Genomic DNA, 72089 nt, shown 5'->3' with positions numbered 1-72089 from the left:
GTTCTTCTGCCGGTCTTGTCCTGATGGTGGGAAAGCGGACTTCACGCTCGGATTCTGGGAGCATGGAGGAAAGAAAGAAAGGGTAAGACCTTCTGAGGGTCGGGGAGTTATTATTGTGCTCAAAAATGGGGAAAAAGGGAGCAAGCAGGGGGGGTCGGTGGGGTGTGTCACAGTGAAAGGGTTGGGGTTCTTTTGGTGACTGTACACTTCCTTAATCTCTTCCCTCCTTTCCTTTTGTGACTCAGTGCCCCTCTTTCCCGTTTCTCCCACCTCCCTGGTTCCCCTCCCCAGTGCTCTCCATTCCCCGTGACCCTCTCGTCCCTAGGAGGGACCGTACCTTCCAAAGCCACGACCCTCCGGGGCCGTGGCGGGAATCTCGCGTCTTCGGTGTCTTTCCGGCCTCCAGCATCCGGTCACCCGTTCCGTTGAAGGGGTCCTGTGTCTTCAGGGGTTCCGTCTCCTGCGCGTCTTCTCCTGCGGTCGGCTTCCTCTCTGTGGCGTTCCGAACGTCCGAATCGTTGTCCGTCGTCTGTTTAACTCCCTGAACTAGGAAGTTGACGCTGCTGCCGCGGCGTAGCATCCCCTCGTTGCCAGGGAAGCGCAGCGTGGTATCAATGCAGCCGGCAGAATGATGGCGGATCCGAGTTATCAGAGAAGCGGTCTCCGAGACCCGTCTACAGTCCCTTAATAAAATTAATATGTGCGCATAATTAGACGTAATAATGCAATGGAATCATTGAAAACTGAAGCTCTATAAACGTGCCTACTAATGTTCAGTTAAAATGCTGACATCAATTCAATATTCACGGTTTATATTTACACTGTAAGTTGTATTCATTGAAGTAAAATGTACTCCTCTTCAGGTTTCTAGTTTATTCTTGAAGTTAACAAGTGCCTGTATTGCCACGTATTTGAAGTGCTCATTAATGGGCGTCTGTAAGAGCCCCTAGCGCATCTTTGTGCCACATAAGCATTATTTTTTTTTACGGTAATGTGGCCCAACAAGGCCAAAATCCCAGCGCCATATTTACAAAGTGATGCAATGCATGCATTGCACCACTTTGTAACCCTTTGCACCACATTATGCCTGCATCAGGCATAATGTATGCAAAGGGGGCGTTCCTCCATTAGGGGGGGCACCAAAAATATTCTGCATAGAAATCTAAGAGATTTCTTTGCGTAATTTTTTCCGGCATTTTTAATGCCTGCTCAGAGCAGGCGTTAAAAGGAGGCACACCATTGATTACAATGAGCCTCAATGAGCTTTGCAGGATTAGCGTCAAACCTTTTGATGCTAATCCTGCAAAGCTCTGGGCTAGCTTAAAAAATTCTGACGTTAGTTCCCTAACTACTGCCATGGTGCACCGTAATTTAAATACAGCACACTCATGGTGGCGTTAGGGGGGGCGCTAAGGGGCGCAAGAAAAATGGCTTTAATTTTCTTAAATATGCCCCTACATTTTTTGTCAAAGTCACGCTAACTTAAACGTACTAAAGGCCTTGATTCTGAAAATAAGTTTTGCTTGGATAGAGAGTTCTTTTTCTTTGCAGGTGCATGTCAAAGCTTCCTTAGATGTAGGAAATGAGTTTGGTTTTATGTATCAGTTTCACTGATAGGACGGCCTGAGAGGAGAAATCCTGGTACAAGACGTGAAGATTTAATGAGCAGCTGAAGTCTCCTATTCATCCCGTATGAGGAACATGGGATGTTCAAGGTTACAGTAACTGTCCGAGTTCTGTGAGATGGGAAATTTAGGAGATGATGTAATGAAAGCGATGGTTCCTGGAGGAGAGGAAAAGATAACATTGATGTTGAAGGTTCTTTTTGTTCTAATGAATGTTTACGCTGTTAGATGTACAGCAGATTCCCTTAGACTTCGAGGGGTACAGACCTCCCTGCTCCCCTTATTCTTGCAAGTGTGAAGCTTCATGCTAAAGACTATCGGGCATATGTAAGGTATGTAAGCGCCACTTGTGCCATTTTAATACCATTTTAATACCACATTAGCGTCATTTGTTTATGCTAATGTGGCATTAGAATGCTGTGCCAGGCATAATGCCCTAGGGGGGCATACATAAGAGCCCCTAGCGCCACCTTAGTGCTGGTATAGCATCATTATTTTGACACTAAGGTGGCGCTAAAGTGGCATTTTCCCCGCTCCATATTCACAAAGTGTCAAAATGCATGCATTGCGCCACTTTGTAAACCCTTGCCCCACAGTATGCCCGTGCCAGGCATAATGTATGCAAGGGGAGCGTTCCCCAGTTAGGGAGGCTGAAAAAAGGGTGCAAGGTACTCTCTGAGATATCCTTACGCCTTTGTTTCCGGCACTTTTAACACCGCCTTCAGCCGGCACTGAAAGGGGGCATACAATTTTTTATAATTGGCCCCTATGTACTCTGCAGGAGTAGCGCCAAATTGTGGCGCTACTCCTGCAAAGTACACCAATAGCGTAAACAAATGGTGCTATTGCCCCCTCCCCTGCACCATGGTGCATACAAGGTGGCATTAGGGGGGTGCTAAGGGGCGCGAGGAAAGTGGCGCTGCACTGGGTGCGACAACACTTTTTTAAAATCAGCCCTTATTCTTTTTTTCTAGAGGAGTTCTACCGAAGCTTTGCTGACGCCCTCTCGCATTTCCCAAGTTTCCTTAAGATTTCATCCCAAACAGTCTCATTCCTGACTCTGAACTCTGACTAGATTATTTTAGAATTATTTTGTCTTTAGAAGAGGGGGCGCGGGTTTCTTTATGGAACACCTTTTTCTGATTCTCAGTTTCTCTTGCTGTGTTTGGTATTACTTTGTATCTTAATGGAATGAGACTAAACCACTTGTGATATTTCAGCTACAGCTGTAAATCTGTAACGTTTTCAATATTTTCCTAACATGCATATATCTTGGAATGATTAATGACTGGAAATAAATTACTTAACTTCAGTTATTTATTCTTGATACTCTTTGGGAGTCCAAATGGGTTTCACGGAAATCTAAATTGATTAATATTATTGATTCCTTAGTGTCTCTGTCAACTTAAAAAAGACCCGTCAGGTGAGAGATTGTAAACCACGCTTGTGCGCTCTCATGTCACAGCAGCATATAATGCTATTTTATGACATCTGCCGACTGTCAGCTGTGCTCTTGGTCTATGACCCCTGTTTGAGGTTGCAGCACTGTGGCCAGCGGCGGCTCCTCCGCTATGGCAGAGGAGCGTCACACCGCCGGCAGCAGCAGCTGCAAACTGAAAAATAAAACAATAATAAAAAAGGTTTCTTATTGTTTTTTTCCAAGGGGCGGGGTCAAGGGTGATGACAGGCAGGCAGGGGGTGTGGTGTGCACTCCCCTCAGTGCGCATGTGTGTTTGGCCGGCCATCTCAAGACGGCCAAACACACATGCACTTAGCCCTCTCTAACCCCAGCTGTGTTGTGGGGTTGGAGAGAGCAGGCACAGGCTCCCAGTCTGCTTGGGAGTGCAAAGCCAGGGTGCCCAGGCCAATCCTGACGCTGCTCTCATGCTGCCAGCAGCATGAGAGCAGCATTACAACTGGCTGCAGTGAGTGAAGCCAAAAGAGCGGTGCAGCGGCAGCGATGCGGTGATGTGGCAGGCGAGGTATGTTTTTTTACATTTTAATATCTAATTTTGTTGTCTTTGTTTTGTGCCCCCGGCCCCGCCACTTTGCCCCGACAGGAGCCACCCCTGCCTGTGACATATGTAAATGTACCCCACTGAACTACCAAACCATGTAACATATTAATTGCAACTTACATACTCCATGCTAGTAGCCTCCTACAACCCCTTCACAAAGCAGACAACCCGAGCCACGTTTATGGTATTTTGGAGTAAAGTGCCTTTTAATCGCAACACATATTTAGTTGCTATAAATCTTCCAACCTAAAGCTTAATTAGCGAAAATGTTGGACAATGGTTTTTAAAATTACACTTATGGACAGAATGCTTAGCAATGTTAGGTGACTTCTACTTACAAATTGTAGCACAAATGAATGATTGTTAGCACCATCCAATTAGCAAACATTTATTACATTTAGATGATAATATGGCCTTCTGAGTTAAACAGTCATCACTGACATTTGTGTGATCTACAGGTCACACATCTGAATACGGACAAGGCCAACTCAGCCTTTCATCCTTCTGACATAAGTTACAGCATAACATTAAGAGTCATAATTATACTTTTTGGTGCAAAACTGCACTAATACAGTTTTGCACCAAAAAGTTTAGCACCGACTTGCACCATTCCTGAGAACCAGCCGGGCACTATATTTATGGAATGGTGCAAGCCGGTGCAAAGGGTGGGCTAGCGTAAAAAAAAAATGACCTTAGCAGAGTGGGGCTGGCGGTATGGGGGAGGGGGTTTTGCACCAAAAATCAACGTCAGGCTGGTTAGTGTAAAAAAAGATGACCCTAACCAGCCTAGCATCATTTTTCTGACGCCAAACCATCCATACCACATGACTCCTGTCTTAGAAAAGACAGGAGTCATGTCCACCACCCCAATGGCTAGCACAGGTGTCCAGTGTTCCCTGGGCATGGCCACTGCACTCTGTGCCATGCAGGGGGCCCCAAGTTGGGCCCCCAATGGCACTTTAATAAAAAAAAAAAAATGACTTACCTAAACTTACCCTTCTTACCTGGGATGCGGTGCCCCATCCTCCGATGTCCCTCTGGTGTGGGTGGGGGTGTTCCTGGGGCTTGAGGACGACACCTGTGGACCCATTTCATGGTGTCTAGCCATGGAAATTGGTCCACAGGTCCCTTAACGCCTGGTCTGACCCAGGCGTTAAATAATGGTGCAAAGTAAGCTTTGACCCATTATTTACCCCTCCTCCCACATGTGGTCATTTTAGCACGGAGGATAAATATGGAGCAATGGGTTTAGCACCATTCTTTAGATGGTAACGCCTACCTTGCATCTCATTGATGCAAGGTAGGTTCATGCATCTAAAAAAATTGTGCAAACTCCAATGTTTTAATGTTAGACTGGTCTAACGTCAAAATTTAAATATGGAGTTAGTTTTGCACTGATTTTGCGTACATAAATGACTCTAATTTGGCACAAATGGGGTATAAATATGCCCCTAAATTTGGTGAGAGTAAAAAATATTATTCAAAATGCCTAGAAATGACAAATGTATACATTAGGAGCTGTATAAAAATAAGTTATTATACATTTCTTAGGGTGAAACGTAAGCTGTGGGAGGTGGTTAGGATTCCATGTTGGAAAGAAGTGGGCCCAGTTCACCTCTTGTTTCCAGCAGAGGGGATCGGACAGTGTCTATAACCCCTCCCTGGTTCTTGCAGGAACCAGCTTTGGTTCAGGGGCAATGGTGCAAGCCTGTGACATGGGTAAGCCTTCTGTGGCCGGGAAAACAATGCTTCACAAGCTTGGTATCTGTTTGAAACAATACCCTGGGGGACACAATGTTGATCCTCGGGCATGCGTCATGTCAGTAGCTAAGCCTCATTCAAGCAATCCATCCAGCACCTTTTTTTGTGTTTCACACTATGTTGACGGTGATTATAGCCCTGCACAGCAAGGATCTGGGGCGTTTTTTAAATGATACACAGTGCTCCCTTGTGGTGTTCCTTTTCTTTAAACCGTATATATGTTTGTTATGATACCTGCTGGGGGTGAATATTTTACTTCAACAGCTGTTATGCTATTACACAAACATCCACAAGGTTGTTGTGCAAGGGTGCACCTAGGCAAACAGGTTTTATAATTATATATCAGTCTTTAAAGCTGCATCTGCTGCACTGTAGAGATGTGATGAGCAATAGATAATTGCATATTGAGGGCATGATTTGGGCATTATCCTGAGCAGAGGTATAAATAAGTCCATGTTTTATCGAGGAGATGAGTGTAGGTGAATGAACCGAGTGGTAATTACCAGAGCTGTGTGAGTTTTGGGGATTTTCAGGATAGAATTTAGTGGGTGCATCAGTTATCAAGATCCTACCGTTGAAAGGGCCTGGGTGCTGTCAGACAAGGGCCTGGTTTAGATCTTGTTGGACAAGTTACTCCATCACAAATGTCGCGTATATCCCATCCTCCATATTGTGATCTCTATAAGATATAACAGAATTGTAATACGGCAGACGGAATACCCGTCACTATTGTGAGAGAGAATTCCCCTCCGCCAAGACCTAAATCGGGTCCAAAGAGTGCCTACTCATGCTGCAACTTGAACTGCACGGCTTTGAGTGAGGAGGTCTCCTTAGGTGGCAGACATATATAGATTATTCGTAATTTGGAATCAAACTGTGTAAACTATAGTTATTAACATGGAGTCACAAGTGAAACATGCGTCATTAAAGGACAATGGGCCTGATTTATAACATGGCGGATGGATTGCTCCATCACAACGGTGACAGATATTGTGTCCGCCTAAATATAATCCCATTCTATTCTATGGGATTTAGATTTCGCAGACGGGATATCCGTCACCATTGTGATGGAGTAACCCGTCCGCCACATTCGAAGCCAAGCCTAATAAATTAAGACATAAAACAAAAGCACTGCAAAGAGTTTTCAGCTTTGAAGATAAAAACTCTTCTCTGATTTTTGATTCCAACATTTCACCATAGCTGAGCTGCTATCATGGTTCATTCTTTGATGACAAAGTGAGAAGCCTTTTTGTTTTCCTGAAACACAACCATCACTTCAAACAATTTAAAAATAAGTGCCAAAGAGTGACAACAAAACACTTACCTACCATGGAACACATGCTTCACAACTGGCTGAACTATTTTGCAGTTATGTTTTTAAAACACAACTAGGGTACGAGTAAATTGGCTGCGTGTATGAAGCAGTGGGATCCGCAATGCTCATAGCCAATCAGCCTCCTCTCTGTAAGAATCACTACTGCTGTCACCCAATGGGACTCTGGAGCACCTTCTGAGAGTTTCCTTTGGTGGCTGTCAGCCTGTACTCATGGAGCCTCTTCTTGAAGCTCGCTGAGGCGGAGCCTCACAGCATCCTGTCTGAGTGACCTCCCTGAGCGTCCAGCCACCCAGAGGGGCCACACTTTCATCAGATGTCCGTGGGGCATGGTGAGAACGCCCACAGTGGTGGCTGTGATACTCATGAATCTCCTTTTTACAATTCTGTTTCATTGTTCATTATCCTAATCATTGCAGCCCATGCAACTCACAGAAGTCTGCAGTCTTGTTAATAAAACCTATTAAAAACTTTGCTGCATCTCCTTCACTGCCTGTGTTTGCTTGAATCATGTTATTCATGTGAGAAAGGGGTAACCTCCGTTGAACCACAACCTCCCTGAGATGTCGCACTCTTGAGTCCATGCTTAAAGGCCACCAAAAATCACCTTTTACTGTTTGGGTCTTTGGTGAGGTACTGCTTGTGAGCAGGGAGAGTTGGGCTGACAGTTGCGACTTGTTGTAGGATTGGCCTAGTCGCTTACAAACAAAAGTGCTGTCATCCCTAAACAAGCAGTCTTGCCTAGAACAAGAGTCCAACTATGGCACAAGGTCATTGGCTGTTGCGCGCTCATCCTCAGCTACCAATGACAATGCAAGACTCCCGAGTCTGACCAATCTGGGACTGACTCCAACTCAGTGTTAGCTGCCGCCAAGAGGATTCACCCCCACCCACCCTAACCGGTCTGCCACAGTTATGCTGCGCTGTGAGCCTGCACACCAGGCTGTACTTAAATCCAGGGGGCAACCACTGTAGGAAAGTACCATTGTGCCTGGCATGTTACCCCCATTTTTACTTGTGTGTCAGTTTGTTTTTCCTGTCTCACTGGGATCCTGCTAGCCAGGACCCCAGTGCTCATAGTTGTGGCCTGAATGTGTGCTCCCTGTGTGGTGCCTAACAGTGTCACTGAGGCTCTGCATGCTTATGCTCTCTCTGCTTTAAAATTGTCACTGCAGGCTAGTGACCATTTTCACCAATTCTAATTGGCACACTGGAACACCCCTATAATTCCCTAGTATATGGTACCTAGGTACCCAGGGTATTGGGGTTCCAGGAGATCCCTATGGGCTGCAGCATTTTTTTGCCACCCAGAGGGAGCTCAGACAAATCTTTACACAGGCTGCCCCTGCAGCCTGAGTGAAATAACGCACACGTTATTTCACAGCCTTTTTACACTGCACTTAAGTAACTTATAAGTCACTGATATGTCTAGCCTTCACTTAGTGAAGGTTAGGTGCATTGTTACTAAGTGTGTGGGCACCCTGGCACTAGCCAAGGTGCCCCCACATAGTTCAGGGCAATTTCCCCGAACTTTCTGAATGCGGGGACACGATTACACGTGTGCACTACATATAGGTCAATACCTATATGTAGCTTCACAATGGTAACTCCGAATATGGCCATGTAACATGTCTAAGATCATGGAATTGTCCCACCATTCCAAATCTGGTCTTGGGGTACCTATCCCATGCATCCCCGGGGCTCCAGCATGGATCCCGGGTACTGCCAAACCAGCTCTCTGGGGTTTTCACTGCAGCTACTGCTGCTGCCAACCCACAGACAGGCTTCTGCCCTCCTCGGGTCTGGGCGGCCCAGTCCCAGGAAGGCAGAACAAAGAATTTCCTCTGAGAGAGGGTGTTACACCCTCTCCCTTTGGAAATAGTTGTGAAGGGTGGCGGAGGAGTAGGCTCCCCCAGCCTCTGGAAATGCTTTGAATCTGTGCCCTCCTTGCATAAGCCAGTCTACACTGGTTCAGGGATCCCCCAGCCCCTGCTCTGGCATGAAACTGAACAAAGGAAAGGGGGGTGACCACTCCCCTGTCCATCACCACCCCAGGGGTGGTGCCCAGAGCTCCTCCAGTGTGTCCCAGACCTCTGCCATCTTGAATGCAGAGGTGTGAGGGCACAATGGAGACCTCTGAGTGGCCAGTGCCAGCAGGTGACGTCAGAGGCCCCTCCTGATAGGTGCTTACCTCTCTTGGTAGCCAATCCTCCACTGAGGGCTATTTAGGGTCTTTCCTGTGGGCTTCTCGTCAGATAACGACCTGCAAGAATTCACCAGAGTTCCTCTGCATCTCCCTCTTCGACTTCTGCCAAGGATCGACCGCTGACTGCTCCAGGACGCCTGCAAAACCGCAACAAAGTAGCAAGAAGACTACCAGTGACATTGTAGCTCCTAATCCTGCTGGCTTTCTCAACTGTTTCCTGGTGGCGCATGCTCTGAGGGCTGTCACCCTGCACTGGAAGCCAAGAAGAAATCTCCTGTGGGTTGAAGGAGTCTTCCCCCTGCTACTGCAGGCACCAAATGTCTGCTTCACTGGTCATCTGGGTCCCCTCTCATCGTGACGTGCGTGGTCCCTGGAACACAGGAGCTGGATCCATGTGACCACGACAGTCTAGTGGTCCTTCTGTCCAAGTTTGGTGGAGCTAAGTCCTTGCCTCCCCATGTCAAACAGTAATCCTGTGTACTGCATGAACTGCAGCTGCTAGGGCTTCTGTGCACTCTTGCAAGGATTCCTTCTTGCACAACACAGCCCAGGTCCCCAGCACACCGTGCTGCATTGCTCAACTTGCTGAGTTGATCTCCGGCTTCGTGGGACCCTCCTTTGTAGTGCTGAGACGACCGCCATGCTCAGATTACTTGAATGCCTGTTTAAGTGCTTCTGCTGGTGCTGCCTGCTTCTGCGTGGGCTCTCAGTGTTGCTGAGTTCCCCCTCTGTCTCCTCATCCAAGTGGCGACCTCCTGGTCCTTCCTCGGCCTGGGCAGCACCCATTATCTTCAACCACGACTCTTGCAGCTAGCAAGGTTTGTTTGCTGTCTTTCTGCATGGAAACAACTCTGCATCCTCCAGCACTCCGTGGGACAGCTTCAGACCAAAGGAGAAGTTCCTGGCAACTTCCGTTGCTGCAGAATCTTTGGCTTCTTCCACCCGGAAGCAGCCCTTTATCACCTTCATCCGGGCTTTAGTGGGCTCCTGCCCCCCCGGACACTTTTGTGACTCTTGGACTTGGTCCCCTTCCTTTACAGATCCTCAGGTCCAGGAATCCGTCTTCAGTGCTTAGCAGTCAGTTGTTACCTTTGCAGAATCCCCTATCTAGACCTTACTGTCTTTCTGGGGTAGTAGGGTAACTTTACTCCTACTTTTTAGGTTCTTGGGGTGGGGTATCTTGGACACTCTTAGTGTTTTCTTACACTCCTAGCGACCCTCTAGACACTACACTAGGCCTGGGGTCAATTCGTGGTTCGCATTCCACTTTCAGGGTATATGGTTTGTGTTGCCCCTATGCCTATTGTGTCCTAATGCATTCTATTGTGTTCTACAGTGTTTGCTCTAATTTTCTAAGTGTTTTACTTACCTGATTTTGGTCTGTGTGTGTATTTTGTGTATTTTACTTACCACCTACGGGAGTATATCCTCTGAGATACTTTTGGCATATTGTCACTAAAATAAAGTACCTTTATTTTGAGTAACTCTGAGCATTGTGTGTCTTATGATATAAGTGCTATATGATATAAGTGGTATAGTAGGAACTTTGTATGTCTCCTAGTTCAGCCAAAGCTGCTCTGCTCTGCTATAGCTACCTCTATCAGCCTAAGCTGCTAGAACACTACTAATCTACTAATAAGGGATAACTGGACCTGGCACAAGGTGGAAGTACCATCAGGTACCCACTATCAGCCAGGCCAGCCTCCTACAACCACCTCTTTTTCCCGCTGCAGGCGCCCATGCATATGAGGTGCCTTCCTTACATAGGGCACCCGTCTGTAACTGTAACTCCACAACTAGACAATCCTCTCCTTGTGAACCAGACAGATGAACTTTACAGAACTTGTACAATCAGAGAAAGGACTGACTAACTTCCACATGGACGTCATTTAGGGGGTCGCCAGGGATCACAGCTGCAACTCCTGGTGCTGCCTTTGCGACCCCTGCCTCAGAGCTGGCTAAACGTGCCAGGAGCACGGGGCAGCTTGTCCTAGTGGACGTCGGTTGGGGCTCAACTCTCTTCTTTCTGTCCATTTTTATTACACTAATAGTGAACAATAATAATATATTACTCACTATTAGTGTAATAAATATCAAGTCAAATTAGCTGGAATATCCCCTTCCGTGGAAGTTGAGGTAAATAAAAATGTTTTTAAATGTATGTTGTGTGTGTGCTTGCGGGTGAGAGTGTGTGTATGTGACAGAGATGATGTGTAAGTGTGATTTTGTGTGTGTGTGTGTGTGTATGTGTGTGAGTCTGGCTGTGTGAGTGAAAGTGGAGGGCAAAAGACGTTTGATGTGACTTCTGCTACACTTGACATTTTTGTGAATTGATGTCGAGGGCTCCATATCCTCAACAGTTTCTCATCTCCTCTGAGGCCCCATTCTGCATCTCTCTGGGCAGGTGTTTAGATCACAAGGAGTTGGGACCACATCATTCCTACCTTGTCACAAGACTGACTCTTGCTCTCTTCTGGATAACAGGACCCCCTGTCTTCCTGCTCCGCCTTTCCTCTTGCACCTTTACAGGGCCTGCCATGACTGAATTAGTCCCTCATTGTAAGACTTCCCACCTGTTCGGTCACACGCTGTCCACACACAAGCACACCTTTGACCCAACCTGTTCCATACATGCCAAGTCAGATGTTTTGAGGAAAAAATCTGAGTGTATTTTCCCCATTGACTTCTATAGAAACAGAAGCAATTTTAAGCGGAGACAGCTGTAATGTAAGCATTTTTGAAGTAAAAAATAGGAAGTCTCTCACCCAAATGTGGTGCATTGGCACAAATGCTGTACCAACAACAATCTCCCCTCACACTTTGCTGGACACATGTAAAACAGAACTTAACATGGCTGAGTCGAACGGAATGCCCCCTAGAAAAATACTAAACATTGAGCTGTTATAAGGGCCACTGAAAATATGCAGCAGCAAAGGGCAAAATTATGTGGTAGGGTTGAGTAAATTATGCGGCGAGAAAAGCCAATTTATGCAGGGCTATGCAACACATTTTCTGATAGTATCACTTGAGTATTTTGTCATTTAAAACTTGTTAACACTGTGTGGGCATTAGTTGCACCTCATTAATACTGGTTTAACACCCAAATATAGCAATAAGCTACAGAAATGTGACCAGTCAACCTCTACAAAGGGCCTTCCACTGTGTGGCAAAATGTGTCGCTCCGTTGTTAGTAACTTTTGAACCGTTTGATCTAGAAACACAATTATTTTTGTTAAAATCTACAGATTATGCAGCAGATGGTGGATTATGCAGTAAATGCAGCAAATCAATGATTGTGCAAAAATTGCTGTGGCCGCACAATCGCAGTATTCCAGTGGCCCTGGCTATCACATAGGTGCACATTTTTTAATGTGCCTAAGTGTGACACTTCCATGTCTTCAGTGTGCTCATGTGTGACATTTCAGAGAACCATTTGTGACTCGTTGAGTGACACTACATTATGAGTTGATAAAAGCTGTTATGCTTATGTGATGAGATAAATATGGGATCCCTCATTTGTGAAATGTAACAGTCTAGTTGCATTAGTCAAGCTGCAGCGATATTAAAGTGCCTGAGGAGGTTCCATCATGTGCCCATTGGTACCTTCTCTGGACCAGGCAGCTAGAGTGCTACAGTGCCAGGGAGCTAGAAGGGTGCCCGTGAGGCAGTCTCCATCCTCTCCTTGCTGCAGCCTAGGAATCTCTCAGCATCCTCTGCATCCTTGGTGTCACAAACCGCTACTTCCTGACTCACCACCCAGACTTCTCCGTCAATCAATAAAATCAATCAGGAACTTGTAAAGCGTGGCTACTCATCCGTGAAGGTCTAAAGATGGGGTAGTTAGGAGTTCCATGCTGAGGATCAGTCAAAGAGCCAGGTCTTGAGGTCCTTTCTGAACTGGGATAGGGTGGGGGACTGCCTGAGGTGGATGGGGAGGGTAATTCAGGTCTTGGCAGCGATATGGGAGAAGGATCTTTCTCCGGCTTTTTCTGGATGCGGGGGACTTTGGAGAGGGCCTGGTCGGCAGAGCGGAGTTGTCTGGCGGTAGTGTAGAAGGAGAGTCTGTGGTTGTGGTAGGCTGGTCCGGAGTCATGTAGGGCCTTGCAGGCGTGGGTCAGGAGCTTGAAGGTGATTCTCTTGTCAATAGATAGACAGTGTAGGTCTCTCAGCAGGGCAGAGGTGTGGCTTTGTCGCGGGGCATTCTTGATGAGACAGGCCAAGACGATTTTTGGATGCGTTGTAGACTTTTCTGGGTCTTGACGGTGGTTTTGACGTAGAGTGCTTTGTCATAGTTGAGGCGGCTGCCAACTTGGGCCTGGGTGACTGTCCTTCTGGCTTCGGTAGGGACCCACTTGTAGCTTTTTTTAAGCATGTGCAGGGTGTGAAAGCAGCCCGATGAGACGGCGCTCACCTGTCGGTCCATTGAGAGCGATGAGTCTAAGATGACGCTGAGGTTGTGGACGTCGTCGGTGGGTGTGGGGGCGTTTCCTAGGGCAGTGGGCCACCAGGAATCGTTCCAGGTGGATGGTGTGGAGCCGAGGATGAGGACTTCTGTTTTGTCTGCGTTCAGTTTGAGGCAACTGTCTTTCACCCAGGCGGCGACTGCTTTCATTCCTTCGTGGAAATTTTTCTTCTCCACCTATGTTGACTCTCAGCTCTCTCGTTCTCTCTCGAGACCTCCTCCACCGCTGATCTTCCCTCCCTCTCTGTCCTCGATCCACCATATTCTCTGTTCCTCTCATATCTCCCCCTTTTGCCTTTCACTCATCGTTTTCTGTTCTCCCTTTCTCCCTTCTCTGCTCCTTCCTTTGTACTCTCACTACAGCTCTCTCCCTGGCCTCACATCTGTCTTTCTCCCTTTTCTCTTCTCCCCATCTTGCACTCCCTCACGAGCACCACTCCTCTTGTTCTTTATCTCCCTGTCTTTTCTCCAGCTCCTGCTGTTTCTAATCCCCTCTCACCACCGCTCCCCCTTCTCTAACCTCATTTCGTCACCCTCATTCTGTCTCTTCCTCTCACGGTCGTCTTTTCTCACTTTCTGTTGTGTAACATCTTTGGACCTGTGTTCTTGCCGGTTGTCGCAGCTTGTTCCTTCATTTCAACTCCTTTTCCAATCCCCCCTACATCTGTCTCTCTCCCTCACCCCTTCGCCCTTCTTTAACTCCAACATAACATTGATGCATCACTGGGTTAGATGAAGAGTGCTCAGTGTTTTTGCTTGGATTGTATTTAACAAACTCTAAAAAGTATAATTTCAGGTCGTTTAGGTCAAGAATATTGTTTGGCCCAAGAATGAAACTCGTGCAACATTGTTAACTTTTTCAACAAAGAGTATTTTGTTTTTTGAAGCTCTTCAAAATGTTAATTTTCATGAATTAAAGTGCATTGAACAGCTGCCATGCGAAGGGCACTGGAAGTATGCTATTGTGTGATTGCAGCGTTTTTCCATTATTATTGATTTGCCCCATTTGCCACATAATCCACCATCTTGTGCATAAACTGCAGATTTTAACAAAAACAAATGTTGTTTCTAGCTGAAAGAGTTCAAAAGTTACTAAAAATGCAGAAACAAGTGTTGGTGCAGTAGAAGGCCATTTGAGAAGATTGACTGGTCACCTATCTGTTGCTTACTGGAACAATCGCCTGGATGATGTGACAGGTGTAAAAATGACACTGTATATGAGGGTATAATATCATAAAATGTGCCAAATTATGTTTTTTCTTGCCACCTAATTTACTCAACCCTGCAGCATAATTCCATCAACCCTGACTATACCTGACTTCAAGGGGCCCAGAGCTGGGCAGGACCTCAAAGTGTGTCACCTGGGTGCTGGAGTTTAGAATCACACTTTAAACTGCCCAGGTGTCCTCTAGCATCTGGCTCCAGTGTTTCACCAATTAGCATCAGAGGGAGCAGTTGATGCAGCTCTTTTGCCCAATCAGCACTAAGAGGAGGAGGAGCTTGGAGTATTTCTCCATATCACTGGCCACGACCAGGTTACTCTAAAATTATTGGCTGCCCATAGGAATGGGCAGGACAAATAAATGGAATCTCACCCAAATCAAAACTAAATAGATGTTGAACAACTCTTATCCTTTCACGGCTGATTAATTGTGTGAATAATCTCTGACAATGAGATGATGCGGAGAAGTAGACCAATGCAGAGAAGTAGTGTCACCTGCTTGGCAGGGCTGTGCAACACTCCAGGGAATCTGGCCATCTCCATTTTTGTCACAATGTGAAAGCTGTTTCAAAACTGTCTTAGAATCATGTAAAGCAGCCTCCATCAAGATGAAATTCCACAAGTCTACCTCTTAGGCCTCACCACTCCAAAATATAACTCATTCCTCCTCTTTTCACGTGCCTTACTACACCTAAAAAGGGGTGTAGAATTTAATAAAATATCTGCTTGTCCATGGGACAGATTGCTTCATAAATCTACTTGTCCTGTAAGAGAATCCACTTGTCAGTTTGGTGCCAGGTAATGTGGCAATACATTATGGCAAAAAAATCATTATGTAAGGGCTCTGATAATAGCCTCTCTGATTATGTCACACCCCATTCTATAGTAGGGTTTGAATACTAACAAATCCCTTATTTTGTCACGTTTCCACAAATGTACATACCGAGGTTGTAGGTAGCAGTAAGCAATAGTTCCAGGGTTGGAATGCCCTTTTGAGTCTGTGCAAATCTACAAACCTGCTTGTTTTTGGGGGGTTTACCTGTTCTTTTCTAATCTTTTCGCATACTGAGAAAGTTTGGTAATTTATTCCTGACAGTTGGGGAAAAAAGTAATTGGAGGGAAAGTGAACTTGCAAATGCTCAACAGATTTTCGCATGAGTAAATCTACACATACATATTTGCTCAAGCTAAAATGTAGTTCACAACTATTTTCTAGGGGCACCATTTCCTGGCATACGTCTGTAAATTCTTGGTTATTCACGAGTCATAAATCTGCTCTAATGCAAGGACACATACCATAAGTGCACTGTTATGACTTCCTTTAGGAATTGGTTCCTTAATTATGTCTGGTGTTAACCAAGACCTCTTGTTTTTATGAAAATGATGTCTCTCTTTATCTATGTCTATTGGTTGGCTTCACTATGAGTGACAGCATCGTGCTGTTTCACAAGAAGCATATCAGCATACAAAGTAGTTTTGGTCATTGCCAGAAACTACTGTGGCACTGTGTACTTTTGAGACCAAAAAATATTTTGCTTTTGACAGTGTTTGTTATAATAGTGAGGGCCTGTCAGCTCTCACAACAATACGGTTTTACAAAAACGATGTCAAAATAAGATACACATTGACAAAATCAGAAGGCTGACAACAAATGTCGAACCCACTGGCGTTAACAATGCTTGTTTATTTTCATGTTTCCCATAATCTTGTTGAAACTGGTTACACTGATTTTTCCATTACGCATATATTTTTTGGGGATATACTAGCATGCATCATTTTACTAAATGATGCTGGAAAGAAATGATACCTAAACTTTCACAGCAGTTTAGCAAAAAATGTTAAACTTTGCAAACAAGTGAACACCTTTTTATACTGCAACTACTATCTGTAGTGCTGTCCGAGTTTATAACATTTCTTTAGTGCACGCGCTCACCCTAAAAATAAAGGCTTTGCATTAATGTACCATGAATGAAAGTTCGAACAGCATTAACATATAGACACAAATGTTACCTTATCTGTAGATAATGCCCTTCCCTGATCCATTATGTGGTACTGTAAACTAGCAGCCAAAGGGTTTGTGCTGCAAGGGGTCTGGCATACCTGTCCCAAGGATAAAATAAATATGAAAACTTCTTGTCCTTCACTCCAGTATGTCCTTGGTGTCATTACACACCCCTGCTTGCCTCTCCAACATGCAATCTCCACTACTCCACTCAATGTCCTATTCAGATCCCATTGCTCCGTCTCGGCTGTTGTCACATTCAACCACACAATTAGGTCTTTCCCCCTGCTGCCACTATCACCAACCTCCATCACACCTACCCAAGCCTTTAACCTTCCCCGTAATGCATGATGAACCCCACATCCCCTCCTTCTAATGCATGATGAACCCCACATCCCCTCCCTCTAATGCATGATGAACCCCACTTTCCCACCTTCTAATGCATGATGAGCCCAACATCCCCTCCCTCAATTGCATGATGAACCCCCACATCCCTGACATTAAACTTTAAAAAACCCACAGCTGAGGAATCCAGATCTACCTCTCATATCAGGCCCACCCCCATTGAGAATGACGCTGACCACAGATCACCCACCAATTTTACCCTCCTGTCTGTACCCCAGATTTAGGAAAACCTCTGAGCCTTCTCCCCCATGAACTGAAATGCTGTTCTCATTCACTTCCACTTGTGTCCAATAGCTTTGCTACTCTTGAATGCAGAATTATGTCACACATCAGAATGTCAGTGGCCACTACTGGGCATGGTTGCTACAATATCTACACCACTCATCACCCTAACAATAAGGGCACATGACCCTGGATCGCAAGCTCTCAGCAATAACTCTATTGAACATCAGTTACTTTCCTACAACACTGACATATTCTCCTACTCCTCTAAGGGCTACATGTACTAACATTAGCAATACCGATGTCTAATCACAATTGTCTCTGACTCGCAATTAGGAAATCGGAATTCCTAATGTATGAACCCCTTTGAATTTCTTGAGAAGTTCCTAGTGGGTTGCAAATAGAACTACCTCATGGATCTTAATGAGGTAGGGCGAAATTTGTGACCCATTAGGAATCGCAGTCATCACAGGGATGGTGGCCTGCTGGGCTCAGCAGACCACCATGTATGTGATTGATTTTAATAAAGGAATATGTATTTTTTTAAATGCAGCCCATTTTCCTTGAAGTGAAAAAATTTAACTTTGCAGTTACATTTTTTAAGAGGAGGCAGTGGTCCATGTATGTATTGTTATTTATATTCTCAAAGGGGAAGGGGTCTCTTAGGGACTCCATCCCCTTTGTGAATGGGTTCCCACCAGTTTGGAACTGGTGGTAAAGTATTACTGATTTGTGAACGGAATTCAGTTGCAAAACAGTAATACATACCATGTTGATTCGGTATTTGGAAGGGACACCCTAACATGCCCCTTCCAAATAAAGAATCGCAAAAGCACAATGCGATATGGTAACAAGCTACCGTATCACATTCTGCTTTTTGTACATTGGAAACAGCTTTTTTTTCAGTCACAAATGGCCCAATGGGATGTTTGCAACTAGGAAAATGCTTTGTACATCTAGCCCTTTGCTCCCTATTATCTCAAGGAAAATATACCACATCTCACAAAATATAAAACTCTGTGAATCCCAAGAAGCGTATTTCAGTCCAAATTCAAACTATTATATTGTCCAAGTAAGATACCTCCCATCTCAGATGTTTATTCCACAATTGTAGATCAGCATCAAACCACAAGCTCAAAAGTGCAGGTGTGATCAAAAGACGCAGATCAAACATGGCTAACCACCTCATCACAACACGAGCTAGACCTCCTCGTATCTCCAGGTGACTCACCTGCACTAAAATAGTCCAACCTAAGACCTTCCATGGCTTATCTGTGGAAATAACAACTTCAGTCAGAAGTCTCCATTACTTCACAGCATCTGTTATCCACATGGAGTACATACTCTCTTTGTGGAATGAATGAAGGTAGAATTCATCACAGAGAACCGGGGTTCAATGCAGCCGGCACACTTCTGGAAACAACAGTCTCCACTGGGCAGACAATCCAAATCCCAGAATCTCACACATAGAAACTGTCTTACTCAACAATGGCCATGACCGCTTGTGCTCTGTCCCCACTCACTCCAAAGACAATCTCCTCAACCTGATTATCTCTAAAAGAGGAATAGTCAAGGCCTACTCTCTCATCTCTGTTTACTTGTCTGACCACCTTCCAATACCCTTCAAACTTTGCTGTGCCAAACAATGCCATGGGGCCAACTCAAACATCCAAAGTCGTGGGTCAAAGAATGTCAACTGCATCAACCCATTTACTCATGGAAATAAGACCTCTGTGAAGCTCACACAATACAAGATGATCCCGCCCCAAATTCTGCATTGCCCTCCTTGCTTACACACATTTTAGAGCAGGCCAATGAAATGGCCCCTTTAAAATGATAAAAGACAACTCATATTGTACAGAAACACTTCAAAACATCATCTATGCGATCTATGCATTCGGTACAAAGACTATAAAAGCACATCATGGAAGCCGAAGCTTACTATATCCAATCAGATATTGAAGCTATATAAGAGATTCTGTGCAGCCACCCGTGTGGTGGTCGCACTGAAGGCAGAGAATTTTACAGAGCAATTGTCATGTTTGTTTTGCTGCTTCTCAAAATTTGGAATTTTCAAAAAACAACTCCCAAAGTGGTAGTTGATTTTTGAAAATAAAAAGAAAAACCTGATGGGTAAGGTATTTTCTCACTGTGTGTGGGTCCTTTAAGCATATTTCCTGATTGAAACTGCCCTAACTGACTTTGTGGACCTGGGCAGTGAAATCTAGTGATGGTCACCTAGCCCTAATGAGGTGTAAGGTCAGAGGTTTCCAACAGGTAAGGTAGGAGAGGCTCTGCCACCAGAAACCCAGTGGTTCTCCTACCTCTAAATATGGTTGGGCACCACTCTTTTTAGTGGATTCCACACAGTTGTCAAACTCTAGTTGACTCGAAATAGCCTGCTGGGCCTTGATCTCATCATTGCGCATTCATGGAGTGCCATGTACGATGCTCTTGTCAGTAGGCTCCTTTCTATGAGTACATTCTGCGACTGACAGCTGATGTGATTATCAGGATTCACGGCTCCCCTTTGTGATTGCTAGGAGTAAGAGCAATTCCGGAATAAAATCTCTAATCCTGGGCAAAAAGGTCGGAAAATCACCCATAATGTCCGCACATTAATTACAAAGTGCTGATAAAAAACATATTTTGTACAGGCTGTCCTGTTTTCTGTGTTCATTTTTGTGGATTTGAGAGGGCTTCTCTCAGTGTTTTCTAAACCTTTTGAAGTTAGTGCTTATCAGTGTTTATTCAGGTACCAACCCAAAAGTAGAGAAAAGCAGTGTTTTACCGGTTGTTGTTGTTGTTTTTTGCAGTGTTTGCCATAAAGCATACATTTATTAATTTAAAGGAGAATTAGGCAGGTTAAGTAAAATCTTCCCAGTGACAGTGTCTCCATTGGGCTTATGTTGGACTGTTTTAAGCATAGAAAGCCTCACTCACACTCACACCATTCCCTCTCTCACATCTCATTGCCTCTCACACTCCCTCTATCAGGACTCTTGGCCTGAATTACATCCTGGCAGAGGGGGTTACTCTAACCAAATGTTTTAATAAACAAATTCCTGTACACAGTTGTGGTCATTCACCTACCTCTTACTGCATATTCTGACATTGTAGGTGTGGTGAAACCGGCCAGCAGTGTTGCACCGTGTGAAGCATTTCAAGTGTTGAATTGCACCATACTAATTTGTAGCCCGCATTCTAAGGCACTTGAAACTTGAGGCTTTAAGAATACTCACCAGTGCTTTTCTGAACTATTTGCCTGACTACATTAAGGTGCTGCTGCTGTTGTCTCGACAGTCGTAGCTGTCAAGTGTCTCCATGGCAAATGCCTTACTCTAAGTCAGTCCTGAAATGTTACTGTTAACATTGCAACTATGAGCTCAAATCCCTCAGCAGTAGTGTGCAAACTGGTAACAATTAAGGATTCGCTGAATGTGTCACGCATGACAATGCGACACCTCGAAGCTATGAATTTTGTCAGTATTTGGAAAGCCTTGCGTCATGCTTTCACCTTTATCGCATGTGAATGGTGACAACAGTCTTTTACAGGTACCTGTCACTACACCTTGCACTGAATGTTTGACGCCTGGGGTTTTTGGCAGGTGACCTGCTATCAATAATGGCTTTTTCAAAAAGGGGGCTGAAGTACCCAAGAATCTTACCATTCTGCGCCTGTGAGTCAATGTGATAGTACATATGGCCAAGATTTTAATGGGCTAGCCATTTCACTGATCAGTGAAACAACTAAACACTGTCAAAATATAAAATCTGATTTTAATATTCCCAAATTCTTTACACTGTATAAAATAATTTGGTCAGGCATGCAGCATGCTTTTAAAAGCCCGCACCTTTAATCCAAGTGCATAGAACTGGAGTAAACAAAAGAAAAATAAACAATATTTTAGTGACATCCTTAAAGAACAAAGCTCAGTCAATATAATCTTCGATCAGTCTTTCTTGCTGCTATACTGTGTAGCAAAGATACATTTTGTTGGTCCTTTCAGGAAGAAATTAACATGACTAATTCTCTTTCACATTCCTTTCCCTGAATGACATTTTAGTTTGTGATTGTGCAGCTTTGTATCAGTGTTTATCAGTTTAGACTGATGAGGACTGAGTTTCATAAGGTAGTAGAAGTTTAAACCTGAAACAGGACAGTCTAGTTATGTAGTTCTCTTCTTTGGATACCTCTTGACTAATATCTGTACCTGCCTATTGATGAATGACAATTTAAAATCACACATTTTATATAATTGATTGAGTGTGGCAGTGAGCGGTCCATACCTTTTGACAATATGTGCTGCATTGCAAATCCAAATCCTCTTTTAGGGGACTAATGCAATGGTGCAAATGCCAGTGGTTTTAATAATACATTTCCATCCTCATAGGGACACACATACATAGAATACATCACAATAGGAAGTGGGGTAAGTCAGACATGATGTTCATAAAATACTTGCCATTTGTGTGGTGGCTGCCAGAATATTATTGATAAGCGAAATCTGTGGTGTTACTTTTTAAACAACAAACAATGTACAACTTTTACACTGGAACAGAAGACAGCACTAGTGCCCTCATTATGAACATGGCGGTCTGGGTGTAATGTATGAGAAAGTTTAACAGTTCATGGCATCACACAATTCCACTTAACAGTCAGATCTTTTGTTTTTTTCTCTACAGTACCTATATAAAGGTGGACATTATTTGAATGTTGATTCTTATGTTTAGTTGTATAACCTACAAACATCATGGCTGAGGTACAGTATATTATTGACTCCTCGTCAAACATGAATAAGGTATTGTGCCACTAAGTGATGAAGGGGATATTTAATCAGTAAGGTATCAAAAACTTCAGCATAAAATAGAGCCTCTCTTTAGTTTGTAGTTTTCTATTACTTCTTGCTAACAGACTTAGATTTTCCTACAAGATAGTCCCGAGTGTTTCTTTCAGGCCTCACCAGAATGATAAAACACTTTGGAAAGAATATGCACCCCAGCAGTCCTGCACTGGAGCAGAGGATGGCAAACACCTCCACGGCCACCATGTACTTCCCCCGTGTGCTCAAGTATGCCGGGATGAAGGAGATCCACACACTGACAAACACCAGCATACTGAAGGTGATCAGCTTGGCCTCGTTGAAGCTTCCAGGCAGATTCCTTGAGAGAAAGGCCACAACAAAGCTGACTGTGGCCAGGAGGCCCATGTATCCCAGCATGCAGTAGAAGAACATATTATCCCCTTCATTGCATTGAAAAATGATCTTTTCATTGTACGACTTCAAGTTTTGTTCGGGAAACGGAGAAGATCTCACTAACCAAACCACACAGATAAGAACTTGTAGTAAAGAACAGGAGAAAACTATAGAGTTTGGTGTCTTTGATCCCAGCCACTTCCTGGCTGGGCTGTTGGGATTAGTTGCTTTAAAGGCAATGACAACAATAATAGTTTTGGCTAGAACAGAGGAGACACTTATAGAGAACACAATCCCAAAAACAATCTGTCGAAGCATACAGGTGATCTTCCTGGGACGGCCGATGAAGATGAAGGAGCAGAGAAAGCAAAACATAAGGGCGAGGAGAAGAACATAGCTGAGCTCACGGTTATTGGCTTTGACAATGGGAGTGTCCCGATACTTGATGAAAACACAAAGAACTGAAACAGTGAACAATGTACCTAATGTTGCAGAGGTGCTGAGTGTTAAACCCAGTGGCTCTTCATAAGATAGGAACTCAGTCACTTTTGGGATGCATCCATCACGCCTTTCATTGGACCACTGATCATCAGGACATTTTGTGCAGTCAGTTGTGTCTGTTAAAAAAACATTTGTGACTTAGTAAATATATATTTCCAACAGCAAACTATGCAATTGTTAACTAGGTCTAGTTTGTTAAAAAACTTCTGTCCTTTACGAGCACACATGACCAACTTGAGTTAAAAATATCTGTATATGTCAGTCTTCCCTTCAACAAACACAACCAGCAGTAATTTTCTGATTCAGAGTGAAAATCACTTGCTCAACAAACTCATCTCGTCATTGCAGGATGCCACCATATTTAAGGAATGGCACAAGCCGGTGCTAAGGCCCGGTTAACGTCAAAATAAATTACGCTAACCGGGTAGGTGAGGCGTAGGGCAAACTGGAGTTTGTGCGGAAAGAATGGCACTAGTCATGATTTGAGTAACTAACTTGACTAGTATCATTTCTTTGAAGCAAAACCCCCATGGACATGACTCCTGTCTTAGTAACGACAGGAGTCATGCCCCCCAGCCCAATGGCCATTGGCCACAGAGCCATGTAGGGGGGACCAAGCTAGGCCCCCCTATGGCACTTTTTAAAAAAATCATAAAACTTACATGGACTTACCTGGGATGGGTCCTCCCATCCTTAGGTGTCCTCCAGGTGTGGGTGGGGGTTGGTGGAGGTGTCCCTGGGTGCAGGGAAGAGCACCTGTGGGCTGTTTACATGGTCTCTGGCCATGGAAAATAGCCCACAGGTCCCCTAATGCATGCCCATACCTAGGCGTTAATTAAATAATGGAGCTAGGCAGGCTTAGCGCCAGGCCCTCCTCCTCCTGTGAGTGATTGTTTCATAGGAGGGAACACCTACCTTGTATCTCATTGATGCAAGGTAGTTTTCTGCATGCAACAAATGACGTTAACTCCAATATTTTAACACTAGACATGTCTAGCATCAAAATATAAATATGGAGCTAAGTTCACACCGGATTTGTGTAAAACAAAAATGCCGCAGATCAGATGCAAACAGAGTATCAATATGGGCCCAGGTATTTAATAGGGGTGGGTGAAAAATCCCACTCCGCTGGCAGAGTTTGCAGACATTTGCCCACTCCACATCTGCTAGCAGTGCAGAGTTCAGGCAAAATATCAGTTTTTTTTTCTCATGTGTGGCTTGCCAACATTAAGATGGCAAGTGCAAGCAAGAATTTGCTTACCCTAGTGCGATTTTCCGACACTAGAGATTTCTCAAATCGTGCGGTCATGGCAGATCATGACTGTTCACATTGAAAAAGCTACCGCTCGAGTAAAAAATCTACTCGAGTGGCAGAAAGAAGCAGCGCCCTCTGGTGCACCGTGTTGTGCTGTTCATACTTGTTTTACAGCATGTAAGGAGCTCCTGGCGCATTAAAAATCAGCACATGCCGTGCATCATGCCTGATTCTCTCTGCTCACTGAACTCTGTAGAATCTCATAGAGTTTTTCTGTAACTCTGTGGAATCCTGCAGAGTAAAACTCCATGAGTTCCACCCTGGCCTAATGTTTAATATCAACCTATAAAATAATTGACTCAAAAATGTTGACTACCACAGTATTGTTGAGCAAAATATATATGCATACTTCCTGCCATGTACAGGTCCCTTCAGGACATTTGGCTACCTTCACACCACCACAAAAAAAAGTGCAGCAGTAGCAGGCGGTGAAATGCCTAAGCAACGTGGCTTCATTTACATATAGGGCCACCCGACCCACCCAATACGGAAGGGAAGATTGGGTATGGTGGATGGGACTTCGGCAAATAGAAAGCAAAATAAAGAGCATAACAGGAGGGAGGTGGCCACTAAATACATGAGGGTCACAGCATGCCCCCACCAAAATGCTGAACAATCTGCTCTAGCCATAAACAGAGAGAGAAGAAGCAGTGCGGCCTTTAACCAAAAATAGCAAAAAAGTAAACAAAAAAAATTAGGCGCAAAACTCATTATTTATCAAACACTAGAGCAAAACAGGCAATAGTGAATATTGCACAGTGAAATATCATAGCACCAGAAATATAAGCAAGTGTATAGTTTTAATTATAAATTCATATCTATGTACCTTGTAGGGAAGTAGCCTGTTTCTAGCTTGGTTACGCACTTTTTGGCCTGTTTTGACAGTGTGTTCGACTGTTTTTACTGGGATCCTGCTATCATGCAAGCACCCTTTCACTGACACTTTTCATTACACCAGGTCACTTATAAATCACCCCTATGGCAGGCCTTCATGCCCAGAGGACAGGGTTCAAATTACCTGTGTGTGAGGGCACCCCTGCACTAGCAGAGGTGCCCCCACAAACTCCAGGCCCATTTTCCCGGACTTTAAGAGTGTGGGGACGCCATTTTACACGTCTACTGGACAAAGATCACTAACTATATCCAGCTATATAATGGGAACTCCGAACATAGGCATGTTGGGTATCAAACATGTTAGAATCATACCCCAAGGCTTTTGCAAGCATTGGTTCTATGATTCAATGCACTCTGGGGGCTCCTTAGAGGACCCCCAGAATTGCCATCACAGCCTTCTGAGGGTTTCCAGGCAGCCAAAGCTGTTGCCACCTCCCAGACAGGTTTCTGCCATCCCGTTGATTGAAAAGCTCAAGCCAGGAAGGCAGAACAAAAGATTCCCTTTGGGAGAGGGGTATTACACCTTCTCCCTTTGGAAATAGGTGTTACAGGCTTGGGAGGGGTAGCCTCCCAAAGCCACTGGAAAAGCCTTAAAGGGCACATGTGGTGCTCTCCTTGCATAAAGCAGTCTACACCGGTTCAGGGACCCCCAGTCCCTGCTCTGGCATGAAACTGGACAAAGGAAAGGGGAGTGACCATCCCCTGTCCATCACCATCCCAAGGGCGGTGCTCAGAGCTCCTTCAGAGGGTCCCTGGGTTGTGCCATCATGGATTCAAGGTTGGCAGGGAACTCTGGGAGCATCTGAGTGGCCAATGTCAGCAGTTGAGGTCAGAGCCCCCTCCTGATAGGTGGTCACCCAGCTAGGTGACCAATCCCGCTGTTAGGGCTATTTAGGGTCTCTCCTTTAGGTGGTTCCTCAGATTCGGATTGCAGGACTCCAGCAGGAATCATCTGCACCCTGCACATCAACTTCTGACTGAAGAAACTGTATCTGGACTCTTCAGGACCCTAGAAGCTGTAACAAAGAAGCAAGATGCCTTCTGCAACACTGTATCCATGGCTCCTTCCAGCAATTCCAACATTTCCCCTGTCGCGCATCCTCTGTGGACACCCCCTCTTCAGCCTGCATCAGAAGGAAGAAGGAATCTCCCTTGGGGTGAAGGAGTCACTCCCCTGCTTCTGCAGGCACCAACTGCGACGACGACCGGCTGCATGGATCCCCTCTCCCGCATCACAGGTGGTGGACTGAAGTGGTCCTGATGGTCCTCTCTTCCAACTTTCCAACTTTGGTGGAGGTAAGCCCTTAGTGCACTTCATCCTTTACAGCTGCCAAGGCTTGTTGGCATCCTTTCCTTGAGATCTTGGGGCATCCCGGAGCACAAGCACCCCATCCTGTGTTGCACAGGTCCATGCTCTCCCTGGGTGGTTCTCCGGCAGTGTGGGTCCCTTTTTCTTAGTTCTGCGTGGGCATGTTCTGCGTCTTTCATGTCCCTGTCCTGTGGGACTCCTGTGAGCACTGCCTGGTCTTCTGTGGGCTGTCTGTGTTGCTGAGGGCCCCCTCTGACTCCCTCTCCTTGGTAGAGTCCACCTGGTCCCGTCAGTGCCATTTTCCGCTAACTGTGAGCTTTGCATGTTCCAAGGCTTGTTGGCGGAATCCAAAGACGCAAACCGGACTGCAATCCTCCTTCCAGCATGGGACATCACCTGCATCCTCCAGGAACCCGACTTCGTCTTCTTGGGTGCAGTGCTGACTCTTCTTCACTGGTGGTTCACTTCTTGCACCTTCCTCCTGATGGGGAGGGGCTCCTACCCTTCTTGGACTCTGCAGTGCTTCTTGGACTTGGTCCCCTTCTTTCACAGGTCTTCTTGTCCAGGAATCCACTGTTGGTGTCTTGCATTCTCTTCTGGGTTTTGCAATATTCTCCTTTACTTCTCTCTGTGTGTTCTGGGAAACTTACTGTGATTTACTACTGTTTCCCTGGTCACTGGGGTGGGTTGTAGTACTTAGCTTTGATCTTCCCCAGTACTCCCAGTTCCCGTCTATACACTACACTTACCTAGGTTGGGGACCAACTTTCGCATTCCACTTTCTTAGAATATGGTTTGTGCCCCCCAGGCCCATTTCTTACTATTGCGATGTTCACTAATTGCACTGTTTTCTAACTGTTTTTATATCTATTTCTGCAAACTAGTGTACATATTTTGTGTGTTACTTACCCCCTAAGGGGTTATAGTCTCTATGGTATTTTTGGCAATAGTAGCACCAAAATAAAGTACTTTTATTTTTGTAACACTTTATTTAATGTGTGTAAGTACCAATGTTTGACTACAGTGATATTGCATGAGCTTTGCATGTCTCCTTGCTAAGCCTTGGCTGCTCAGCCACAGCTACCTCTAGAGAGCCCTGGCTTCTAGACACTGTCTACACTTACTAATAGGAGATACCTGGACATGGTATAAGGTGTAAGTACCATAGGTACCCACCACACACCAGTCCAGCCTCCTACATTGGTAGCAGCAATGAGATAATTACTTGCAATTGCCTTACCACTCTGTCCACAGGAAAGACCACTCCTTACCTAGAGGTATACATTGTACCTAGTGCAGGAAACTAGTCTCTAAAGTCTAGGTACGGTAGAGTATCGGCATAGCCCTTGCTCTAAAATTATTTCTGAAAGACTAGGAGTTAGGTAGGTTAGGTACACCCTACACTATCCTAACAAACACCATGTCTGCAGCTGGACATAGCTCTGAGGACATGGAGTCTCCCTATGAGAACCTGACCTTCAACGAATTGAAGGGACTATGTGCAGAGAGGAAGTTAGACATGGGGATAACCCCTAATAAGAGCCTTGTCTTAGCCCTCCTCCTCCAGGATGGCCAGGATCAATCTGGTGGCGAGGAGGAGGAGGAGAGAGAAGATCCTAACCCCACTGAGGTAGAGGAAGACCTTATATGCCTGGGGGAGAGTTCCTCAAAAGATCACAACATTCCTAGTAGACCAACTAGCATAGCTGGTAGTGGTAAGGGAAGTCACACTGGTTGGGCTCCTTTCACACCCAGAGTGCAAGTAGGAAGGGTCACTAAACCTAGGAATAGATCCACCTCTGCTCATTCACACATCACTTCTGTATCTGAAGGATCCAACTGCACAACTCCAGGGGCTGACTCTATAGAATGAGAGTTTAGGAAGCTGAGACTGGAGGAGGCTAGGCCGAGGCTGCAGCAGCAACAGCTGGCCCCAGACAGGGAGGCCTTTGCAGTGGAGAGAGAAAGACAGGGATTGGGGTTAGCACCCCATGGTGGCAGCAGCAGCTCAAGTTTCAGGGATTACAGAGTCAGGGAGGACTCCATAGATGCCAGAAACCTGCATAAAATTGTTCCCCCATACAAGGTAGGGGATGATATTTACAAGTGGTTTGCTGCACTTGAAAGGGCCTGTAAAGTTAAGAGGGTCCCTCAAAGGCAGTGGGCTGCTATTTTCTGGTTGTCCTTCTCTGACAAGGGGAGGGATAGACTTCTCACTGTCAGAGAGGAGGATGCAGACAATTACAATATTCTGAAAACTGCACTCTTAGATGGTTTTTTGTCTCACAACTAAGCAATATAGAATCAAGTTCAGAGAGACCAGAAAAGAGGGCTCACAAGATTGGGTTGGCTTTGTAGACTGTTCTGTTAAAGCTTTAGAAGGCTCGGTACATGGCATCAAAGTGTTTGACTATAAGGGGTTGTATGATTTGTTACTGAGAGAGCATATTTTGAATATTTGTGTGTCTGACGTGTTGTACCAGTACTTGGTAGACTCAGTTCTGCCCTCTTCCCAAGAACTGGGAAAGAAGGCAGACAAATGGGTGAGCAGAAAAGCTCATACAGGGGGTGACAAGGACAAGAAGAAGGATGGTAAGCCTTGGGACAAGGGTGGGGAAAAAGATAAAAAAATAAAGACTCCTCATCAGGTCCATAAAACTCCTCTGGGGGTGGGAATAAAACTTCTTCTTCATCTTCTACACAAATTAATAAACCTGGTGCTATGTGTGCAGAAATAAAGGCCACAGGACAGGGGACAAATCCTGTCCTGGTAAAGCCCCTGACCCTTCCACTACTACTAACTCCAAATCCACTCCCAGTGCCCCTAGTAGTAGTAACAGTGGTGGGACTTCTGACAATAGTCAAAACAAAGGTGTAGTTGGGTTCACATTTGGGTCCATAATAGAAACTGGGGTAGGTGTAGAAACCCCCAAGACAGTTTCTGTCTCACAAGGTGGCACTGGTCTTGTCACCGTAGCTGCTTGTTCCCTTAACATGGATAAGTACAACCAGTATATACAAATAAATGATGTTGAGGCCCAGGCCTACAGGGACACAGGTGCCAGTATCACCATAGTCACTGATGACTAGTCCCGACGGTCCTCTCTTCCAACGGTCCAACTTTGGTGGAGGTAAGCCCTTGACTCCCCACGGAAAACAATCCCCCGTGTACTGTGTCCTTTGCAGCTGCCAAGGCTTGTTGGCATCCTTTCCTCGAGATCTTGGGGCATCCTGAGACTCCAGCCCCCAGCAATCCATCCTGTGATGCACAGCTCCCTGAGTGGTTCTTCAACAGCGTGGGAGCCTTTTTCGTAAAGCTGTGTGGGCCCCTTCTGCATCTTTCGTGTCCCCGTCCTATGGGATTCCTGTGAGCGCTGCCTGGTCTTCTGTGGGCTCCCTGTGTTGCTGAGGGCTTCCTCTAGCTCCCCCTCCTGGGTAGAGTCCACCTGGTCCTTCTGGTCCCCGACAGCACCATTTTTTTTATAACTGCGAGCTTTGCATGAGCAAAGGCTTTTTGGCAGAATCCAAAGACGCAACCCTGACAGAAATCTTCCTTCCAGAGTGTGACATCACCTGCATCCTCCAGGAACCCGACTTTGTCTCTTTGGGTGCAGTGCTGACTCTTTTTCTTCACTGGTGGTTCACTTCTTGCACCTTCATCCTGATAGGTAGGGGCTCCTGCCCTTCCTGGACTCTGCTGTGCTTCTTGGAGTTGGTCCCCTTCTTTCACAGGTCTTCTTTTCCAGGAATCCACTGTTGGTTTCTTGCATTCTCTTCTGGGTTTTGCAATATTCTTCTTCACTTCTCTGTATGTGTTCTGGGAAACTTACTGTGAATTACTCCTTTTTTCCTGGTCGCTGGGATGGGTTGTGGTACTTACCTTTGAGCTTTCCTAGTACTCCCAGCTCCCTTCTACACACTATACTTACCTAGGTGGGGAACCAACTTTCGCATTCCACTTTCTTAGAATATGGTTTGTGCTCTCCCTAGGCCGATTTCTCACTATTGTGATTTTCACTAATTGTATTTTTTTCTAACAGTTTTTATGCCTATTTCTGCAAACTAGTGTATATACTTTTTGAATTACTTACCTCCTAAGGGAGTACAGTCTCTTTGCTATTTTTGGCATTTGTGTCACCAAAATAAAGTACCTTTATTTTTGTAACACTGGGGGGCATATTTATACTCTGTTTGCGCTGAACTAGCATTATCTTTTTTACGTTAATTCAGCGCAAACTCAACTCCATATTTATATCTTGGCGCTAGACATGTCTAACGCCATAATATTGGAGTTAAAGTCATTTTTTGTCTGCAGAAAACTACCTTGTGTCAATGAGATGCAAGGTAGGTGTTCCTGGTCAAAACATTATGATATGGCCTCAGCGCCATATTTTTCCTCCCATGCTAAAATCAAGTACGGGGATGGGGGCCTTAAATAATGGTGCTAAGCTTGCTTATCGCCATTATTTAACTCCTGGGTCAGGGCTGGCGTTGGGTAACATGTGAGCCTTTTTCCATGGTCAGAGACCATCAAAAGAGCTTAGAGGTGCCCTTCCCTAGCCCAAGGGACACTCCCACTCACACCAGAGGGACAGCGGAGGATGGGGGACCCCATCCCAGGTAAGTATATGGGAGTAGAGGTACGTATTTTATTTTATGTTTTATAGTGCCATGAGGGGCCAGCTTGGGCCCCCCTACATGGCACTTGGCCAGACCGCCATGCCCAGGGGACATATGTCTCCTGGGCATGACCATTCGGGTGGTAGACATGACTCCTGTCTTAACTAAGACAGGAGCCATGTCCATGGGGTTTTAACATCAGAAAATGACGCTAGTCTGGTTAGAGGCATTATTTATGCCTCTGCCCATACTGGAGTCATCCTGTGACGCTAAACCCCCTGTTCCCCCTACGCATTCCACACCCAGCTTGCGTCCTTTTTTATGACGCTAGCATGGCCGGCTACTGTCATCCCATTAATATGACACCCAGCCGGCATCTTGGGATGGTGCTAGCAGGCGGTATACTTTTTGACGCTAAACTGCATTAATGCAGTTTAGCATCAAAAAGTATAAATCAGGGCCTGAGTGTTTCCTTTCATGTGTGTAAGTGCTGTGTGACTACAGTGGTACTGCATGAGCTTTGCATGTCTCCTAGGTAATCCTTGGCTGCTCATCCACACTACCCCTAGAGAGCCTGGCTTCTAGACACTGACTATACTGCACTAATAAGGGATACCTGCACCTGGTATAAGGTGTAGGTACCATAGGTACCCACCACACACCAGGCCAACCTCCCACAATCAATAGCATGCAGTTAATATTTTTATAGGTTGATATTTTTGAACTTAATATTCTGACCTTCAACCACTGATTAGTTGTCTAGGTCAGTAAAACCAGGGACTGGTGACATTGTTTTTTTCCGGAATGAAAATACCCACAGTACAGGGGCTTTGTTCAGCCACCAGTCCCACTTTTCCTCATCCTCAACAATAACCTGTTACATTACACATTGGTCTGACTTCGAAATGAGGGGGTCCAATTCTCAAAGGTAAAGTTAGTCCAAAAATGTAACTTTACTCCTGAAGTCTAAGGTGCATATTTACAACAGATTGGCATAGAGCAGCACCATAAATCTTTTTGCAGTACTACCCTACGCCAATGTGAAAGGGCAGGAATGCACTGTATTTATGAAATACAATGCATTCCTGTCCTTTCACCCAGCACCGGTGCACAATTAGGTGCCTAGCACCAATGCAGGCACCCTTGCACCGAGGTGCAAGGGTCTCTGCATTGCAAGCAGGATTGTTTTTGTGCAGGAAGGGGCACCTTCTTGAACATAAACAATCCATGGATGTGTTTTCCTCTTTCTATGTATGCAGCTCAATAAAGATATTTCTCCTTGTTAAGCCTTCCCTATGGAGTCATATGGTTTTGACACATTCCTAGGTTTACATAGACTTGTAAATCTAAGAATGCATCGAAACCCACGCGTATTGTTGGGGAAAACCACTGCACCGCCCATGGAACACCCCCCTGGTGCAGTGTAAGCAATGCAGCAACTTGCACTGTTTTGTCTTACTCCATATCTAAAAAAAAAGTGATGCTCTGGCAGCGCATGGGGCTTGTAAATATGCCTTAAGTTTAGACTTGAAGTCTATGTTTAGACCAAAAGTCTACATTTACTTTTCTTCTGTGTTCACAAAGGTAAGTTACTACTAGTAACTTTACTAGTGAGTTACTTCAGTAGCTAGTTAACTTAGACTTCAGGTTTGAAGTTAGACTTTTGTTCTAACTTTACCTTTGTGAATCTTGCCCAGAGTGTCTTCATCTCCAAGACAGAGAAGAAGACCAGGGATCATGTTGGTAGATCTAGCTCCTCGTCTAGAAATACGTGAGGTAGGGCAACCGGAGGAGCCTTGGGGAAGGCAAGACCAAAGCCATGCAGAACAGTGATCCAGCACTCTGTCTTGTGCCCTTCTGCCCTCCAATCCCATAGCAGGGCAGCGCAATCCGCATGCCGGCTTCGCTCTATCACTTTCACTGAGCAGGCACCACACATGCAAATAAAGCAGAAGAGGATCACATTATGGAACATGGTTTGGGTAGGCCAACGCATCCTGTTGCTTGAGATTCCCTAACACATTTCTGTCTGAACAAAGCCAAGCACACTTGGTGGACATCTGTGCAACTCAGGCCTTTCCACTCTTTCTAACCTGTTGTTCATCATTTAGTGAACTTGACAATCTATACAAATCATCTGAATGTGCACCATGATTTCTTTACATCCACACATAGGAGCATGAGGCTTCGCTGGCCAAGAAGTGTCCAAACTGTACCCTCATTCACTGTGAACAGTGGCAGCTGCTACCTCAAAGTATGTTAGGTGGAGACCTGTAGCAGGTGGCAGCTTAATGAACAGGTCAGGGTCATGGGCATTTTTCCTTTCTTTTTAAGGAGTTTGTGAAGCTTTACTGTTTTCCTTTGACTGAGCAAAGAGTTTGACCCACATAACACATTCATTTTGTTTTAACACAGCCAAGCTAAAAATATTCAAAGCTAACTGTACCCTGCTTTACCTCATCAACCATTATTTTGTGACATAAAAGGAAAACAATAATAAAAGATATAGGCTCTCATTATGACAGTGGCAGTAAAAACCGTCTACCGCCACGGCGACGGCTGCCAAAACACCGTCGCCGTGGCTACCAGCTGACCGCAATATTATGGCCGTAGCCAGAATTCCGCCAAAAGGATGGCAGAATTCCGGTGACGGTCGTGGTGGGGGACAGCGGTAAGGTGGCGTTGCTGCCAGCAGCAGCACCACGCCAGTAGACCACCATAGACTGTATCATGACCCATGATACAGCCTGGGGGTGTTCTGTTGGCAGGCGCAGCTGCTGGCAGCAGAGCCCTGTCCCGTCTCTTGCTGGAGGACCCCCTGCAATCAGGTAAGTTGGGTGCTCCAACAAGGGAGTGGGGTGGGGGGTGTTGTGTGTGTGTGTTGGGGGTGTGAATGTGTGTGTGCGTGAATGTCGGTGTGCGTTGTGTGTGGTATGTGCGTGCATGTGTAGATGTGAGTGTGCGTGTGCGTGTATGTTGTGTTGTGTTGTGTGAATGCATGGGTGCTTGTATGAAAGTAAGTGTGTGTGAATGGATGTATGCATGCATGGGTGAATGTGGGTATGAGTGTGTGTATTCGTGTGTATGATGGTGCATGAATGTGTGTTTCTGTTGAGGGGGTCAGGATGGGAAGGGGGGTGGAAGGACTCTGGGGAGGGCGTGGGGGGAAGGACTTTGGGGAGAGGGAGGGGGGCAGGGGAGACCCCTATCAGTGACAGGGAAGGAATTCGCTGTCACTGATAGTGCTTACCACCATGGTTTTCGTGGCGGTAAGGAAGCCATGAAAACCGTGGCGGTAAGAGGGGTTATAATTCCATGGGTGGGACAGTGAGGGCTGCCTGGCTGGAGACTGCGGCTGTTACCCCCCTGGTGGACGGAGTGGTACATTGACGGTTTGGCTTGAGCCAAACCGCCAATGTCATATTTTGGGGAACAGTACCACAGCCTGTTGGCAGTACTTTTCTCCAAAATTCCACCGTCTGCCAGGGTCATAATGAGGGCCATAGTTTTTTTTCATTAAATTGCATTTACTGTAGTTTAACTTGAAAGTAAAAACAGAATTGTTTATACTGCAATTATTACCGTTTAATGTGAATAGTCGTAGGAATACTTTTAGCACAAATATTTTTGTACACATCAAATTGCCATTAATTAAATTTAATAAAGAACATGATTGGTGGGACTAGCAGCACAGATAGCAAAAGGATCATGGTAAGGGTTCTTACATGTAAGAAACACATATAATAGTAACATATAATTTAATATGTCACAAGGTTTAGCGTTAGGGCAGTTGTGCCATTAGAGTTATGGTAATGGTTCCATGGAGAATAAATTACAAATTTGCAGGTTCCTCAAAACTGGAATGCATGTTTTTGCATTGCCAATTTACAAGAGTTTTAACTAAATTAAACTGATTAATTTTCTTTTCCAACTGTGAATATTTAATGTCATTGATGAAGGGACTGCATATGTTGCTGCATGTTATTTCAACAACTCCATACTTTATTGTGACCACTGAATAGCATTAGAAGAATTCAAGTGTTTGCAGTTCATGGGCCAGTTCGCTGACCTCCTGTGTACATGCTACAAGAGGGCTTTTTCCTGGAGTGACCAGCTACCACTGCAACTGTCCTGGGCCTTGCTGGTGACCTCTGCTGGAGTGTGTCCTGCCTCTCATTTGCTGTTCTAGACATTATGTAAGCTTTGAAATGTCTAAGTGGAACTACGCAAAAAGTCTGAAAAGTTGAGGTTTTGAAAACTGTTGTACTTCCAAGACCTCAGGAGCTTCAGTGGCTCTTTGCGGCAAAAGTATCCGATTTTAGAAGGACACCAGGCTTGCGCTCCTCGAGGATTTTGAGCTAAAAAAAATTGACAAAGGGACTGATTTAGGCTTTGTGGATTAAGTGAAGGCTGACAGAGTGATGGACGTCTGCCGCCGAGCTTTTACTGTGCCCACGAAATTTAGAGCTGTCGACCGGCCATGTGGACATTTCCATAAATTGACGTGAACCCCTGCCAAAGTGGTTCCTGTCAATGTAGGAAAGGTTTGATGGACAGATCTCTCAAATGTGACGGAGGCCAGTCAAACGTTTCCAAAGTGTTTTTTTTTTTTTTTAAACAAACTTGCAAAGTAGTATTCTCCTTTTCAAAAATTAAAAATACTAATGACTTCTCCACAACATGGGAGCTTTCTCCGATGGTGTGCACCGTCATTTTTCTTTTTTTTACTGCTCCCTCACCACCAGGTGTGATGGACAGTAAAAATACTCCATCCAACCACTCATTCTAAATAGGATGGACCGACAGGTAACTTACTTGTGAAAGCGCCTAGGCCCGTATTTATACTCCGTTTGCGCCGAATTAGCGTCGTTTTTTTTTACACAAATTCGGCGCAAAACGAACGCCATATTTATACTTTGGCGTTAGATGCGTCTAGCGCCAAAGTATGGGCAAATAGCGTCATTTTTTTGCGTGAACGCCTTCCTTGCGTTAATGAGATGCAAGGAAGGCGTTCCCGTCTAAAAAAATTACGGCGACGCAAATGCGTCGTATTTATACTCCCGGGCAAAAATCACGCCCGGGAGTGGGCGGGGCAAAACCCCCCGCATTTGTGCCACTTTTTAACGCCTGGGTCAGGGTAGGCGTTAAGGGGCCTGTGGGCTCAAAATGAGCCCACAGGTGCCCTCCCCTGCCCCCAGGGACCCCCCCTGCCACCCTTGCCCACCCCAGGAGGACACCCAAGGATGGAGGGACCCATCCCAGGGACATTCAGGTAAGTTCAGGTAAGTATAATTCTTTATTTTTTTTTATTTTTTTTGGTGGCATAGGGGGGCCTTATTTGTGCCCCCCTACATGCCACTATGCCCAATGACCATGCCCAGGGGACATAAGTCCTCTGGGCATGGCCATTGGGCAAGGGGGCATGACTCCTGTCTTTACTAAGACAGGAGTCATTTAAATGGCGTCTGGGCGTCGAAAAAAATGGCGCAAATCGGGTTGAGGCGATTTTTTTGCCTCAACCTGACTTGCCCCATTTTAAGACGCCCTAACGCCATTTTCCCCCTACGCCGGCGCTGCCTGGTCTACGTGGTTTTTTTCCACGCACACCAGGCAGCGCCGGTCTGCTAGCGCCGGCTAAGTCCATTCCATAAATACGGCGCCCGCATGGCGCTTCAGAATGGCGTTAGACGGCGCTAAATTTTTTGACGCTAAACTGCGTTAGCGCAGTTTAGCGTCAAAAAGTATAAATATGGGCCTTAGAGTTTGGGTAACCACTTGATAGAACTCTAAATGAACCTCTAAATCCAAAGGTTGGAGGCTTGACAGGGAGAAGGTGCAAAAAGTATTCTCCCAATGATAGGAAAGAGCTCTTACCAGTGTCATTGCTGATCTCTCCTTGGGAGCAGGGGACGCAGTCGAAGCAGCACACAGGCTCCCCCTCTCTGGCAGCCTTTCGGTAGCCAGGGGGACAGCTTTCACTGCAGACAGAGCGTGGGATCTGCAGGAAAAACAAAAGTAGGACAGACATGGAATTGACCACAAAATCACACAGAGTGAAACCTGTAGTAAGGACAGAGAGAGCATTACTGTAAGGAATCAAATACAGTGAGAAGGACAACAGGAATCAAGACAGCATCAGTGGCAATGGTCACAGACAAAGTGTGAGAGCAGCAGGCGAGGAGAGAGAATTTATGAAAGTATCACCGACAGATGATATCCAGGACATGTGTGAACAAAGAGATAGAAAGAAGACAAACAGGAGAGGTGGAGAGTTGTCACAGAAGATTGAGTAGCCTTATCTGGGTCCATATATCCTCTGTTACCCTTGCAGCTGCTTGCCCTCTCTGTATGACATGCCTTGCCCATCATCCTGGCAAGCATCACCAGGGTACTTATAGTGAATTAAGGACCTGATTTAGATTTTGGCAGATGGGTTACTCCTTCACAGCGGTGACGGATATCATGTCTGCTGAAATCTAATTCAGGTGCTAAGTTATCATTCATGTACATGATAATGTGATACAGTTTTTACATTATTACTCATTCTTTAGGTTTGTTGTGGCATAGAGCACTGACAAAACATTTTGACAAGGTCCCCCATAGGCAATCATAAACGTTGCCTGGTAACTAGAATTTGGATCCAATCTCCCACAAGAATGATCTTGGTTTATTTGGCTTTCTCTGGTCTGGTGGAAGAAGAAAGTGTGAGCTATGACATTTCACAGAGTATCTTAATTGACCTTCAGCCTGGTCCTGGGTCAGTAGAAGTCAAAGACATTTAAATGAGGAATTTTGTTGTATTTGAAAAGCACAGACTGTGGAAGTAAACAGAGATGCAGACAAAAATCAAAGGTTGAAATGTCTCAAAATCCGCAAATCCATGTCCTATAATAACGGTGTGAAGATGCAAGTTCATTCTTCCAAAGTACTGTAAAACAGTAGAGATGCACACTGCAGGCTGCTGGAGAGTGGTGCTTGCTGGGCTCTGAAGGGGAGTTTGTTTAGTTTTTAAAGAATAACCAACACATATACTCTTGTAAGTTCTCCTTTACTAGAATCAATCTTCATAGAAGCTTGCATGGGATGTAGGGATGATAATAATTCATGAACTTTTATTGGTCAACTCAGTGATATTTTGATTATGCAAATCTGACAGATTGCCTTATGTGGAGGTCTGGATAAGAGGCCTAAGCAGATTGGCCACCTCAGAGAAGTCTCTTTTTCACAACAGGATTTCGATGCTTAAGCCGCTGCTGGAAGTGTTGGTTGAAGTATAATCTCATCTCTCCATTCCACCTGGTGCAGAACTACCTCCTTCCACTCCCATTCTTCTTCCACTTGACTATCTGTTTGCCTTATTGCTTATTTTTAAATAACAATTGCAACTACCCCTCACAACCGACCTATGTGTTTGAACTCCAAGGAGGGAGAATTTGAGAAGCCCTGACATACTCAGGCTGCCAAATTTGCAATGTTATGTTTTTCTAAAGGCGTCGTGAGACATTGCAAGTGTTGCTCATGGGAAGATATTTGTAGGCACATATTTAGCCATGGACATGCCCATTATGAAATGTGTTACTTTATACATCTGTGTGTAGGTGTGCAAGTGTAAAAATAGAAACATGGGACACTCTCAAAATTCCACAATCACTTCTGGAATTTGGTTTAAATAGCTACAAAGCTGACAATGTACTCCAACCACGGAAATGATGTCACATGAGTTAAGTGCAACCAGAGCTATGACCAACGGGTGTGGCCAAAGAGTTTCTTCACCTTTTGTTGCAGCGTGGTGACATCATCATGACTTGTGGTGGTTCCAAGACACTAGAGAGAAGACGTCCACATAGGAAGAGTCCTGCAACGACCCTCATATTTATTTTTTTGTAGTCACAAATCTGAAGAAAGTAAACCAGGCCACTGGTGGCATAGGATCAATATGCACAAAACAGTTTGTCCCGCAGAACATTTTCAGCATAAGATACAATCTTACGGGGCTATTGTGACAATTACTTTGGAGAGCAAGAAGGAAGGATTAAGGAAAGGAGGACTAAAATGTGAAAGAAAATAGATAAAGGGGGAACGGTGTGGGGAGACTGGAGAGTGAGAGATGACTGGGGACCAGGAGGAGGACAGGTAGGGTTTCAGAGGATCCGAACATGTTGACTGGGTCAGAGTAAATATGGGGGGGTCTACTCAGGTAAAAGGGAAGCACGGAAGTGTTGGGGAAAAGCAGAGTTGATGGAATATTTTCCACATCAAAGATATTCATAAGTCTGTATTCAACAATCTCTGAGTTAGATTCTCTTAATAAATTGAGGAACCTGGGGCCACATGTACAAATAGTTCTGTTTGTGGTATCCTAATTGCGAATCTTTGTGATTCGCAGTTAGGAAATCACAAACCGCGATGTACTAGAGTGTCTCAGACACATTTAGCAAATCCCAGTGGGTCGCAAATGGACCTACCTCATCATTATTAATGAGGTAGGTTGCAATTTGCGACCCATTGGGATGGTGGCTTGCTGGGGGCAGCAGGCCACCATGTCTGTGACTGCTTTTATATAAAGCAGATTTTTGAAATGCAGCCCGTTTTCCTTAAAGGAAAACTGGTTGTTATTTCAAGAAGAAAACTGAAAAGTTTTCTTTTGGTTATTTATGAGTCGGCAGTGTTCCCTGAGACCACTGACTGCTCTTTAAAAACTGTTTTCACTCACATTCATAGAGGGTAAGGAGTCCCGTGGGAGCCTCGTCCCATTTGTGAATGGATTACCACCTACATGAAGTTGGTGGAAAACAACGACTGTTTTGTGACTGCATTCTGGTAGCACATATTCATACATCCCACTGTGAGCTACTATTAGCAAGGGATGCCCTAAACACTCCTCCTCCTAATATTGAATTGCAAAATAGGCTTAGTACAACCCTAAATGTTTCCAGTTGTCACAAAAGGCCTTAAGATGTTTTTCAACAGAATGATGTACATCCGATTAAAAATAGTGACTCCGACTATACCACATCATTGCAGTGGGTCCAGAGGAGGACGAGAAGATATGTATGTGTAAAAAACTGCGGGCCGTATTTATACTCTGGTTGCGCCGAATTTGCGTCGTTTTTTTCGACGCAAATTCGACGCTAAACTAACGCCAACTAACGCCATATTTATACTATGGCGTTAGACGCTTCGGGCGCCAAAGTGCCCGGAGTGGGCGTCATTTTTTAGCGTGAACCCCTTCCTTGCGTTAATGATATGCAAGGGAGGCGTTCCCGTCTTAAAAAATGACTCCCAGGCCTTTACGTGGTATTTATACTCCCGGGCAAAAATGACGCCCGGGAGTGGGCGTGGCCAAAAACGGCGCATTTGCGCCGCTTTTTAACGCCTGGGTCAGGCATGGCGTTAAGGGACAAGTGGGCTCAAAATGAGCCCAGAGTGCCCTCCCCTGCCCCCAGGGACCCCCCCCTGCCACCCTTGCCCACCCCAGGAGGACACCCAAGGACGGAGGGACCCACCCCAGGGACATTCAGGTAAGTTCAGGTAAGTATTTTTTTTTTTTTTTTTTATAATTTTTTTTGGCATAGGGGGGCCTGATTTGTGCCCCCCTACATGCCACTATGCCCAATGACCATGCCCAGGGGACATAAGTCCCCTGGGCATGGCCATTGGGCAAGGGGGCATGACTCCTATCTTTACAATGATAGGAGTCATGTTGATGGGGGATGGGCGTCGTTAAAAAATGGCGCAAGTCGGGTTACGGCGATTTTTTCGACGTAACCTGACTTGCCCCATTTTAAGACGCCCATACGCCATTTTCCCCCTACGCCGGCGCTGTCTGGTGTACGTGGTTTTTTTCCACGCAAACCAGGCAGCGCCGGTCTGCTTGCGCCGGCTAACGCCATTCCATAAATACGGCGCCCGCATGGCGCTTCAGAATGGCGTTAGACGGCGCTAAATTTTTTGACGCTAAACTGCGTTAGCGCAGTTTAGCGTCAAAAAGTATAAATATGGGCCTGCATTTCATCAGCAAACATCAGAATATCACATCAGTAATACTGATATACACAGGTATTTTTGATTGAATAAAACGGGCCTTGCCTGGAAAGAGCCATGGCCCCACAAGATGGCGCTCATGTTGATGGTGACGTCCTGGCCTGTGGGAGCTCGGGGGTCAAACTGTCCCACTTTCACCAGCCGGATATCACCTGCCTGGAATATCTGTGCATTTAAGATGTCATAGGCTCCTGGGGCGTCACCGTTCTTGTCAAAAAATATCTGTTCACCATTGTTAATCTGGAACCGGTTCTTTTTTACATAGTGCAGGACCTGGAGAATGAAGGACAGCAATGGGGTGAAAATTTATTTCAGCTGAAGTCTATAAAAATAAGCAAATAGAGGGTTTCTCTGTACTTATAGATCATCGGTGAGTTCCTGGAAATGCCTTCTTCCTTAGTTTTGCAGTTTGTTTTCAGAGCCCTGAAGCAGTTGAGATGGTTTGTCCTGTGGGATCTGGTGGATGTTTGTCTTTTGACTTTACCACTTATGCAAGTTGGCGCCAGGTCTTCTACTCATTTATAGGTGACACGAATCATGTTCAAAGGGACAATGTTTTTGAGAATTCTGCTACCCTTGGTGAGGTTTTGGTTTTGCCTCACCTGAATATGAGGCACAGTCTAGCATTCTGTCTTTTTCTGTATCTGTACACTTTCTGGGATGACGACCCACTGCACAGCCAGTTGTCATGGTTTGTGCAGACTTGACTAGGGCCCTAATGACAGAGTTGTGGTGTGGATGCAAGGAAGAGGTTTTAGGCAATTTTACTATGTAGAAACAGGACCATCTCCTTCTTGGGGTTCTTGGCTGAGACTGGATCTACCATCATCAGGATGGATGGTGTTCAGTTCCAGTGTGATTAGCATACAGAGTTGTCCCTGGCCCTCTACACCTAGGTGTTTGTGCTAGACATTAATGACTGTGGTTCTGCTCCTTGTTTCATGCTGAAGCCTGATTGGTTGGAGTCTAGAATGCTGTTGGCTCTATGTGATAATGAACCTAAGACGAGACCGCTTTTCCATAATCTTAAATAATCTAAGGCAACTCTACAACTGGGAAGTAATAATTTGGTCAGAATGGGATTTTCATATAATCAGAATAATTTTCATTATAAAATGACTCAATCATATTTGGGTCCCCACACTAGGTTAGTGGTGACCCCAAAATAAAACCCCTTCTACCATTCAGTGTCTGTTTACCCTTCTCATGGCCGGAATGTTTGTTTTACTGCTGAGAATAGGTTGTGTTTTAAGGGCTTTCTTTGTAATGTCATTGCTATAGGCCTGTTGGCCCTGACAATGTGTAATGTATTATGCTCTCTAGGGATAAATGTATGGTTGCAATCCTTTACTTTCTTGTGTTTCTTACAAATGCTATTTTCATTGCAGGGTTCTCTAGGGACTGTTCTAAACATTACAGTTGTAAGACCTGACAAATTTAGGCTGGTCATCCTGAACTTTTTCCCTGCCTCCCTCCATTTGTCTGACCCTGTTTTTGCTGGTTGTAGGACTACGCAGACTTTACCCCTGCTGTCCAGTGCTAAAGACATATGCTCTCTCCCCTTACAGGGTAACATTGGTTCCTAATCAATTGCTATATTTAATTTACCATTAAGTCCCTAGTAAAGTGCACTACATGTACCCAGAGCCTGTAAATTAAATGCTACTAGTGGGCCTGCAGCACTGATTGTGCAACCCACATAAGTGGCCCATTAACCATGGCTCAGGCCTGCAGCTGCAAGGCCTGTGTGTGCAGTTTCACTGGTACTTCGACTTGGCATTTAAAACTACTTGCCAAGCCTTAAACTCCCCGTTTTCTACATATACATCACCACTAAGGTAGGCCCTAGGCAACCCATAGGGCAGGGTGCTATGTAGGTAAAAGACAGGACATGTACCTATGTGTTTTACATGTCCTGGTAGTGTAAAACTACTAAATTCGTTTTCTACTACTGTGAGGCCTGCTCCTCTCATAGACTTGCATTAGAACTGCCCTCATATACTTTAGAGTGGTAGATTCTGACCTGTCATTTTTTGTATTGCCAGAATGAAAATAGAAAATCCTGCTTTCTGGTGAAGTTAGATTTAATATTACTATTTTTGAAATGCCACTTTTAGAAAGTGGGCATTTCTCTACACGTACTGCCATCTGTGCCTTACAGCCCTGTCTCTATATGACATCTGGTCTGTGCTGGTTGACAGCAACCAGGCAGCCATAAGCACAGGACACTCAGGGGCATATTTATACTCTGTTTGCACCGAATTAGTGTCATTTTTTTTTACTCTAATTCAGTGCAAAACTAACTCCATATTTATACTTTGGTGATAGACCCCTCTAGCACCACATTTATGGAGTTAAAGTCATTTTTTGAAAGTGGAGACCTACTTTGCATTAATTAGATGCAAGGTAGGCGTTCCCGTGCAAAAAATGACTCTATGGCCTTAACGCCATATTTAGGGGCATATTTATACTCTGCGGCATATTTATACTCTGTTTGCACCGAATTAGTGTCATTTTTTTTAACTCTAATTCGGTGCAAAACTACCTCCATATTTATACTTTGGTGCTAAGCCCATCTAGCACCAAGGCCCTGATTTAAACTTTTTTTGCACCGCATTGTCATTTTATGACGCAAAAGTGGCGCAAACTTACAAAATATTGGCCCTTATTTATACTTTTTGCTGCAAAACTGCACTAACTCAGTTTTGCACCAAAAAGTTTAGCACCGGCTTGCACCATTTCTGTGCACCAGCCGGGCACCATATTTATGGAATGGTGCAAGCCGGTGCAAAGGGTAGGCTAGAGTAAAAAAAAAAAGACTTTAGTCGGGTGGGGCTGGCAGTATAGAAGAAGAGGGTTTAGCACCAAAAAATGGCTTTAGGCAGGTTAGAGTAAAAAAAAATGACTCTAACCAGATTAGCGTCATTTTATGGTGCTAAACCTACCATGCCACATGACTCCTGCCTTAGAAAAGGCAGGAGTCATGCCCGCCACCCCAGTGGCCAGCACAGAGGACAGGGGTCCCCTGGGCATGGCCATTGCACCCTGTGCCATGTATGGGGGCCCATTTCAGGGCCCCCTATGGCACTTTCAAAAATAAAATGCACTTACCTGTACTTACCTGGGGTGGGGTCCCCCATCCTCGCAGTTCCTCTAGTGTGGGTGGGGGTGCCCCTAGGGCCTAGGGAGGGCACCTCTGGGCTTATTCCATGGTGTTCCACCATGGAAATAGGGCCACAGGTCCCCTAACACCTGCCCTGACCCAGGTCTTAAAAAATGGGGCAAAGCAAGCTTTGCCCCATTTTTTGACCCCTCCTCCCTCCCTTGCACCATTTTTACATGGGAGTATAAATATGGTGTTAAGGCCATAGAGTCATTTTTTTGCACGGGAACGCCTACCTTGCATCTCATTAAGGCAAGGTAGGTTTCCACTTCCAAAAAATGACTTTAACTCCATAAATTTGGTGCTAGACGGGTCTAGCACCAAAGTATAAATATGGAGTTAGTTTTGCACTGAATTAGAGTTAAAAAAAAAGACGCTAATTCAGTGCAAACAGAGTATAAATATGCCCCTTAGCGTCAAAAAATGATGCTAATCTGGTCAGAATCATTTATTTTGACTCAAAACTACCTAACGTGATTTTTTTTTAAGCTAGCCTACCCTTTGCACCGGCTTGCACCATTCCATAAATATGGTGCCCAGCTGGTGCTAAAAAAATGGGGCAAGCCGGTGCACAACTTTTTGGGGCAAAACTGCCTTAGTGCAGTTTTGCACCAAAAAGTATAAATAAGGCCCTGAGTCTTCTGAATCCATCTGCATACTGAATGGGTATCTTTGGGCAGGAAGGGTGGAGGGGCTCTCTCTCCCACTTCAAAGGCATTTGTGGGTATATAAACTGGGTCTCTGACCCAACCACATCAGGCACTTCTGGATCTACACCTGACCTCTGTCCGAGGAACAGCCTGGCTGCCCAAAGGACTCATCTGGACCGCTCTGCTGAGAAGGACTGCTGCCCTGCTGTTGCCCTGCTGCATGCTGGCCTCTTACTATGCTGGAAGGACTCTGCCTTCCCCAAAAGTGCTCTCCAAGGGCTTGGATTGAGGTTGCCTCCTGTTTTGAAGCCTGAGGGACAGCCAAGACTTTGGACCTGATATAAGAAAAGTGGTGACACACAAAGCAGCACCACTTTTCTTGAGTCCATTAGCACCCCCCAAACACCACCATGTGTGCACTGTATCTAATATACGGGGCACCATGGCTATAGTTAGGGGAACTAGAGTCAACCTTTTTTGACGCTAGTTTGGAGCTTTGCAGGATTAGTGTAAAAAATGTTGACGCTAATACCGCAAAACCCCTTGAGGTCCACTGGAAACAATTGTGTGCCTTCTTTTAACTCTCTGCTCTGAGCCGGTGTTAAAAGTGCCAAAAAATGACACAAAGAAATCTCTTAGATTTCTTTGCACCGTTTTTTCGCCCCCCCCAATGTGGGAATTCCCCCTGTGCATACCTTATGCCTGTCGCAAGCATAATGTAGAACAAAGGGTTGCAAAGTGTCGTAATGCATGCATTGCGCCACTTTGTAAATTTGGCACTGTGATTTTGCCCTCGTTGGGTCACATTAGCGTAAAAAAAATAACACAAATGTGATGCAAGGAGGTGGTTGGGCCTCTTAAATTTGCCCCTTCATCTGCTAGCTTTTAGCTAGCTTTCTGATGTCAGAGATGCCAGGAATGACCAAAGCAACGCCAGAAACGATGCCGCAGCCTGATCCTGCTCCATGACCTGCAAAGTAAGTCTGACGCTGACACGACACTGGTGACGTCACGCAGTATCATCACAATGCTCTGAAGTTGACACATCATGATCTATCAACCCTGCCGGGTCACAAGGAACCAACACCTTGCCACCAACCCTGAACCAGCTTCCTCGGCAACTGGACGGAACCAACGTCTCGCCTCCAATGCCTCGCAAGATAGAACCAATGCCTCATCTCCCTGGATGCCATAAGGGACTGGCGCTGCATCGGCCCCAGCGAAGCCTCAGCTCCACGACACCGTGTGACGTATTTGAGTCTTTGTTTTCAAAGGTACTGTACCTGGGGGTCCGTGCGATTCCGTGACCGGAGCCTGTTGCGTTGGACTATTGGGAACAACTCCGTCAATGGCTCTGTGATAGCCCCAGTTGGAGCTATTGTGTTTCCAAGATCTTAAGTGGTATTTAATCTTTAAAAATGCAGGAACTTTTGCTTGTGTTCATTGGATTTTCATTGTTCCAACCTTATTGTATTCAGATAAATTTCATCTATTTTTCTAAGCCTGTGTGGTGTGTTTTTGTGGTGTTTTCACTACGTTACTGTATGAGTTATTGCACAAATCTTTTACACACTGCCTTCTAAATTAAGCCCTCCTGCTCTGTGCCAAGCTACTGGAGGGTGAGTACAGTATAATTTTGGTTGTGTTGTGACTTACCCTAGCTAGGATTGTGGTTCCTACTTGGACAAGGGTGTAAACCTCTGCCAGCTAGACCCAATTTCTAACAACAGTCATATCAACATATTAAAATATTCATGGCACGAAAACTTGTCCCATAATGCTTTGCAGAGCATTACTTTTACAAAACATTTTTGCTCATAACTCAGCCTGTGGTGGTCAAAGGACAATGGGACCACCACCAAAATGTTTACAACGATGTTCACAGCTCTGTCTACATTATCTTTGGGTCCCCACACTAGGTCAGTGGGGAACCCAAAATAATAACTCCTCCCCCCATTCAATGTCTGTTTAATCTTAATCATGGCTGGATCTTTTGTTTTATATTTGTGAGTAGGTTGTTTACTAAGAGCCTTCTTTGTAATGTCATTTTTATAAGACTGTTAGCTCTGAATAAGTGTAATATACTGTGTTTTCTGGGGGCTAAATATATGGTTGCATTGCATTACTTTCTGCTGTTATTTTGTTGTGTTTTTATGCCTGCTAGCGGCTAGCTATACAGTTTTATGACCATGTTTCTTACAAAAGCTATTTTCATTGTGGGGTGTTCTATGGGCTGTTCTAAGCATTACAGCCATAGCCACATATTACAATATTCATGGCACTAAAACTTGTCACATAATGCTTTGCAGGGCATTACTTTTAGAAAACATGTTTGCTCTTAACTCAGCCTGAGGTGGTCCTAGGACAATGGGACCACCATCAAAACATTGGCCACAATGTGTCCCTTCAGTCTACAGCATCTCAGGGTCCCCCCCACTATTTTAGTGGGGACTACAAAATAATAACCCCTACCACCATCCACTATTATGTTTTAATAATTTCTCTTTGTTTGAATTATAATGCTTTAAGCTAATTTAATATTCTTATTATAGTGGGATTGTTTGAGTTCTGTTTGTGTGGTTATAGTTATTTCTTTTGGGAACCAATCACCAGTTTGATTGACTTTGCTTTTTCTCTTGCTATGTTCTTCTCTGCTGCAGCAAATTGACGCAGTACTTCCCCACAGGAGTACCCAACCTCGTGGCAATCTCTTTCACCACAGCCTTCTGCTGGAGATTTTCGACTTCCTTATCAGAGACTAAAGGCCCATATTTATACTTTTTGCCGCACAACTGCGCCAACGCAGTTGTGCGTCAAAAATTTTACCGCCGGCTAACGCCATTCCAAAGCACCATGCGAGCGCCTTATTTATTGAATGACGTTAGCCGGCGCTGTGGACTGGTGTGCGTCAAAAAAATGACTCACACCAGGCAGCGCCGGCGTATGGGAAAATGGGGGTTGTGCGCCAAAAAATGGGGCAAGTCAGGTCTGAGGCAAAATTCTGGCCTCAACCCGATTTGCGCCATTTTTTTTTACGCCCAACCTCCATTGACATGACTCCTGTCTTAGCAAAGACAGGAGTCATGCCCCCTTGCCCAATGTCCATGCCCAGGGGACTTAGGTCCCCTGGGCATGGTCATTGGGCATAGTGGCATGTAGGGGGGCCCAAATCAGGCCCCCCTATGCCACAAAAAAAACCCCAAAAAAAATACTTACCCCAACTTACCTCAACTTCCCTGGGATGGGTCCCTCCATCCTTGGGTGTCCTCCTGGGGTGGGCAAGGGTGGCAGGGGGTGTCCCTGGGGGCATGGGAGGGCACCTCTGGGCCCTTAACGCATGCCCTGACCCAGGCGTTAAAAAACGGCACCCATCAGTCTGTGCGCCGTTTTTTAAGGCCTGCCCCCTCCTGTGCGTCAAAATGACGTCAGAGTATAAATAAGGTGCACAGGCCTTAAAGTAATTTTTTAGAAGGGAACTCCTACCTTGCATATAATTAACGCCAGGCTGGTTCCCCCTTCCAAAAAATGGCGCAGATGGTGGAACTTTGAAGCCCGTGGGGTCGGACGTCAAAGTATAAATATGGGGCAGGGTTTGCGCCGATTGTGCGTCAAAAATGTTGACGCACATTCGGCGCAAACAGAGTATAAATATGCCCCTTAGGGGCTTATTTACAAGTCCCTGTGCGCTGTAGGAGCATCACTGCAGGGCCATATCTACAAGGCCATGCAAAGCTACCTTTCATGGCTTTTCATGGCCTTGTAGCTTTGGACTGAGGTGACTGAGTGCAAGTCGCAATGTTGCCTCACCCTGCGATAGGGATTGCGATGGGTGCTACCATGTAACACCCATGGCATTTGACACATTCCAGGGTTTATGAGTTTTCGTAAACCTGGGAAAGCATCAAGGCCTTTCCCTCCCCAGGGGAGGTGTAAGGTAGGTGAAACAAGGAGAAATACCTTCATTTCTCCTTGTATGCTTTTTATTTTTTCTATGTGTGCCTTTTGCAGCCCACATAGAAAGAGGAAAACATCTCTTGTGATTGCTTTTGTGCAGGAAGGTTTCCCTTCATGCACAAAAACAATAATTCCTACAACACAGACCCCCTTGCACCATGGTGGTGCAAGGGTGCCTGCGTTGGTGCATGGCAGCCCATTGTGTGCTGGCGCAGGGGAAAAGGTCAAGAATGCACTATATCACCTAGATGTGGTGCATTACTGCCGTTTTCTTTTGAAGCAGGGCATCACAGCAAGAATCCTTGCAGAGCTGCCCTGTGAAGAAACCTTGTAAATGAGACCCTAAGTGTGAATGCAGCAATCTTTACTGCGGCTTCAACCTAAGGCTCTTCAGCAACAGCGCTCTCTTTTCGGACACCTTCTGCAGCCTGACCCTGCTGATCTGCAGTTGGCATTTTTGATCTTTTGGCTGCTAGGTTTTACTCATTGGATTTTTGTAGCTTCCGTGTCAATTTATTAAAATGTATTCTGTTTTTCTAAATTGGTTTTGGATTTTTCTTGGATTGCGTGTCCACTTTATTCCTCTTTGTGTGATGCATGAATACTTTGTTCATTGCATTTAGGTAAAGCCTTGCTGCTTTTTGACCCACCCTACCCAGGGTTGAGCTCAGGTTAATCTATCAAACAAGTGCAAGAACCAAGATTACAATTGCTGTTTTTTATAAACACACTATGTAGTCCTATTCACTGACCTCAGATAACAGGGCATTTTTTTATTACTTTGTTAACTCTTTCTTTGACTGTCAGTAGAATGATTTAATAGCATACTAGCTGCTCTCTTCCATGTTATGATGACAGTATCCAGGCAATGTAACTTCATCCTGTGTCATGCAGTGTAAAGTAATTTAAAAGCAATTGAGATCTATGGACAATGGACCCAGGTATTTACACATATCTAGCTCTTGCCTTATACATTTCCCTATATTGTCCTTTCAATACCACTACAAAACCCTTACCACTACCTGTGCCACACCTTGCTTCAAGGGCCATGCAGGCCATAGAAGGAACAGACAGAGGTTCAGCTGGGTGTAAAAGATGAGTGATGTTCTTCATCTACAAACTGCATGCTGTAACTCTCAGCAGACCTATTTACCACTCCCTATGTACACCCAACTGACTAATTAGAATTCACAATCAGAATCAGCCAGAAAGAGCTGACAAATACATCATGAATGGGGGATATTATCATCTTTGTGACCTCCTATTCCCTTTGTGGGAAGTGGTCTTGCAAAAGGAGATGCCTGAGAGCATATCTACAGAGGTAGTAAACCACTGCTTCTGTCAAGACCACCTCACACATCTCCCTTCAGCAAACCACCTGGGGAAAGTCACCCTTGGTAGCAAACTCACTAACTGCATCTACATAGTTTAAAATGACAAGATACTTCATCAGTACAAGGGGTAGATTTGTCATCCTCACATTCAGATAATAAATATGACTATAGATATCAAGCCAATGGCTCCTAAACCATCGGCTCAAACAAAATTAAATATTGACACAGCCAGGAATAAGGTAACGTATTTCTTGAAAATTCTAATGACATTTAAATGAAAAGCCACTCATTTTAACGAGATGACTCAATGCACCTGTATAGTTCTCTACATGCCTAGAGAGTGTCATGGGAGCTGGTAACTAATATATTTCAACCTTTAGTCCTAAGCACAAGTCTTGGAGCCCCTTATCTACGCAACACATTGTATATACAAGGTGGAAATGCACAAAGGTTACCTGCCATGGCTTTATATTGTTGATGTTGGCACATGTTCCATTCAGAAAGGGTCCATGCCCAGGTGTGCACGATGCCAGGGAATCCAATGCATGGGCAAAAGCATAGACTGCCAGGTAAGTGTGATACGTGTAACTGAGATCATAGAGCTCAAAAAATGAAGTATTTACATCATACAAAGTCTGATTTTCCAGGCAAAGCACCGGGTCTGCTCTCTTTCCTTCAGTACCAATGATTTCTATCCCTTTGTAATCAGCTATTCTGCAATTAAAAACCTTTTCCCAAAACACTGGCATCAGTATATCATTGGGTGATTTAGCGATTTGGAGTTTGTAAAGAGATTCGACAAAGTCTGACATGTCCGCAGCATGAGGGGACAGTCCTATGGTCCCGTTGAACAGTTTCCATGTCTCCTTTGTGAAAAGTCCTGGAGTCATGGTGAAAGATGCAGAGAAGATCCAAACTTTGTCTGTCACTTTCTGTGCCGACAGCGTCTCCATGAAGACCTTAGTGTGAGCTTCAGGGCTGTGGACAATGACCACCTTCACTGGATAGCCTCTGATCATTTCAACAACTCTGAGGATTTTCTCAGGGGGATAACTAAGATGAATTTTTTCAATAAATGCTACACATCCCCCATGACCTTCGATGCCCCTTTTTAAGTCCTGTGAGCCCTGCACTCCAACATCATCATCGGAAATAACCATTCCCATCCATGTCCAACCAAAATGTGCAATCAACCGTGCCAGGGCAACGTTCTGGAAGGTGTTACCAGGCACAGTGCGGAGGAAAGACGGGAACTGGAGCTTGTCACTGAGAGTGGAGAGTGTGGATCCATAGCTGATCTGTATGGGAAGAAATATATGTATATACATATATATATATATATATATATATGTATATATATATATATATATATACATACATATATATTCCACACAGTTATTCCATTGTGTAAGAGCCACTGAATAGAAGTGTTCAAAGAACAACAGGGAACACTTTTCTGCTTCAACACATCCTATATAATTGCATGCATTGGAGGACCGGATTACAACAAACCCGTTAAATTACGAACAGCTGTTTGTGCACATGTTGGACTTGGCCCTCTCTGTCAGGTTACCACCATACATTTTGCCTTTAGTCGCAGCATTTTTGCTGACTTCTTTTTTGTTGGCCTTAGAACTCTGCGCACCTTCGCAGTGCTCACCAGTGCTAAGGTGCTTGTGCTCACTCCCTTAAACATGGTAAAACCCGCTTAAATCTTATTGGCATATTTAATTTATTTTCAAGTCCCTAGTGAACTATATACCATACACCCACGGCCTATACATTAAATGCTACTAAACAGCCTGCAGCACTCATCTTGCCATCCATTTAAGTAGCTCCTTAAAACAGGCTCCAGGTCTGCCATTGAAGCCTGAATGCAGTTTTAAACTGCCCATTTGACTTGGCAATATAACCCTCTACCCAGGCCTTAAACTTCCCTTTTATTACATATGTCAACCCCTAAGGTAGGCCCTATATAGCCCTTAGGACAGTGTGCATTATAATTCAAGGTTGAACATTTACTTTTGAGTTTTACATGTCCTGGTAGAGAAAAAAGTTGTATTTCACTCCTGTGAGGCCTACCTGTCCTATAGGATAAAATTGGGTTGCCTTATTACATTTAAAAAGTGCTAACTTTTGATTTGTGGCAAAGTAAGCATTCCTTGTTTAATTGTGTGGAATTGTAATTAAAATCCTCTTTAATGGTAACATCAGATTTTTAATTTACAGTTTTAAAAATGCCACTTTTAGAAAATTGGCATTTTTCTGCCCTAAAATATTTGGTGCCTGTAGCCTGATACAACTGGGTGTAGTTGGCAGATTGACTTTGTTTTTTCCTTCCAGACAGTAACCAAATAGAGGGATTAGGTGTGCCCGAATGGGCCATCTGCTCGAAGGATGTGGGGCAGAGCTGGGCACAGCCCACTAGATATTGAATAGGCTATGCTCTGCCTTCACGCAAAGGACTTGTTACCACTGCATTGTTCATGTCAGCATCTCAAAGCCATGGCATGGAAGTCAGGAAGCTTGAAGGATTTCAAAGGAGATTCTCTAGAAACTTCTCCTACTTCAAAAGTAGGCACCAGGTATAAAAAAAGAATGCATCCTTCAGTTCCACTTTCTGGACCTGCAGAAGGAGTCTCAAAGGGCTGCCTGCTGCTGTGCCCCGCTGTTTATGCCACAAGATGGCTTTGCTGCACCTGGAAGGGATGCTTTGCACCCTGGTCCCTGCCTTGATTCCTCAGAAGCCTACCCTGCTGCTTGAGCCCTGCTTTATCACTTGAACCTAGAACTACCAGAGTGACTCCACGTGTCAAGTTGCTGACCTTCTATTCAGAGCCACAAGGGCATAACAGACTCCCACCATCTTGAACCCATACCTGAAACCAATTTGTGTGAGTCCTGAACGCCAAAGTGGTGCCCCTCTAGTGCTGGACCCTTGGTCGTGGTGTTGAAGGTGCTCAGACAGCCATAAAGCAAACCTTGAGACTTAGAACATTTTTGGCTAAAAATTAGGGGTGGGTGAGGATCTCCGCTCCGCTGGTGGAGCCAATGGAGTTTGTGGCACTCCGCACTATGTTTGGAGTGGGGAGTTTGTCCAAAACCTCTGCTAGCCCCGCCAGCGGAGCAGAGCTCACATGGTGCGCACTGTAGCCCAGTTATGGGCTACACAGCACAAGCGCAGGCAGTCTGTGCTTGCGCTGGCAGTGCAGCCCATAACTGGGCTAAAGTGGGTACTCTTGGTTCAACCGACATTGGCATGGCAGCATGGAGTTGTTGCCGGCACCAGCTCCGATCCACCCGGCCTCCCTCCGCCACCTGGCCGGGCCCAAGAGCAGGGGACAAAAGGAAGCAGAGAGCCAGGCTGCTGCGGAGGAAAGAGAACAGGAGGACTCCCTGGAGATACCAGGTATGTCCTCGTCATCTCTCTCTTTTCTTTTTTCTTCTTTGTGCACACTGGCGCACAAACAAGGACTGAAATTGAAGCTTTCACTGTCTACAGCCCTGGCCTGAATTCAGGCCAGGGCCGTAGGCAGAGAAAGAAATCTGGCGTTTTAGGACTTTTGTGCATCGGCCTGTCCCGTGTGCACTGCCTACGGCCCTCTCCTGAATACACCCAATCTCGGAAGCACTGAGCAGGGTCGGGCCTGGGTATCTGCGCCCGAACCTGCTATGCGCTCCCGAGATCAGGCACATTATTGACTCCGCAGGTCTCGGAACTCTGCCTCCGCAAAATTCCACAACGTTTTTAATCAACTCTGTGGAATTCCGTGGAGTGGAACGCTGTGAACTCTGCCCAGACCTACTAAAAACTACTCTACGAACCATAGGAAGCCCTGGACCAAGCTACCTGTCTATCTGCCCAAAGTATATCTTCCATTGCCCTCACTCTGCAGAAGCTCATGACACATTTTTCTCCTCAGCAGCAAATCCTATTCAGCGGTCCTTCGCCAAAGGGATAGATGGACTCTTGTTGGCTACAACTGCCTCCTTTGCCCCGTTAGAAATTTTCGACTTCCTAAAAAGAGACTAAGGGCATGATTTAGATATTGATGGACAGGTAACTCCAACACAAATCTAAATCTGAAAGGAAATAACATGATCTAGATTTTGCCGGACGGGATATGCGTCACCGTTGTGATGGAGTAACCTGTCTGCCAATATTTAAATCAGGCCCTGAGTCCCAACGTAGGAATCTTCGCTGCAACTTTGTCCAGTGGCTCCTTGGCAGCGTCTCCTCCTCCACAGACACCATCTGTAGCCTTTCCTCCCTCATCTTTACCTTCTTAGAACTTTTTCTTCAAAATTCCTTCTACGTCCAAAGGTAAGCGCCGATCGGGCCAAATCCACTTTTTGTATCTAACCCACTCTTCATTCGGTTAGCTCTTAATTCGGTTTTGACTTTTACCTGGTCTCTTCTGTTGGTGCTTTGATCTTTTAGATACTAGTTTTTACTAAAAAAGTTTTAGTGATTGGATTTTTGTCATTTTGGGGTCAATTAATGTATTCAAATGTACTGTATCTTTCTAAATGTGTGTGAGATTTCTCTTGTGTTGTCTTTTCACTTCATTACTGTTTGTGGGTGTGTAAATACTTTGCACATTGCCTTTAAGTTACGCGGAACTGCATTTTACGGCAAGCTACCAAGTCACTTTTATGGTTCACCGTCACAGAGATTGTGGCTTTTGCTTGAAAAGGGGACATCCCTTGCCCCCTCAATCAACAACCTAATTTTTCACAGCAGAGATCGCAATTATAAGTGGTACGTTTCTTTTTGCACCCAGTAATTACCAGGAGTTATAAATGTTGCACCCTTTTTCTAAATATAACAAGGAGAAATGGCCTGGTATTTACCAAGGCATGGGGGTTTGGCATGTGGTGCAGTAGGTACACTGATACAGTAAGCACAGAAATACTACTGATATTCCCCCAAATAACATAATAGGATCTAGTTATTGCATTCTATAAATTATTGCCTCCTCATTCTAGATTTGTTTGAAAGCAGTAAGGCAAGGAGGTGGGAAGCCATTGGGCCCGATTCACAAAGGTAAACTTACACCAAAAGTCCAAGTTTAGATCTAAAGTCTAACTTTACTAGTAGTAAAGTTTGACTTTTGGTCTAAGTTTAGGCAAAAAGTCTAAACTTAAACCAGAAGTCTAACTTTACTACAAGTAAAGTTAGACTTTAGGTCTCAACTTAGACCTTTGACCTAAACTTAGACCTAGTTTACCTTTGTGAATTGGGCCCTTTGTCAGTCATGTCCACTCATTCTGCCCAATTGTCACTTTACATCACAGGTGATAAAAATGTATTGCCTTACTGTGACAGGGAAGAGGGGCAGTAGAAAAGATTACCTTTGACTCAGAACTCAAACATCTGTAATCATGCACAAAACAGTGCAATTTACCATTTCTTATTGCCATGATTTGCTTTCAGTAGCAGACCAAGCCCAAGGTGTTCCACCACAATTGATGGGGTTTCAAAGTTAAAAGAACAGCATAACTCATACACTTAAGAACTTGAGTTTCAATGCGCAGGAGCATAAAAACACACGAATGATTCATTGCACTAAGTCAATGAAAACATTACAAATAAGTGAAACAGGCATATAATAAATGAAAAGATAGGAAGTAAGAAAAGTAAAGAATAAACCTTCAACAAGAAGCATCATCATTAACCAGGCACTGCATTGAATTTGTGAATGAACTAAAAAGATTCACCCTTACAAACATGGCATCAGGGGGACGGACAAGGAAGGGCAGTCAACCCCACCACCTGTGACACATACACAGAATATTCTGAGGTGAGTAGTGATTACTAGAAGACAAAGAAAACAGTGTGTGTGTGTGTGTGTGTGCGTGTGTGTGTGCATGTGTTCACAATACAAATGTGAAGGCTCATGGCTTGCAACTATGCACATTGTATGTACACTAGCACTCAGATCTACTAAGCCTTTGTGTTGTCCTTGTATCTTGCAACGCAATGCAAGGACGATGCAAAGCCTTCAGTAAAATTTACAAAGCCACACATAGGGTGTGTTTCACTTCCTACTGTGGCTTTGTAAAGCAATTTAGCACAATGCAGTGGTTTACACTATGGGGGTCATTCCAACTTTGGCGGGCGGCGGAGGCCGCCCGCCAAAGTTCCCCCGTCGAAAGACCGCTCCGCGGTCAAAAGACCGCGGGGTCATTTCGACTGCCAAAAGGGCGCCCGCCGACCCAGCGGGAAAGACCCTGCAACAAGGAAGCCGGCTCCGAATGGAGCCGGCGGAGTTGCAGGGGTGCGACGGGTGCAGTGGCACCTGTCGCGATTTTCAGTGTCTGCTTAATCTTTATGGGGACCTGTTATGGGGCCCCTGCACTGCCCATGCCAGTGGCAAGGGCAGTGCAGAGGCCCCCAGGGGCCCCACAACACCTGTTCCCGCCATCCTGTTCCTGGCGGTAAAAACCGCCAGGAACAGGATGGCAGGAAGGGGGTCGGAATCCCCATGGCCGGGGGAAATCCGGCGGTAAACCGCCGGACCGGGCTGGGCGACCGCGGTCGGAATACGGAATGAAGCACCGCCAGCCTGTTGGCGGTGCTTCAGCCAGCCTCCACCCTGGCGGTCATAGACCGCCAGGGTTGGAATGAGCCCCTATGTTATGTAACATCTCGAGCTGAGGGGCATTCCATGGGTGGAACATGGGCTTTTGTGCATTCACCAATGGATTTCATGCAATTCCAGATTTACAAAGTTTGTAAATATGAGATTATGTCATATTAGTGGACCTCCTGGAGGATGATGTAATGAGAAGAAAAATCTTTTTTACTCTTCGTTAATTTCCCCTCCTATATGTGATGATCAACAAATAGCTATCAATCTCTAACACCATCAGAGAAGGGAACTCTTACATAAATCTGCGCTACAATAAAGAACGGTTTTGTAATGCTAGGAAAGTAAAGCCCAGGCCCACAAAGCAGAACTAAAATGAACTGAATAGAAAGATGTGGAACAAAAGATGAGGGACAGACAGGGAGACAGAGAAGGTATGGCGTCATCAGAGAGGCCAGGGAAGATATAAGTCTAAAATGTAAACTTTTAACTTGAGGGTGCCATACAGTGCTTAACTTGAGCTTGTGGTTACCGATTTTTGACACCAGCACTTAATTGTCAACATCGGCACTTGTAACAGTGTGCCACAATGTGGCACTTTCTTGCTATTTAAGAGATGAACACAACAACAGTTAATTATTAATTCAAGTGTGGTGGTTAGTACTTGTGTGGTAACTATTACTGGCAGTATGGCAGGGACAATGTGTGGTGCAAGGTGCAGAGGCTTCCTGACAAGAGCCCAGGCACTTATTTGTTTGCAAGTCAATCACTGGGCGGATGAGTACCTCCACACTCCGTCAAACTCCTGATCTACACTCCAGAGATCAGTGCAGAGAGTAGAGGAGGAGCTTGCACCAGCAGAAGGTTCTGGAAATGAGAGAGGGATTCTTTATGTCTGCATCTCTGGCTGCTTTCTGTGTCAGCCACTGGCTTCCTGCTTGAGAACATGCAAACACACAGTTACTCTCAGAGGGCACTCTAGTGAGCCTAAAAATCCATTCTTTAGTAAATATTTTTTTCTTTCTAATTTATCAGCTGTATATCAAATGCAAATCTAACTTCAAATGACACCTGGAGTACTGCACAACAAGATACAAACTTAACACGAAAAAACAGAAAGACACACAGATTGTTTACAATGAGAACTTAGGGCAATATAACATGATGAGGAGGAGGAAGAAAGGGAAAGAGACTTGGATTTGTTGGAAGATTGTTAGCAAATGTGTTTTAGTAACTTTCTGGAATAAAACCACTGAAGGGTCAAGCACAAGGCACTTTCTGATGGATACTTCCACCTGCAAATTCCTTTCCTGCATTTTTCACCTGAGGAACGATCCCCAGGCATCAGACTGGATCCGGAAAACTCCAAAGACAGCATGTTGTTGGTAGAGGGAGCTGGACTCATTCGGCGACGGAAAGGATGTCAGATGACACCTCCGAGGCCATAAAGCACCAGCCCTGGCAAACTGATGTCAGTTCCCTTTTTTCCGCATCTTCGGGGCGGATCTGAGGCTTCTATCTTTGTGGAGTTGCTTCACATAAACATTTTGTAAACTAGTACCATGTAAACCCCAAGAAAATTGGGTTTTAAGCCCTGTAAGGACTGTGAGTGCCAATATCCATCAGAGACCACAAATCTGGTGCTTTGATTCTGATCAGGACATCAAATCCTGCACATCTTGTCTCAATATGCTTCCAGTGCTGGCTGGAGATGCTTTCCCAGCAGTGCATGCATCCCCAGGCATTATGAGTTCAGAGGAAGGTTTACAGACTTTTAGAGTGAGTGAGAGAGACCAAGACATAGATAAAGAAACATAGGGGGAAAGAGAGGGTGCAGAGGGGGCACTGGACAGTCTGAGAGTGAGAGAAAAGTGCACATTGGAGTAAGCAGGTGGATATGTGAAGGAGAAACAGCATGGCAAGAGTGACAGTGGCAGAAAAAGTGCCAAAGACCAAGACAGTAAAAGACATGAAGAGAGAGGCAGCTAGAGTGAGATACAAAGGAAGGCTGAGAGAGAGAAAAGAGATAGGAAGAGAGGTGGGAGAGTAGACAAACTTAGGGTAAAGCACAACAACAGAGAGAGCAACACAATGGAGGATAGAAAAGGGAACAGATAGAGGGAGCTGGGAAATGGCAGAGCTGTAGGCACAGGAATCCAGTGCTTAATTTGAGCTGCTGGTTTGAGGTGCTCTTTATTGTCAACGCCAGCACTTATGACAGTCTGCCATATGGTGGCGCTGTCTGTCTAAATTAGAAATGAACTATGCAGGAGTTGTTTATTCATTTCATTTACATTAAAAAGGACTCAGACCTGCTGCCTAGGCCATCTTTACGGTGCTGGGGCACCTGGAATAGTGTGAATTGTCACAGTTGTAGGGGTGTGATGGTTAGTAGTTGAGTTGGACCAGTCGTTGGCAGGCCTGGCAGGGGCAATGGATGGTGCAAGCTGCACTGATCTCCCTACGAGGGCGTTGCCACTTTTTGTTTTACAAATTAAGCACTGCAGGATTCTAATTAGTTGGGTGACTACACTGACTCCTATATAGTGACCTGCGGCTCAATGGCTGTCTCTCTCACATACAGATGGGGTGTTGGGAGACACATGTACGAGGAAGAGGGAACAAGCGGGAGAGAGAAGGGCCGAAATCTCCCACACAAAATCGTACACCAACACCCTCATTACGAGTGGCCGAGTATTCACAACTCATCAAGCAAGGAAAAAAGGAGGTCCTTGTGAACAGGCAGACATTGGGACTAAAAAAATAACTTTTCACATTTTGGCCCTCATGAAGTGACCTTGCAGTTGTGAAACATGTTAGTCAGTTTCTGTTGACAATAAAGAAATAAGGGGAATATTTACAAGCGCCTAGCGCCTCTTTGTACCATATTAGCATAATTTTTTTACGCTAATGTGGAGTAAGGAAGGCATTTTTGCCACGCCATATTTACAAAGTGGCGCAATGCATGCTTTGTGCCATTTTATAACCCCTTTGCGCCACATTCTGGCACTAGGAGGCGCACAAAAATGGTGTGGTGAAATTTGCAAGATCTCAATGCACCATTTATGGCTTCATTTTTAAGGCCTGCTCAATGCAGGCATTAAAATGACACACCCATAGTAACCTATGGGCCTCCTTGCACTTTGATGCACCAGCGCCAACATTTTTGAAGCTACTGCAGCAAAGCACCACAATAGCATAAAGAATTCTGACGCTATTGGCCTAACGGCCTAACGACCGCCATGGTGGTCAGTATCATAAATACAACACTACCACGGTGTTGTTAGGTGCTGGTAGGGGGTGCTCAAGGAAAGTGGCACATCATCTATGATGCACCACTTTCTAGTGAATATGCCCCTAAGTTTTGAACATACAGAAAGAAATTTCACTTTCCTTTTCTCACAAGGATTTATGTTTTAGACCTCAAACCTAGCCTGTCTATTAAATGTAATATTTTTTGCATCTAACAATACAGTACAGAGGGCTATTGTATATTGTGTGAAGTTTTCCTCTAAAATGGGTATAACAAGTGGTTTTTGGGGCTCACAGCACCAAAATGTAGAAGTCATGATATATTCTGTGATTTTTTTTCCTTCCTTTAAATTCCAAGAAATGTGACCAGCTACAAATTAAAGAGGTTAATTTCAACCACACCTGGTATGATACTGAGTGCGGTAAAAAACATAAATCTCATAATTCTGATATGTTTATTAACAAAAGTTACATTTTGGATATTATCAGACTACCTTCAATGTAGATCTTACTGTCCTTCTAGCCAGCGGCGGCCGTCCAATAACACAAGGGGAGGGGAAGGGGGGAACGGAGACGAGGTACAATTTAAAAATAAATAAAAATAGCTTACCTTGCCTCTGTCCCTGCCGCCTCCTGCCGCCTCACGCTCCTCTTCTTCAGCACAGGCTCCCCAGCAATCCTGGCTCTGCTTTCATGCAAAACCTTGCATGAAAGCAGCGTCAGGATTGGTCTGAGCAGCAGTGACTGCCGCTCAGACAAGCCCTGGGGTCTGTGCAGTTTCTCCAGCCCGGCTGTGTACACCGCCGGGCTGGAGAAACCTGAGTGCGCATGTGTGTTTGGCCGGCCAAACACACATGAGCACTTAGGTGCACTCCCCCCGATCCACCCTCCCACCTCCATTGGCCCAGCCCCGCCCCTCCCTGCACTGCTGGCTGAACCAGAAGCGAGACAAATAAAACAATTAATTGTTTTATTTGTCTGTTTCTAGCACAGCCTGTGGGGCGATGCTCCTTCATCATAGTGAAGGAGCAGCCCCTGCTTCTAGCTCTCTGTCCTTTACCAAGTAGCTAAAACTGGTTTTGACTCCAGGTTTATGGTGAAGACCTGAGTGAACTCCATGGGTTGCCAGTCTAGCAAGGACTTACAGAGTGCAATTCACTAAAAATACATGTTCAGTGCAGGTTTTTAGAAAGGTAGACCGTAAGGGGCACAGTGCCCATGTGTACCGAGTGCTAATAAAATTGCAAACTAGAAGAAAGAGGTTTCCCAGAACCCACCAGAACGCTCTCAGCGCGACCTTGCCCGGTGCTGCTATCTGTCGTTCTTAGCTCTGCCCTGGGTATCTTCCTTCCTGAAGCCGATCCCGGGTCAAACTTAATAGCACAAGAAAGCATGTACATGCCCTTAAAACACTGGGGTCGTTTTTGCAAAGATGTCCCATAGGCCAGCGCCGCAAAGTCATTGTCCTCCACTGCCCTACTCCAATTCAAAAGGGCAGGAATGCAACATATTTACAAGATACGGTGCATTCCTGCCATTTCAGCCCGTGCCAGTGCATGATTTGGTGCCTAGCGCCAAAGTTGTTGGCAGGATTGTTTTTGTGCAGGAAGGGGCACTTTCCTCTTTCTAAGAGTGCTGCTGAATGCAGTACACATAGAAGGAGGAAACGAGGAGAAATACACTTACTTCTCCTCTTTACGCCTCCCCTGGGGAGGCGTACTGTTTTGGCACTACCACAGGTTTACCCCCTATAGGACATCTGGGTCAGCATCAAAACCCATGGATATTGCATGGGAACACCCACAGCAATGCCCATGGAACGCCCCCCGACGCAGTGTAAGGCAGCGCAGTGACTTGCGCTGCATTACCCTACGTCATATCTAAAAGGCTATGAAAAGCCATGCAAAGTGGCTTTGTGTGGCCTCGTGGATACAGATACGCACTCTGTGCCGCTGGTGCATCATAAAAACTGATGCGGCACAAGGGGCTTGTGAATATGCAGCTAGGTCTTTATCAATCTGAGAAGTTCATTAAATAAGAGTCATTTTAAGTTGAATCAAAGGAATTTTTATGTTTTCCCTTCTGCTCAGTAATACATGTGAATTTTCTTAATTTTTTCAGAGAACATGATCTGCTCATTCACAGACGTGTGTCCTTTAGCATGCACTTTGCATTGGGTATTCTTTGAAAAGGTGAAATAACTTTTTCAAATATGACTCTGTGCTACTGCAGTTGTTGCTGTTTCTGAGTTCTGAAATTGACAGTTGTGGCTATTGCCACATTGGGTGACACTGAGTTTTGTGCTATCGGAAAGATGAAGGTCTGAGTAGGCCCTGTTGTCATTTGAGAATGTCATAGCAGTAAGCTCTGTTGGCATTTGAGTAGGCCATAGCAGATTTCAATAACATGCTGTGCCATTTGGTTGTCACTGTTTCTACCTCTAGTGTCTCTGGGCCCGATTGACAAAGGTAAACTTAACTTCTAAACTTAGACCAAAAGTCTTAGGGGCAGATCTAAGAGCCCCTGGCACCACCTTAGCAATGCCATAGCGTCATTTTTTTTAGGCGGTGCTAAAGTGGCATTTTCCCTGCGCCACAGTTACAAAGTGGTGCAATGCATGCATTGTGCCACTTTGTAAACCCTTGTGCCACATTAGGCCTGCGCCAGACATACTGTATGCAAAGGGGGGTGTTTCCCCATTGGGGGGCTGAAAAAAAAGAAATTTCCTTGCGCCATTTTGTTTGGCACTTTTAACGCCTACTCAAAGCAGGTGATAAAAGGGGGCTTCCATTATTTATAATGGGCCCCTATGTATTCTGCAGGAGTAGCGCCAAAATGTTGGTGCTACTCCTGCAGAATACATCAATAACATCAAATAAAATGACACTATTGCCCCTCCCCTGCGCCATGGTGCGCCATATTTTAAATACGGCACACACATGGTGGTGTTAGGGGGTGCTAAAGGGCACAAAAAAAGTGGCTCTGCACTCGGTGCAGCACTATGTTTTTTAACTCTGCCCCTAAGTTTACAACTTTTGGTATTTACAAAGGACATTTACGAGCAGTATCATTACATCCCAACTTGGGCGGGAATTCCACTCCAAGTGTTGAGTTTACTCTCATCACCCCGAGTGTACTCTCTTTACCAGATGTGTACTCTCTGCACCTGGAGTGTATTTTCTGCACTCAGGCGTATCTCTGCTCCAAATGCAGAGTACACTTCGGGTGCGGAGAGTACACTTAGCACCTGGGGTGGAATCTGCTACCCGAGTGCAGACATAAAGATTCTATCCATAAATGTCTTTTGAGAATACAAAAAGTAGTAAACTTTGGGTCTGATTAATGAAAGGTTAGCTCTCCCTTTGCGTCATTTTTTGACGCAAAAGAGGTGCAAACCTACAAAATATGAGTATATTTTGTAAGTTTGCACCGCTTTTGCATCAAAAAATGACGTAAAGGCGGCACTAACGTTTCATAAATCAGGCACTTAGATATTTGGTGTAAGTTTCGACCAAAAGTTAAAGTTTATCTTTGTGAATCTGTCCTTCTGCCTCTAGTGTCTCTGTGTCCACTGTCTCCACCTCCAGTGTCTCTGCTACAAGTGTCTCTGCCCACAGTGTCTCTGCCTCCAGTGTCTCTGCCTCCAGTGTCTGTGCCCCAGCTGTCTCTGCCTTCAGTGCCTGTTCTCCAACTGTCTCTGTCTATACTGTCTCTGCCTTCAGTGTCTCTGCCTCTAGTGTCTCTCAATTAGTGTCACAGAATCCACTGTCTCTTTCTCCACTGTCTCTTCCTCCAGTATCTATGCCTCTGCTGACTCTGCCTGCAGTGTCTTTGCCCCCACTGTCTCTGCCTCTAGTGTCTCTGCATCCAGGGTCTCTGCCTCCAGTGTCTTTGTCTCCACTTTCTCTCCCTCCAGTGTCTCTGCATCCAGGGTCTCTGCCTCCAGTGTCTTTGTCTCCACTGTCTCTCCCTCCAGTGTCTCTGCATCAACTGTCTCTGCCTCCACTTTCTCCCCTTCCACTGTCTCTTCCCCTGGTGTTTCTACATCCAGTGTCTTTGTCCCCATTGTCTCTGCCTCCAGTGTCTCTGCCTCCAGTATCTATGCCTCGGCTGACTCTGCCTCCAGTGTCTCTGCATCAACTGTCTCTGCCTCAACTGTCTCCCCTTCCAGTGTCTCTGCCTCCAGTGTTTCTTCCTCAGTAACCTTGCCTCCATGGTCTCCGCTTCCAGAGTTTCTGTCTCCAGTGTCACTGCATCCACTGTCTCTGCCTCCACTGTCTCGGTCTTGGCTGTCTCTGCCTCCAGTATCTCTGCCTTCCCTGTCTCTGCCTCTAGTGTTTCTGCCTCCAGTGTCTTTGTCTCCACTGTCTTTACCTCCAGTGTCTTTGCCACCGGTGTCTCTGCCTCTGCTTTATTTGCCTCCAGTGTTTCTGCCTCCACTGTCTCTACCTCCAGTGTCTCTGCCTCCAGTGTCTCTACTCCCACTGTCCCTTTTCTGGAACTATTTACATCAACTAGTGCTGAAATAGCATTTTCTGTCTAAAGGACCAAACCAACAATTATTACATAAATAGACCAGTGTGCAAATTGTGTTTGTCATACATCGGGAAATGCAAATCTTAGTGAAACGTTTCACTATGCTTGTGTACTGTTATGAAATATGGCTTCTCATAGGTCCATAGGTCTGAAAGGGCTGTAAATAGTCTCGGCCCAATTCACAAAGGTAAAGTTAGGCAAAAAGTCCAAATTTAAGTCCTAAAGTCTACCTTTACACCCAAAGTCTCACTGCACACTTGAAGTCTAACTTTATACCTGGAGTCTAAGTTCAGATTTTGAGTCTAAGTTTAGACCTAAAGTCCAAGGGTCAAAGTCACAAAGGTAAACTTTGAACAAAAGTCAACGTTTAAGACTTTTGGTATTCATAAAAGGATAAAAGGTAAGTTATGAGTTGTGGAATCTCCACACTTGGGGCGCAATCTCTTCCCCTAGTGGAGAGATTCCACTTCTCATCCGGAGTGGAATCTCTGCACTCAGAGTAGAGGGTACCAAAGGTAAGGTTCACAAAGTTAGGTTTAAACCAAAAGTCTAAGTTTACAACTTTTGGTATTCATAAAGGTAAGTTATGAATAGTTATGTTTATGTCCACACTCGAGGCAGACTCTCTGCACTCAGGGTGGAATCTCGGCCCGAATGTAGAGATTCAATCCACATTCGGAGTGGAATCTTCGCACCTGGAGTGGAATCTCCACACTCGGGTGGATGTGCTCCCGGAGTGAGGAGATTCCTCCCCGAGTGCAGAGATTCCGCCTCAAGTTCAGATGTATGGATACTACTCGTCACTTACCTCTTTTAATACAGAAAGTTGTAAACGTAGACTTTTGGTCTAAGTTTACCTTTCTGCGTCGGGCCACAAGTTTAGACCTGAAGTCTAACTTTATACCTGATGTCTAAGTTAGACTTCGGTCTAAACTAAGCTTAGGGCCTGATTCACAAAGGTATAGTTAGACGAAAGTCTAACATCGGCCAAAAGTCTAACTTTACTACTTTTCGGTATTCACAAAGGTAAATTTCTACTAGCATTTTTACTGCTAGTAAACTAACTTGAATTAAAGCTACTAGTTAGTAGTAGTAGTACGACTGGTAAAATTACTGGTAGTAAAGTTACTAGTATTAACTTACCTTTGTGAATTAAGAAAGTAGTAAAGTTAGACTTTTGACCTTAGTTAGACTTTTGGTCTAAGTTTACGTTCGTGAATCAGGCCCTCTGTGCTTATGGGGAAATGAGCTGATACATTAAGGCCATACTCCATGTACAAGGACTTGCGCCAATACATGTATACCCATTTCATCCATTCTTTGGTGCAGGAATAAACTAATCTGTTTTTCTTTTAAATATTTTGATTAATTCAAACATATAGTTCTATCTCAGGCTTTACTATTCTGAAAGCAACACACTTATCATTAATCCATATAGTTAGTTGTCTGTAAAGAACATTTTTATTATATGTTTCATTTCGATTGAACTGTTTAATTTGAATTAGGCACTGGATAATGTGTAGTGGCTCATGTTTTTTACATAGAAAAGAGCAAAAAGTCACAGCCCAGTCCAGTTGACTGATACACTGCATTCTACTCAGGTTTGTAGTGTTAGGTTGAAGACAAAAAACTGAATAAATACTTTTTTGTAAATCATTAACCACTAACTCATCAGATTTGACCTAAAATACTGCAAATCCGCATCCAGCATCCACTCAGTGTGTGCACCTGTTCATTCAGTTAGACATTCCATTATTCACTCAGTGGTCCTGAAAATCATCAATGCCTCACAGAGTTAAACAGCTCTTACAAAATCCTTCAAAGGGGAACACATTTTGCCCACTAAAAAGAATCTAGACTAGAACCAGAGTGTATGTCAGATGTGAGGCGAGTTTCCACACTCTCAGTGGACAGGATTATTTAAGGGTCTTTGTTTTGGAAACCACTCTGCGTAATAACAGTTGTGGTTAGATCTACAAAAACTCTGGGGCCTATTTATGAGGATGTGGCACAGCCAAGCAAGCCACCTTGCTGTGCTGCCCTGCGTCACTGGGGAAGGGCAGGAATGTGCTGTAATTATCCCAATATGGGACATTCCTGTCCTTCGCCAGTGCTGGCGCACAATGCGCTGCCTAGCACCAACACATGCACTGTTGCATGCGGGTTGTTTTTGTGCAGCAAGGGGCACCTTCCTACACAAAAACAATCCTGAGTGCTTTTTTCCTATTTCATTGTGTGCTGCAGAAATACAAATATTTTTCCTCGGTACACCTCACCTGGGGAGGTGTAGGTTTTTGGCACATTCCCAGGTCTACCACTTCTGGTAAATCTGGAAATGCCTCAAAATCCATGGATGCCTCATGGGAATACCCATGCAACACCCATGTATGCCTCCCTGGTAAAGAGTAAAGCAATGCAGAGACTTGCGCTGAGGTGCTTTAATCAAGACTTATAGGGCCACACAAGGTGGCCTTGAGACGCTTCATAAATCTTATTTTTGTCTTGTGCCGCTCTCGCACCACATTGTGCGGTGCAAGAGTCACACAATCCCGCTTGTAAACATGCCCATCTGTGAGTAACCCCTGCATTGGTGCCAGGTGTAAAATCTTTTGCTTCAAGTGAGTGGTTGATTGATTGATTAAAACACTGCTTCTTTTCCTAATTATCTGTTGAAGCCTTCCTAATGGTACAGGCATACCCTGATGTGTTGCAGCTCTTGTTTCATGTAAACCACTCTGATGACTCTTCACCTGGCCTGCACTCATTAACGCATGGACACACAAAGGAATGATTCTTAGGAGTTGTTGAGTGCTCACCTGTGGGAAGTTGTAGAGTCCCAGAATCCTGGCCATTGGCACAGATATGGAGGACATTAATTCACCAATAACGCCGGCGGCCATAGGGCCAGAACCACATCTGTAGTCAGGAACTGGTCCCTGCTCCCCTGAGAGCAGCCCGAAAATCCCTCGAAGTGTCCGGCTCGGAGACATGCACGTGTCCAGGATCCAGAATCCCAGGGTGATGTCCGGCAATAAGTCTGGATTTTGGTTAATTTCCTCAATTGCAAAAACCATGGCCAACACATCCCGGTAATAGCGTATGTGGAACCTGTAGAGAAGAGAAGTGGTGTCTGGAGGATAATGAAAGGAAACTTCACACCTATTTCACATCAAAAGACATACCACATCCTCAACATATTAATCAAAAACACAATTATTATAAAGTGTTTAATGAAGAGCTTTAGATAAAGTCTGTGTTAGAAATGGAGCCTTTGGTTGGCAGTCAGATTACCCCCTGACTCACTCTAGCCAGGGTAAGTGACACACAATCTAAATTATCCTGTGCCCACCCTCTGGCAGCTTGGCACTGAGCAGTCAGGCTTAACTTAGAAGGCAATGTGTAAATGATTTGTGCAATAAATCATGCAATAACATAGTAGAACATCACAAAATGCACAGTTTTTGGAAAAATATATAATATTTATCTGGTAAGAAGCAGGTCAAAACTATCAAGATTCAATAAGTATACATTGAGATATCACTATAAAAATTATATAAATTTGAAAAGCAACAAGTGTCTCTTGCAAGCACAAAAGTACCTGGTTTGCATTCAAATTCTCTGCAAGGGACCACAGAGGAGGAGATGAGTGGAAACCGTGGAGGTGTGCGTTGATTTTTCTGGCACACACATACAATGCGTCGTTGAGTTTTCACGCAGGGCAGGCATTGTGTCGATTTCTGCCACATAGACTGGGATCCTCTTTGGGTTGCGGGGTTTTCGGATGCCCCTGGGACGATGCGTCGAAATCCTGGGCGTGCAGGACCAAGTCACAGGGTCTGTCTCGATACAGTGGGCGATGTGTGGAAATTTCTGCCGCACGGCAGGTGCTGTGTCGATTCCTCTCAGGAAGTCGGGCTGCGTCATTCCGGCTCGGCTTTGCGTCGATCCAGTGGGCCGTGTGTCGAATTTTCCGTCATCACGCTGGCACTGCATCGATCTTCTCCACGCGAAGTTGGGCTGCATCGTTCCGGTTCGGCGTGTAGTGATTTTCTCACCGCAATGCAGGGTGTACGTTGTTTCTTGTAGGCTGTGCATCGTTTTTCACCGCACTAGGAATGGGTTTTTCAGGAATGAAGTTTTTTTGGTCCTGAGTCTTCAGGGAACAGGAGGCAAGCTCTATCCAAGCCTTTGGAGACCACTTCTCAGCACAGCCAGAGAGTAGCAAGGCAGCAGGGCAACAGCAAGGCAGCAGTCCTTCTCAGAAAAGCAGTCCAGGTGAGTCCTTTGGGCAGCCAGGCAGTTCTTCTTGGCAGGTTGCAGGTTCTGGTTCAGGGTTTCTTCTCCAGGAAGTATCTGTGAAGTAGAAGTGTCTACCTCAGAAGTGTCTGAGTTGGTAGGGTCAGAGACCCTGCTTAAATACTCAAATTTGCCTTTGAAGTGGGGGAGACTTCAAAGAGTGGCTTAGAAGTGCACAAGGTCCCCTTTCAGTTCCATCCTGTCTGCCAGGGTCCCAGTAGGGGGTGTGGCAGTCCCTTGTGTGAGGGCAGGCTACTGTCCTTTGACATGTAAGTGTCAGGCCCTCCTCCCTCCCAGCCCAGGAAGACCCTTTCAATATGCAGATGTGTGCAAGTGTGAGTGAGCATCCTGTGTTTGGGGTTTGTCTGACTGAATGCACAAGGGAGCTGTCAACTGAACCTAGCCAGACTTGGATTGTAAGGCACAGAAGGATTTAAGTGCAGAGAAATACCCACTTTCTCAAAGTGGCGTTTCTAAAATAGTACTATTAAATACAACTTCACCAGTCAGCAGGATTATGTATTACCATTCTGGACATACTAAATATGACCTGGTTACTCCTTTCAGATCAGAAGCTACCACTCACACAGTATATGAGGGTAGCACTAATGTTAGCCCATGAAAGGAGCAGGCCTCACATAAGTGGATTATGAATTTAGGAGTTTTACAATACCAGGACATGTAAACTACACAGGTACATGTCCTGCCTTTTGTCTACAAAGCACCCTCCGCTAGGGGTCACCTAGGGCCCCATTAGGAGTGACTTATATGTAGAAAAAGGGGAGTTTTAGGCTTGGCAAGTACTTTTAAATGACAAGTCGAATTGGAAGAGAAACTGCACACAGGCCTTGCAATGGCAGGCCTGAGACAAGGTTAAGGGGCTACTTAAGTAGGTGGCACAATCAGTGCTGCAGGCCCACTAGTAGCATTTAATCTACAGGCCCTGGACACATATAGTGCACTTTACTAGGGACTTACAAGTAAATTAAATAAACCAATTGGGGATTAGCCAATGTCACCATGTTTTAAGGGAGAGGGCATATGCACTTTAGCACTGGTTAGCAGTGGTAAAGTGCGCAGAGTCCTAAAACCAGCAAAAACAGTGTCCAAAAAGTGGAGGGAGACACCCTAAGGCTGTCAGGTCTAACAGTCTGCATTGACACAGAATATCTGCCTGACCAAGTCAATGCCCCCTATGCAAATCTGTGATGGATCTGTTTGCCCGACCATCGGTCAATGCCTTCAACCATCCATCTAATCATTCAAGGCCCAGATGTATGGGCTTTGCGGCACAGAGCATGCAGCAAGTCATCTTGCTGCACTGCCTTGCATGACAGGGACAGGGAAGGGATGCAATGTATTTATCTAATGTGGCACATTCCTGTCCTTTCCCCTGTGATGGCGCAGTTTTGGCTGCCTAGTGCCAACACAAGAAGCCTTCAACCGTGGTGCAAGGGTGGCCTGTGTTGCAGGGATGATTATTGATGTGCAGGAAGGTGGGCCTTCCTGCACAAAAACAATCCAGAGAAACCTTTTCCTTTTTTTATATGTGCTGCATTCTGCAGCACACATAGAAAGAGCAAAAGCGAGGAAAAATAAAGATATTTCTCATTTTTACGTGGAACGCATCCACATCTGAAACTGGGAGCAGCTTTCTTTCTCAGGAGCCAGGATGATGGCAGTAGGGGAAGGATGGAGCCAACATGTGGTCCAGTCCAGATAAAGCCATGCAAACAACCACAGGCAGTAACTCAATGAGAAGATGGCAGACATTCCACTGCCTCAAATCACAAGATAATGTGGGTTAAAGATGGATAATCATAAGGGTGAAAGAAAGGGAAAAGGGCAGAACATTACTTTGGTTCTTGGAGAGTCAATAGGATAGTAAAAAGGAAGCTGTGCCGAGTCTTCCTATGACTGATCGCAACTGAAGGTGAGGCATAAAGAAAGTACAAAAGATGTAGACGAATTGTAACATTTACAGTGAATCAGAACCAAAAATAAAAAGGCAAAAACTATCTCAAAATATGATGCCAAGAAGAACTGGCCCCATGCAGGGAAAGAGAGCAGAGGACTAAACATGATCTGAAGAGAGGACCAAAAATCATACGATGGCCCTCTTGGGTTAAAGGCTCTGGTGATGATCAAATGGGTCAATTACGACCTCACTCCCTGCAGGATCACACATCTCGGAAGCAGAGGGTGACAAAAGAGTGAGAAAAGGGTAGAGTGGCCATTCCAGATGGAGACAAGACTGGACAATCACCAAAGAAGCAGCAGAACCGTAGAAACAGGACTGGTGGAGTGGGAGTAAGTTACACAAGGGAGTGGAATTGCCAACACTTGCAACAAATCTGAAAGAGGTCCATGATAAATACATTCACAAAGGGATTTAACAAAATTAGTAACAGGTAGACAAAGGACATATATGGTGCAGCACTTCAAAAACAACAGAATGCAAAAAAATTGATAAAAAAAAGCTAATGAAACAATGAATAAAGGCCACAAAGGATATAAGGATCCCAACAAAACAGTTAAAAAGAAACAAATAATGCAATTAAATGGAAACCATTTAGTGTAATCAAGAATTATTCCTGATACAACACAAATGGACACCAGATCAGGCATTCATGTAGAGCCACAGTACATATACAAGCTTCGAGGGTATAATCACAAATAAAGTGATACTTCACTTTATAACAATAGCAACAACTTTTCAAGAAGGAAACATTAAAAAGTATTCAGACCCCTTCCTGAAGATACTTAGAGCACTACAGTACTGCAGTAAAAGACTTATAAATCACCTGTTCTTCACATCAGAAGCCAACATTTGGGTATAAATATTGACACAGCCCCTTGCAGTGCTCCTGAAAGCCTGGACTCCAGGGGATGTAGAGTTGACATCACTACCACAAGGTATTCACCACAAGCTGCCAGGAAACCACAAGGTCACAGAATGAGATTCAAACTGTACTGAGGGAACCAGGCCCCGTGCACAGAATCTAACCACAAACTGAAATATACTTAGGACCAAATATAAACATAACAAGGCTACGTGCCTCTATCTCACAGAAGAGAGACCTCGGGTGCCCAGTCAACCAGCGGAGAGAATACAACATGAGCGCAAACCAGATGAAGGAGCAGATGAAGGAGCACCAAGCAGACATGTTACAA

The 72089-nt window shown here is 45.0% G+C and overlaps 1 protein-coding gene across 1 annotated transcript; it reads right to left on the bottom strand.

The window, feature by feature from the left end:
• Positions 1-22049: 22049 nt before the first annotated feature.
• On the bottom strand, positions 22050-67720 carry LOC138249289 (extracellular calcium-sensing receptor-like). The gene is made up of 5 exons (XM_069203245.1): positions 67436-67720; positions 50694-51536; positions 41183-41410; positions 36968-37091; positions 22050-23071 (listed from the first exon to the last, which is right to left on the bottom strand). Exons 1-5 carry the CDS (start codon positions 67691-67693, stop codon positions 22155-22157), a joined length of 2370 nt encoding a protein of 789 aa, XP_069059346.1. The 5' UTR covers positions 67694-67720; the 3' UTR covers positions 22050-22154.
• Positions 67721-72089: the final 4369 nt, after the last annotated feature.

This window comes from Pleurodeles waltl, chromosome 8 (genome assembly GCF_031143425.1).
Source record: "Pleurodeles waltl isolate 20211129_DDA chromosome 8, aPleWal1.hap1.20221129, whole genome shotgun sequence".
NCBI classification, from domain to species: domain Eukaryota; kingdom Metazoa; phylum Chordata; class Amphibia; order Caudata; family Salamandridae; genus Pleurodeles; species Pleurodeles waltl.
Note: the sequence above shows the minus strand (reverse complement) of the source record. Positions and strands in the feature narration are given on the sequence as shown.

Bases quoted from the DNA above. Each gene is read 5' to 3' on its own strand.
- LOC138249289 (XM_069203245.1), bottom strand. From the start codon at position 67,693: ATGGTTTTTGCAATTGAGGAAATTAACCAAAATCCAGACTTATTGCCG. The intron at 51,537-67,435 runs GTGAGCACTCAA...CTTCCCATACAG, and splicing joins GACTCTACAACTTCCCACAG to ATCAGCTATGGATCCACACT. The intron at 37,092-41,182 runs GCAAGGCCCGTT...TTTTTCCTGCAG, and splicing joins GGGGCCATGGCTCTTTCCAG to ATCCCACGCTCTGTCTGCAG.